Here is a 72,089-nt window from a genome sequence, read left to right as displayed (position 1 = left end):
AGTAGTATTACATGAATATCAGACCCCAATGAAGTTAGTTTTAGAAAACGACCTAGGTACAAGGGTTACAAAGGAGAAAATGCTGACCTAGATCACTCTGTGTATCTTTAGAGACATCTGAAATTGGTGGTATGTTTCTGATTTCCAGTGGGATTCCTATTTAATTGATATAAAAATACCAAAAACCAAAGTGAAGTAAAAATGTGCTTCTCCTTCTTCCTGCTAAGTATAGCTAAAAAAAAGTTTGAACATCATATGCAAAATAAACATAAGAAAGCTCTGAAAGTGAATAGGTACAACTGGGTAGGGAACTAGGTACCCAGGGAATGCATGGCAGTGGGTTCCCTGGGTTTTCTTTTTGCCTTGTATACCCTGAACTGGATGCTAAAGAAGCCAACTACCCACAACACTCATGGGCATAGAGATCCCTTCTCCATTCACCCACATTGCTGGTTAAAAAAAAAAAAAAAAAAAAAAAAAAAAAAAACCTCCAAAGAAAGCCTGCTACCAGGCAATGGCCCAGGAAGGGCAGCCAAGCAAGACCAAAATTTCTCAGATATTAAGCACCTCGCTCCAACCAAACACTACCAGACCTTGGCCCAGCCCCAATCCTGGTGGCAAAGACATCCTGAGCAGCTGGGCTTGTTTCCCCTCAATTGGGTACTCTTTCCTCCAAGATAAACTTCACATTTCCCATGATGCTGCCTTTGCTTTGGGGTAACATGTGACTAATGACAATTACAAGACAAATACGATGGCCCCTCCAAAAGAGCTGATTATATCCCAAAGGTCTTCTTTTCCTCATCCTCAGATTGGACACTTGATTTTAAAATAGAACAAGTCTTCTATGGCAACCCCAAATTTGGGAAGAGAAATACTTCAGACTACAAGGATAACTGAGTATTTAAATGATCTTTGGCACTACCTAGGTGGCCATTGGCCACTGCCAAAGGATTTACTTTCATTTTCCACTCATTTAATTCATGACCTGACTTCAAAGATGGGATCCTAAGAATAATTAGATGTGATTAATATGCTCTGCAATCTTTCCATGGTAGCCCAACAAGACTTGAAGAACTGCCCCATTTTTCAAGCCCTCAGAGTAAGAAAAACTTTAAAGATGAAGGAAGAATCTCATTCTTCTCCTTGAAGGAATATTTATTATTATTCAGACTTGATAGAAACGTTATCCTTTTAAATATATGCTTTAGTAATTATATCTTTTCAGTATGGATAGGAGCAACTTATATACAAATACCTGTCAGCAAATGTAAAAGAGATTACTCCATGTTTGAGATGCCTTGTTCATTAAGAGTAAGTGGGCTCTTTATAGGATGGTGTAAACAGAGTTTGCAAAGCTCCATAGCCTCAACAATGCTACTGCTACTCATGTCATCCTCACCCAGCCCAGAATGCTAAACTATCAAAATGACACTTTGGAAAATGAACTTGTCATGATATTCCACCCAGCCCAGCCCACAGCTCTTGTGAATATGAAATCTTCAGGTTATAAACAACAGGTAGTCTTCCCATTTGGAATATTAATTTGTATGACTTGGAGTTTTCTGGGCACTTTGGACAGAATATACCTGAGCTAAATGCTGTTGTGTTGCATTATAAAACAATATAGTTTGGATGTGACATTTTAATCACAAGTAAGAGCAGCTCTGCCAATTGATCCGTATAATTGTGAAATAACATGGTCAAACATTGGAGTCTGTCCATGGAAAACATTGCTTAACCCTCCCTAAAAGGGATTTTATCAAACCCTACCAATTACTAAGAAAACTGTTAAAGTACCAAGTCATCAGATCTCAACTCCTTATCTCCTACAATAAGCAAATGCTAATCCACCAATTTCATAGCCTTTTGCTATTAATGTTCCTTGTCCCTAGACACAGGGATTGGCACCTGATTCTTCACCAAATTCCAAGTCAATAGTAGCATCCTGATGGGTCTCAAGAATGACTACAAGGTCAAATGATAGATCTGCTCTCTAACAGAGGTCTGCTGAGGAGTAATGCTGGATCTCTGCTCCTAGGCTGTCCCTTTGCTTTTCCTCATCTCCCTGAAGTAAGTTCATCCTGCTGTCATTGGAAAGAGTCAAAATCTCCAAGGAGGCATTTGTCAATCTACCTGTTGTCAACAAGAGAACAGATGTACATCAGACATCAGCAGCTCAGGACAGATAGCACCAACTACCACATCCACTATTTTTTTTCCCGGTATAGCAATCTTTAAAAATTTGTTTTAATTGATCACATCCACTATTTTGCTGCATGTTTCCATATGAACTTTTCTATTCTGGTCAGTGAGTCATGGCAGTGGGCTAAAGGGAGTTCATCCTCAGGAGCAAAACTGACTTTTTCTGAATAGGATGCCTTGAACTAATTACTGTGACTATGGTCTTGTCTTCTGAAAATATAATATCAGATTCCTTTCATTGTCATATTGATATACAAAACACTTAAATGCTTCTAAATGGGACAGCCCACTCTTGTGTGCCACAGAGGACGAAGAGGAAATAATCACAAGACAAGTGCCTTTCACTTAAGATACCAGGTGTGACAGTTAACAGCTAAAGTTTTTTTTAATTCCCCAAATGTTATGGGTATGACAAATGGTCTAAATTCACAGTCTGTACTTTCTAACTCAGTGGCAAAATGCAGAGATAACTAACAACTGATATCTTCTTAGTGTCAAGATAGCAGTGAATCTGTTTGGTGAGGAACCAGCATTTAACCATCACCCAGGCTGCTTTAGAAATCAACCCAAGCACTTGTATAATGTAATGCCACTTTGTTTCTAAATGACAGTTATAATTGCATTAATTTTGTATTAATTTTGTTCTCATTTCTGATTCACCAAGTCTGATTAAATCTCTTAACATAGATTTAAGATTGCTGCTATCAAATATCATTCTGTGAAATGGAACTTACAACCCTTACAATTCTGCAATTTCAATTGGTTGTCTTACTTTATATCAGTTGCCTATCTAATCTAATAACACTTAAATAGGCATCTCTATTTTGCAAACGTAAATATTAGTTAGGTTTCCTACTTAAGCCAGAGAAGATTCACTTTCAACTATACTATGACTTGGGCATAAAGGTGTGGCACGGTTCCCTGGGAGAAACTCCCTGTTCCTTTTCATTTGCATCTTAGCGTGTCCAGAAAATAATATTATGATATTTCTTCTTTTTTTTTTTGGTACCAGGGATTGAACCCAGGGGCACTTAACCACTAAGCCACACCCCCAGCCCTTTTTTTATATTTTATTTAGAGACAGGGTCTTGCTGAGTGCTTAGGGCCTCACTAAGTTGCTGGGGCTGGCTTTGAACTCACAATCCTCCTGCCTCAGCCTCCCAAGCTGCTAGGATTACAGGCATGTGCCACCTCACCTGACTCGGAAAATAATATTTCTATATCAGATGGTTAAACAGACAATGATACGTGAGACCAGAGGGGAATGGCCCAGAGGTCCCAGTGCCCCAGGCCCCTCTGAGCCTCTCCAAGGGCTAAGGGCTGCAGTAGTTCCACACACCTGTCACACATAGGGTCCTAGAACATAAATCAGATGTTCTGCTTTACTCAAATGATAGTCCATGGCATCTTGTTTTAATCAAATCAATAAATATTTATATATACTTAAGTTCTGGTTGGATTTGTGTCCCCTTCAAAAGGCAAATTACTTAAATTAAACCACAGGCAAATATAGAGTTAACATAACTGGGCACAACTGCTTCTGTGATATGCTTCGATTTAAGAGAAAAAAGAAATAACTAAACTAAAAGTGAAATCAGAGCTGACCTTTAGAAGAATGATTTTTTTTTCACTCTATAAGATAAATCTAGCCCCACATTTCCCTTCTCTTTAATCCTTGGATTATTAGAAGGGCTGTTTAAAAATTATGGTAGCCCCTAAACATTCATATTTTTGGAGACCTCTTACTTTTTATCATACCAGATATATAAAGTGATTCCACATTAAATATAATTTTCCTATGTAATTTTTGAAATAAATTTCATAATTCAGCACTAACATTTTTATTCATTTTTATCAGTCTGAATCCCACCCCCCCCCCCTTTTTTTTCCAGTTCTCAAATGTTCTTGGAGGTCCTACAGCTTTGTGGCCCAGTCTGTGTGTACTTCTTGGTGGCTGTAGACTCATTTGGTTGGTGGGATTGTGTTTGGCAGCTGAGTGGGTCTTGACAGACACAACTTTCTTTCTCTTTCATTGACGATCACCTCCTTCTGAAGTTGACAGCCTGACATTGTGACCCCATTTTGTGTTTGATTTCTCTTGGTGAATTGTGCTTTTCTATTGTCCCTAGATATTCCTGATTTTTAACTTCATTCAGTCATCTTTACCCAAATATATTTTTTTTAAGCTAAAACTTTAGTCTTTTCTCAGTGACATCTTTCTAAACCAAGACATTATTAGTTTTAGAGATTTTAGGAAGTGTCTATGGTTTATCATTGTTAGTTGTCATTTAAAAAAATTTTTTTTAGTTGTTGATGAATCTTTATTATTTTTTTAATTATTTTTTTATTTTTGCAGACTTCATTTTGATTTTATTTTTTAAAATTTATTTATATATGGTAATATATATATGGTGCTATATATAATATATATTATTTAATATATATAAACATACTTATTTTTATATATAAAATATATTTTTATATATATTTATTTAATATATATTATAATATTTATTTATATATATAAATATACATATTTATTTATATATGGAGAATTGAACCCAGTGGCTCACACATGCTAAACAAGCATTCTACCATGAGCCACAACCCCAGCCCCTAGTTGTCATTTATTTAGGCAACATTTTCCCCTAGATGACTCCAAATTAAATTAAATTAATCCTAAATTAGATCTCTTTAATTTCAATAATTTTCTTTTTAAATGGCTCAAAATATTTCCATCCTCATAAACAAAGTCGACCAAATCTAACACATTCTTTTCTTTTGTCATCCACTAAGGGTGAATATATGTCAGTTTACTTATTACTGAGATTTGTGAATATATTGGAATCAGTGCATATTTATTTTTCCCATTGTATTAGTCAGGGTTCTTTAGAGGAGCAGAATCAATAGAAAGTATGATTATAAAAAGGGATTATTAGATTGGCTTACACAACCAGAAGCTGGATAGTCTACAATGGCCATCTGCAGGCTGGAGACCTGGAAGAACCAGTAGCTGCACAGTCCAAGAGGTGGAAGCCCCAGAACAAGAGGGATCAACAGTGTCACCCTACTCCAAGACCAAGGCTTCTGGAAACTACCTGGAGAATCACTGGCAGAGTTCACTTTGGAAGAGTGAAGGAGCGAGAGTCCGATATCCTCGGATGATCGAAGCAGCGATCAAGAACCTGTTCATAAAGAGTCCAGCTTGCATCTGCATCTGCTTCCTTGTTCTTCCAGCTTTTATTCCATCCAAGCCACCAAGCTATTAGACAGTGCTGCCCACGCTTATGGAGGGTCTCTGCTTCGGTTCACTATCCCACATTCCAGTCATTTCTAGACAGGCCCTCACTGGCACATCCAGAAGCCTGTTAATCATTGGCATCTCTTAATTCAATCAAGTGGATAATTCAAATAAACCATTACACCCATCATTGCCATTGTGCCTGACAAAGACACTCAAATCTCAGCTCCTTGCATTTATTTTCTTTTCACAACACTGCTTCTTTCTAAGTATTTTTTTTTTTTCTTTTTCTGTTTGCTTCATTATCACATTCCAACTTTTTCTACTAACCCGAATATTTCAAGTTTACCATTTTGGTTGCTTTTTTGGGGTGCACAAACCCTAGGATCCATACTTATTTTTTTTCTTCCTGCCATCTCTGATGTAGATGATGTTAATAATATTATTCTAGAAGCCAGTTGGTTGCTTCTACACTGATACTGGAAAAGAAATAAAGTGATAACATTAACAGGTATTTTTTAAAATGTGAATAGCAGGAAAATATTTTGTCGCCATTGTTTGCCTTTTGTCTTCTCTTTAAAGCTTTTCATAGAGTAGATATAAAGGTTTATGGAGGGTGGAGCAAAATTTGCGGGTGAAAGTTGCACCCTGTGCCCTCAGGCTGACTTCAGGTAAGGGAAAGTAGATTTAACAGAGGCACCATCCTTCTTTGGGTACAGTGGGCTCTCTGTATCTTTGGAATTTGTATCCATGGATTCAACCAAACTTGAAGTCAAAACATTTGAAAAAAAGAAATTACATTTGTAGTAATTATTTACAGACTTGTTGGGCACTGAACCCAGAGGCACTCTACCACCAGGCTATATCCCCAACCCTTTTTATTTATCTAATTTTTGAGGCAGGGTCTCCCTAAGTTGCTGGGGCTGGCTTTGAATTTGCAATCTTTTTGCCTCAGTCTCCTGAGTCACTAGGATCACACGTGTGCACCACTGTGCTGACAGACTTTGTTTTTCCTTGTCATCGATCCCTAAACAAAACAATATAACAACTATTCACATAACATTTGCATTGTATTAGGCAGTATAAATCATCTAGTGATTATTTAAGGTAGCTGGGAGGATGTGTATAGGTTTTGCACAAATGCTAGCTCATTTTATATAAGTGACTTGAGCATTCCAAGATTTTGGTATCTGGGACTGAAGGGTCCTAGAATCACTGTTCCTTAAATACCAAAGGAGGACTGTATTTGCAACTTAAAGGAGATGGATGAGGAGGCAGGGTTTTTTAGATGTCAAGGGAAAGAACAGAGTATCCCCATGACCACCATTTAATTTTGTTAAACTGCTGTCATCTGGAGGGAACTCTGAAAAAGAACAGTATAGCACTTGTGTAATTACACTGAATTGTAATGATTTTTTTGGTTGTTCATTCCTAGGCAAGAACTGTGAGTTTCTCCAAAGGCTCTGTATTGTTGGTTTTTCTGTCCTAAGGGCCTAAAACAGTGGTTGGCCCATGATTAGTTTCAATAACTGTTTGCTGAAAAATACTTGGTATATTTAAGACATTTTTCCATGGCTTGTATCTGGAGATTAAAAATGTTCAGTACTTGTACATAAAGACATTTACACATAACTGTGAGGAAGATACTGTAATTTCTGAAGAGGGAGACCAACCTACAAAATTATTGTAGAATTGATGATAATGTATGGTAACGTCCATGTCCACATCTGCATACCTCTCTCCTGATTCTGACACCAATGCCCCCATCTGTGTGCCTTATCTTGTCTTCACCACTGGGAGGCAGCACAGATAATAAGATTATAGGTCCTTGCAGAAGCTCTCTAAGTCAGTACAAAGTAACCTCTTGCTTGTAGAGAATATTATCAAATAGCAAATGGTTGCAGTGTACTTGAAGGTCTTAGGATTGATTATCCCAAGTGACATTGGGCTATAATCCTATGGCAGAGCTTCATCTGTTGAATAAAGGGTTAGTCTAAGTTTCCTTTCAGCTCTAAGACTGTTTCCAGGTTGTTCCACTCTCTGCCACCCACTGTATCCTTGTTTTTTTTTGGGGGGGAGAGGTGGGGGGGTGGGGGCGGGGGAGTGCTGGGGATTGAACCCAGGGCCTTGTGCATTGAAGGCAAGCACTCTACCAACTGAGCTATATCCCCAACCCCTCCTTGGTTTTTTAAAATGTGGAGGTAAATAGTAAATGCTCAAGTTCACCCCTAGGTCAGGAGTGGCAGATGCCTCACAGCAGAATCCTGAGGAAGAATAGCCCCCAGCGTTGTATCCAGGCCTCCCCATTGCAAGGCAACCTTATTTTATGAACCTTAAATCTGGACAAATTTCTGACCAGTAGGAACGTATTAAAAAATGTTAGGTCAAAAATTTGAAATGGAAACAGTCTAGGAAAATCTGGTATAAATGATCCTTAGTCCTGTGGTCAGCTATAAAAAGGGCCCACTTGGAACAGCTTCTCACTTCTGTTCTACTTCTCTTCCTTGTGCATTTTCCATAAGCAGACTCCTCCACCTGGCCTCCCAACAGGCCACCGTCAACTCGGGAAATTTTAACCACAAAAGCAGGACTTTCTAAAAGGAATTAGACATTAGTGTAGAGAAAAGAACAAAGGAATTACCCCTTTTTAAAAAATTCCCCAAAACTCTTTAATAGTAGGTCAGGTCATATTATATATATATGTGGGTGGGGATACTTATTTCCTTAGACCCATTTCTTAAAAGATTGTTGGCCAAAGTGAGATTGTGCTGACGATACTGTTGTACTTGGAATGGACTGGTCCTTACGCTGCCTGGATTTGTCTCTTTATTCTTTTGATCACCCCTAAAAGCAGAGCTTGGGGGTAAGGACTTGAAAGTGGTTGGTTAATCTGGGAATCAAGAGAGAAGGCAGGAACAGGCAAGAAGGAAAAGCCACAATGGTGCGTAAGCTATCCAGGCTGCTGCCATAAACTTCTTTCTGCCAGAAACTCAGAAAGGCATCCAGAAGTTTCCATCCAAATGATGGGAGACCTGCACGTTTGCCCACTGACTACTGTCCCACAGGGGTTGAAGGTTTCCTCTGAGGTTGTTAGCTCCCAAATATTTCTGCGCCATGTTTGCGTGCAGGCAAACTCCTACAGTGTTGGAGATGGCTTTGGGACAGAGTTTGAGTTGGGACGCTGGTAGTGCAGGGAAAGTTTGAGCTTCTGTGGAGCTGTCCAGTGTGGCTGAGACTGAATGAAAGGTGGGCTGAAAAGATACAATAAACCACTGGGTTGGGCATTTGCACCCGGTCATGAGAGACTGTCCTGGATCTTGTGTTTAGAAAGCCCCCCTCTCACCCTCCACGGACTGTACCCCTTCGCACCTGGGGCTTGCACCTCTCTTCAGATTCATGGTCTAGGTACTCATTATCCTATCCAAGTGGCCTTGAGCCTTCCCTGGGACTGTCTTCAAAGGGCAGTCCGCACTTGCTCAAAGGTGTCTGAGGTGCTGCTGTCTGAACGGGGTGAGTGTGTGGAAATAGCCTGAAATGGATGAAGGGAGTCCGCACAGGGTTACACAAGGCTCCTTAAGTGAGGATCAGGGTGGGGACAGAAGCAGAGGTGATTGACCTTGGACTTGAAACTGCTTTCTCATCACCACATTCCTGAACAGAATGCCAAGGAGACAGAATTCTAAATTTAACGTTGAACTTGTGGGTGGTTCAGAGGTATGTTTGCAAAAATAGGAGAACATATTTTATGTAACTATTTGTTAACTTGATTTATAATTCCTAATTATTTGGACAACGCAAATGTGGGTTAGAAGTCCAGTTCCATGAGATCCTGATTTCTGTGGCCTTGAACTAAGGAAAAGTGACCTTGGAAAATAGGCTTTGTATGCTTGAATGATTTCGTAGAATTCCCAAGTTCATCCGCTTCTGGGATGACTCATGAGTGTTACTAAAATGAACTTCATTTTGAAATCAAGAGATATTATTTAGGTCAGCAATTACAAGGCACTAGACTCAAAGTTTCTGTGAACAAAGGATATGAATAACTAAAAGCGGAAGAATTATTACCTGGGGGTTGAAACTCAGAAGATTACCTGTGAGGTGCTTCCTGTGGACTCTACGCTACCTGCAGATGGAGGAGGAGAGCATCCGAAGCCATGCCCGTCTGGAACGGCAGGGGATGAAAAAAGCAAGGCAGAGAGAAGCAGGTCCCTCCTAAGTCAAAGATAGATCTTACCAGAAAGGAAGTTTCAGGGGAAAAAAAAAAAAAGTAGAACTTGGAGTTAAAATGGAGACAGCAGAAATGGAATGACCGAGAGAAAGACCCACTTTAGCAACAGGAGAATACATCCAATGTCATTTCCCTTCACATCTCCCGTGTCTGATATTCTCAGGAAAAGCTGGATATGACATGGGAATCTTTCTCCGAGTCATATATTATTATTATTAAATAGTAGCTGACAACTGAGTGCTGACCCTTAAGATGAGCTCTCTTCATACGCCTTTTATATATTGTCTCCAACTTTAATTGTTAGATATTCTTGTTTTAATATATTTTTAATTGTTGATGGACCTTTATTTTATTCTTTTATTTATATGCGGTGCTGAGAATCGAACCCAGTGTCTCACACATGCTGGGCAAGCACTCTACCATTGGGCTCCAACTCCAGCCCTAATTGTTAGATATTCTTATTATCCCCTTTCTGTACATGAAGGATCTGAGGTACGGAGAGGTGGATTAATTTTATCAATAACAAATGAACCATAGATCTCAGAAGCAAATTCAGGAAGACTTCTTCTATTACATAAAGTTCAGTATTTTCCTAGTTTCATCTTATTATGAATATAACCTATTTCCAAAAGGGGGTTGAAGCGACCATAAACTTATTTATTTATTATTTTTTAATTTTAAGATTTCATAGCTTAGCCATTGCATAAGGGATCAGAGAAGTCAACAAGCATTTGGTGAAAGCCACAGTCTGTTGGCCCCTGTGGGACAGTTGAGGATGGCATGACAAGGAAGAGGCAGGCCCTTATCCCTCAGTGACGGCATGGATAGATAGCAGCACGAGGCAGAAAGGGGCAAGTGTTTCGAAAGAGGAGGCATAAGGCCCTACGGGAACTCAAAAGTGGAGTTTTGCATTTAGGGGTTCTGAAAGAATCAGGGGAGTCTCAGAAGAAGTTGCATTGCTCTCAGGCTAGGTCTTAAAGAGTGGAAAAGGATTAGACATGTGGAGATTACATTTTTGCAGTTCAGACCCTGTTAATAGATTGTCTTCATGTATATATTTTATTTTATCTACCGAGAGGTATTCTTAGTACTTTTTATTGAACATCTACTGTGCCCTAGGTATGAGTTATGCACCATGGGTCTCTGCTCTCAGGTAACTTATACTCTAATACAGGAAACACGTATTCAGTATCCACAGAGGATTGGTTCCAGTACTCCCTCTCCCCAACAGACAACGAAGTCCAAGTCCCTTATGCAAAATGGCACAGTATTTATGGATACCCTCTGCACATTCTCCATATACTTTAAATATCTCTACATTGCTTACAATAACAAATACAATGTAAACAGTTTTTTATACTGAATGTTTGGGGAAATAATGACAAGAAAAGAAAGGTCACACTTGTTCAGTACAGACATAATTTTTTTTTTGCAAACATATCTGATCCACATTTGGTTGAATCCCAGGATTCCATACTCATGGATATGGAGGCCTATTTGTATATGAATATGATGTAGTGTGATAGACATATGCACAAATAATTCTCATTGTCTATAAACCTATTTATAGTTTAAAGTGCTCTCTCCCTCTTCCCAAAAAACCCATTACCTGATCTTAAAGGAATTTTCAGTTTGTAGTCTTCATACAAACTGCAGTAGCATCTGCTGATGAGATGCTGTTGGGAACTGTCAGAATAATCCAGTCAATAGCGAGAACTGCATTAGTGGAGACATAACAGGCACTGTCCAGAAATCTCAGAAAGGGGGAGGAAGTTCCATGGTAGAGGAACAAGATAGCCTCTAACCTGTGCTCTCAAGGTACTTCAAGTTCCACAAACATCTTGGAGGCAAGAAACTCCAAGTACATGCCAACAAATCCTCATGCCACAAAATTTGATGACTTTCCAACCCCTTTTTGCATAACCAAAGTTTTCAATTCAACCTCTTCCAAGACCACTTTTTATACCCATTAATTTCCAGTTTTGTAGTGCAAGCAAAGAAAAAGGTGGAAAAGGGCCTAACATGTTGACGTCACCTACTCCATCAGCCATAACATGCTACTAACAGATGAGCAAACAACCTGCTAAAGTCATGCAGCTTCTATGTGTAACAGATGGAATTAAAATCCACTGTGATTCCATTTTTTTTTTTTTTTTGCAATCAACTTGACTGGACTATGTCGGACCTAAAAGATAACAGTAGAAATACTGATCTTTAAACTTCAACTTAATACTCTATGGGGTTAATTTTAGCATCTGGAGGTGTCATAACATTACCATAACTTGCTATTATTAAATAGTAAATATTAAGCTAGGTGTGGTGGCGCATGCCTATAATCCCAGCAGCTCAGGAGGCTGAGGCAGGAGGATCATGAGTTCAAAGCCAGCCTCAGCAACAGCAAGTTCCTAAGCAATCCAGTGAGACTGTGTAGTAAATAAAATACAAAAATAGGACTGGGGATGTGGCTCAGTGGTAGAGTGCCCCTGAGTTCAAATCCCAGTACCAGAAAAAAAAAGTAAATATTATACTATATGGTCTAGAGATTGGTAATTCTGGCCTATATTGAATGAATGCTAAGAAACTTCTTTAAGGGAAACAGCGTAATAATATTGGAGAAGTAAGTTGAATTGCTATGGAGTTGCTGCTTCTGAACTTAATCTAGTTGGGATGCTTTTCTCTTGCAGTGTTCAAAATCTTATCTTTATTTTGTATATTAGGCATTTTCATTATAATGTGTCTTGGTATGGACCTGTTGTGATTTTGTGCATTTGGTGTTCTGTAGGCCTCTTGCATTTGATTTTCCATTTCATTCTTCAGGTTTGGGAAGTTTTCTGATATTATTTCATTGAATAGGTTGTTCATTACTTTGGTTTGTATCTCTGTGCCTTCCTCAATCCCAATAATTCTTAAATTTGGTCTTTTCATGATGTCCCATAGTTCTGGGAGATTCCGTTCATGATTTCTTACCATCTTCTCCGTTCGGTCCACTTTATTTTCAGGCTTAAATATTTTGTCTTCATCTTCTGAGGTTCTGTTTTCCAAGTGATCTTGTCTGTTGGTGATGCTTTCCATTGAGTTTTTTTATTTAGTTTATTGTTTCCTTCATTTCAAGGATTTCCATTCTTTTTTTTTTTTTTTTTTTGAGAATCTCTATCTCTTTGTTGAAGTGATCTTTTGCTTCCTGCAGTTGCTCTTTCAACTGCTTATTGGAGTGATCATTCATTGCCTGCATTTGCTCTCTTATCTCATCCTTTGCTTCACAAATCATTTTAATTAGGTATATTCTGAACTCCTTTTCTGACATTTCTTCAACCATACTGTCACTGGATTCTATTAATATAAAATCTAGGCTTGTTTGGATCATTTTCTTCCCTTGTTTTTTCATGTTGTTTATGTGTCTTCTCCTCTAGCAGTGCAGATCTGGGGTATTGCAGTTTCCCCCCTATAGGCTTATAGTGACCCTATAGGTTTCCAAAACCTTTTCTTCAAGAGGGAGATCAATATTAGCAGGGCCCAGTACAGACAATATGCAGCCCTAAACCAAATAGCCCCTATGAAGACATTAACAATATTGTCATAATAAACAGAACAAGTTCAATTATTATCTACAGCATAACAAATAGATTTGCAATAAGGTCTGCAGTTTCTAATGGAGGACAAAGAGGATGGGGAGGCGTGTAGGATGTAGCTGTTAATGGGATAAGAAAAGAGTATATAGGAGTTCTAGATTGTAGAAAGAGTAAAAGTGTAATCAAAGAAGTTGGTTGTTAGCATGAGAAAAGGGAGAAAGAGACTCTGAGGAAACAGGTAAACAAAAGGAAAATAGAGCAAGAAAAGTAAAGAAATAAAAACTTAAACATTTTCAAAAAGGAGAAAAAAAAAAAGAAAAAAAATCTACACTATAACAGTCATACACTATTCAAACTGCCCAGTCTTCAGTAGCCTGATTTATAAGAGATACCTGACAGTGAATTTCCAGTCTCCAGCAGGTGTCTCAGGATGGGATTTGCCCCACCTAAAAATGGGAGCTACAGCTTCCAGGATAATTCAAGATGGCTGCTGTGGCTTCCAAATGTGTTGGCAAATGGGGAGCTACAGCTCTGGGTGTGAGCGTGATCGGCTGGCAGTCTTGGAGGCAGGGTGTCAATGGTCTGGTTGAGGGTCCTGGAGGCGGGGCTCAGTCAGTCCAGCAGGGGGTCCTACAAGTCCTGGCTGTTGTCTCAAAATGGCAGCAGCTATGTGTAACCAAACCTGCAGGTACTTGACAGTGAACTTCTAGGCAACAGCAGGCAGCTGGTGCTCCACTGGCGGTCTACGGTCAGTCTGCTGGCTACTGGTGGATGATCAGCAGGTGAACCTGGGGCAGTGTGTGATGGGTAGGTGAAAGGCAGGCGATGGGCAGGCAAGAGGCATGCAAATGTCAGACGGTAGGCGCCAGACAGTGAGCAATCTGCCCTCAAAAAGTAGTCAAAATGCTGGCAGACTGTAGGTGATCACAGTGGACAAATGGGGTAAACAGCAAAGAATGTCTCACCGAGAAACAGGTATCTTCTCCTTGAAACTTGAGTTATGGAGCGACAAGGAACGCAGCCTCCCTCTAGTCTCCTAATCTAGTTGGGATGAAGTAGATGTTCAGAAAGATCTCTATGATCTTCACTTGGATGATACAAATACTTTTAGATCAATCAGCATTTATGTGTATATTTAGGCAGATAAAATCCACTCTAAAATCCTAAGGTCATTTTCTTTGCTATCTCCTCAAAACAACAAAACAGATTGCTGAACAGGGACTAGCCCATGGCAATGTCATGTTTCAGGGAAACCAACTGACTGTAGAAGATTCCCAAAGGTGAGTGAGTCATAAACTCGCACATATGTTCAAACTCCAGCTGCATTTAAATTTTCTCATGAAGATTGAGGCAAATGTAAAAATAACAGTGTTTTCAACTTAATCTGATATGGAAGGCAGAAGACAACTTCCACAAACAGTTGGTTTACTCTCCATATTCCTCCAAAATATATCTAATATCATGTGACTCAATTTGTTTTTAACAGTGTAACTGTGGGAAAAATTCATTTACACATCTTTGATTTTCTGCCTGTAAAAATGATAACCAAACTACAATGCTTATATTTTTTTCTTCCTAAAAATACTGTGAATTGTGGCAATTTTTTCCTAGAACATTCAATTGCATTATAATATGATTAATTATCACTATTTTTTTATTATTTGTTTGCTTTTTGTTGCAACCACCTGACTAACCCTCACACTCTTATACGTACCACCTTCTCATAGCCGCTTGGTTACTGCTTTTCCCCCAAAGGGCCTGACTCTGACTGGAGTAAAGACACATGTGAATTGAGCTTTTGTAGAACCTGGATGACCTTGAGAAACAGGCAGGAGAGACATGGGTCAAGAGTGAGGTCAGCACCACCATTTGACCCAGCTATCCCACTCCTTGGCCTATACCCAGAGGACTTAAAATCAGCACACCACAGCGACACAGCCACATCAATGTTATAGCAGCTCAATTCACAATAGCTAATCTATGGAACCAACCTAGGTGCCCTTGAACAGATGAAAGGATAAAGAAAATGTGAGATCACACACACACACACACACGCACACACACACAATGGAGTATTACTCAATCATAAAGAATGGAATTATAACATTTGCCAGTAAATGGATGAAACTGGAGAATATCATACTAAGTGAAATAAACCAATCCCAAAAAACCAAAGGACAAATGTTCTAATATGTGGATGCTGACACACAATAAGGAGAGGAGGGGGAAAGAAGGGTAGAAGTTCATTGGATTACACAAAGGGGAATAAAGGGAAAGGAGAAAGGAAGGGAATAGGAAAGAGAGTAGGATGGATGGGCATAACTTTCCTGTGTTCATATGTGAACACACGGCCAGTGTAACTCCACATCATGTACAACCACAGGAATGAGAAATTATACTCCATGTATGTATAACATGTCAAAATACACTCCACTGTCATGTTTATCTAAAAAGAACAAGTACAAACAAAAGAAAGAAAAGAGTGAGGTCAGGAAAAGACAGGTTAGAGATGTCACCTTTAACACTTTAAGACCACATGGCCAACCCGTGGAAATTTGGCTGACCCTTCAAAACGGAAACCTGAGTGGGTCACAAGGCTTCCCTAATGGCAATCATGCTGGCTACATGGAAGTTTGGCAAACAGGAAAAAACCCTTACAAGTCACAGATATTCTACAACAGGTGAATTTAGTGAATTCCTGTGCATTCAAGGTATCATTATTTAAATAACATGATGAATACTTTTCATACCGAGGGTCCCACCTCCCCCTGCAGAGTTTCCCCATGGCCACCTCTTCCACTTGGGGATATCACAGCTCCCCACTGATCACAGTCTTGGGTTCTTCAGTGGTAATGTTGTCTTTCTCCTGATTACAGATATTCTCCAGAGTGGACAACTTGTGTATGTGTTATGAGCATTCAACCAATGCACAGGAGTCTGAACGGAAGGCAGAGAGCTTTCCTTGATCAGGTTGAAGATTTAACTACCAATGTGTTCACATCAGCTGGGCATTCTGTCCTCAGCAGAAGTATTTCTCATCTTCCCAGGATACAGGCAAAGTGATAGAGTTAATCAAGCCTTGGGAAGCATGTTCCATCATCTGATGCAGACAATTGTCCCTGTTGACTTTCACCGCCATCTCCTATCCCAGGTGAAACTATTTATGAAGCAGCCAAAAGTCCAAGTAACTTTGGAGCAGCTGTCACTTCTAAGACAGCACAGGAGTATGTACCTTGTTTAGCAGAAAGGACCAGAAGATAAGCAGTAAAGCAACCAGTCCCTAAGGGGGATTTGTTATTGACTGTGTCTCTCCAGTGTCAGTATCTTGATGGAGGGAAAACTGATCTGGGGAAATCCAGCTGATTTGACCTAATGAGGAAATTTTCCTATGGCCTGGGACCCTTAAAGGGCAAGAGTTCTCCTACTGAATTTCTTGAGGAGTTGGTAGGAAGATATGAGCTTCTGTCTTGAGCTTTCTAAACCTGAGTTTCTCAGGAAAGCATACTGCAAAGGGCAAATATTGGTTAGAGGCCAATGTGCTCAATAGACCAAAATGAGCCTGCAATATCACTTCTTAATACAAGTAAATTTCAGGAAGGGATCAAACCCTTTGTTAAAAGATAAACCAAAACACATTAAAATTTTAAAGAACTTACTTGAGCAAACAGCTGTTCATGAATTGCTTCAAACCAAAAAATTAGGACTCCACAAGAGGAGTTTGAAGGGAAGGTTTTCGTACGGTAAATGCAAAAGCAAAGAAGTTATTTGGTTAAAGTTTGAACAGTTGCCTTATTTGGACCATGTGGTAGAAAAGTCTCTGATTCTGTAACTTATTCCCAGCTGGTTGCTGGTGATTGGCTAAGAGGACATTTTGTTTGGTTTAGGAGCCCAGGGATTGGAACCATTTCTGCCTAATGGCCTCCTATTAAGTCAGTTTAACACATTCTCCCCTAGTCAGGATAAGAAGCGGTCTTCACAGGAGTGTTTTTACTGCCTAGTTTCCCTCAGCAAAATGAAGCTGCCCCTTCTGCCTCTGTAGGTAATCTTTTAGGGGAAGGTGTCCCTAATGATGATCCTTGTTTCATCTTATCCGAATCATATCTCCAACACCTTGTCTACAGGTTCTGGAGACCTTTCGTGTCTTGCACCCAGCCCCTGCATTATTTTTATTGTCTAATGTTTTGGTACTGGGGATTGAACACAGGGGGTGCTTAACCACTGAGCCACATCCCCAGCTCCTTTTTTTATATTTTATTTAGAGACAGGATCTCACTGAGTTGCTTGGGGCCTCACTAAATTGCTGAGCGTGGCTTAGAACTTGCAATCTCCCTGCCTCAGCCTCCTGAGCCACTGGGATTACAAGCATGCATACCGAGCCTGGCAAGTCCCTGCGTTCTTGAGAAAGGTCTTAAAGAAGTCTCCCAGGACTTACTGGTAAAGAACTATTAGCATATGGAACTTTCTACATTTGTTTGTTGTTGTTGTTGTTGTTGTTGTTTGGTACCAGGGATTGAACTCAGGGGCGCTCCACCACTGAGCCACATCCACAGCCCTATTTTGTATTTTATTTAGAGACAGGGTCTCACTGAATTGCTTAGCACCTCGCTGTTGCTGAGGTTGGCTTTGCACTCAAGACCCTCCTGCCTCAACCTCCCAAGATGCTGGGATTACAGGTGCACATCACTGCGCCCAGCTATGTATTTGGAACTTTCATATTTACATTAGTTTTCCATTTTAGTTTTGTAATTTTCCCTGTTTTACATTTTGAAGTACATTTACCTCTAATGGACACTTAGCACCTATAGGGACCGGGTTTTGTGGTACATATGAGGCAGGGCACATTTTTGTATCTATTCTTTTTAATTATACATAGCATTAGGTTTCATTTTTTTAAATACATAATCAACAACTTTTTTTATTTATTTTAATTAAAAATCATAAATTTACATAGGGCAATGTTGTTTGATTCATTGTTATTTTTCTCCTTCCCCCCCACCCCTCCCACCCCTCTTTTCCCTCTGTACAGTCCTTCCTTCCTCCATTCTTACCACCCTCCTTATCCCTAACCCTAAAACTAACCCTAACCCTAACACTAACTCCTCCTACACCCCCTTATATGTCCTCATCCGCTTATCAGCGAGATCATTCGTCCTTTAGTTTTTTGAGATTGGCTTATCTCACTTAGCATGATATCCTCCAATTTCATCCATTTGCCTGCAAATGCCATAATTTTATCATTCTTCATGGCGGAGTAATATTCCATTGCATATATATGCCACAGTTTCTTTATCCATTCATCAACTGAAGGGCATCTAGGTTGGTTCCACAATGTGGCTATAGTGAATTGAGCAGCTATAAACATTGATGTGGCTGTATCTCTGTAGTAAGCTGCTTTTAAGTCCTTTGGGTATAGGCCAAGGAGTGGGATAGCTGGGTCAAATGGTGGGTCCATTCCAAGCTTTCTGAGGAATCTCCATACTGCTTTTCAGAGTGGCTGCACTAATTTGCAACCCCACCAGCAATGTATGAGTGTACCTTTTTCCCCACATCCTCGCCAACACCTATTGTTGCTTGTGTTCTTGATAATCGCCATTCTAATTGGGGTGAGATGAAATCTTAGGGTAGTTTTGATTTGCATTTCTCTTATTACTAGAGATGTTGAACATTTTTTCATATATCTGTTGATTGCTTGTACATCTTCTTCTGTGAAGTGTCTGTTCATTTCCTTAGCCCATTTGTTGATTGGATTATTTGTATTCTTCATGTAGAGTTTTTTGAGTTCTTTATAGATTCTGGAAATTAGCGCTCTATCTGAAGTATGAGTGGCAAAGATGTGTGGAAAGGCTCTCACTGGACGTTCTGCTCCGAGAAGCTAGCCTGGAAAGGTGCTTCCCGCCGGAGGGGGCCGGGCTGCGGGCTGCCTGGGGAAATCCCTGGCTGCCCTGTCCTTGTCCCTGAAGCAACCTGTGGGCAGGAACTCGCCACCCTGGTTCAGGGACTTGAAGCTTGGTTAGGTTTCATTTTTAAATGATTATAAAAGCATAGAATATAATTTGCTCTAACTCAGTTCCCAGCACATTTCCTTTCCCTGCCCTCTTGCCTACTCCTGTTCCCTTCCCTCTACTTCTGATCTTTCTGCTGTTTACATACTCTTTTTAAAAAAAAATTAGTGCCTTGTGAATGTACATAATGGTGAGATTCACCCTGGTGTATTCCTATATGTACCTTACAATTCACTGTTTCCCCTTATCCTGTCCGTCTCCTCACTCCCCCTCAATCTCCTTCCTCTTCTCTACTGATTTTTTTTCTATTTTGATGAAACCCCTTCTGTCTTTCCTCTCCTCCTCCTCCTCCTCCTTCTTCTTCTCCCCTTATTTTGAATTAACTTCTGCATATTAGAGAAAACATACAACCTTTGACTTTTGGGATCTGACTTATTTCTCTTAGCATGATATTCTCCACTTTCATCCATTTACTGGCAAATGCCATAATTTCATCCTTCTTTAAGGCTGAGTAATACTCCATTGAGTATATATGCCATATTTTCTTTATCCATTCATCTGTTGAAGGGCACCTAGCTTGGTTCCATACTTGGCTATTGTGAATTGTGTTGCTATAAACATTGGTGTGCCTGTATCACTATAGTATGCTGATTTTAGATCTTTGGGATTTATCCTGAGGAGTGGGATAGCTTGGTCATATGGTGGTTCCATTCTTAGTGTTTTGAGGACTCTTCATACAAGGCAGAGTATATTTTAAATCAATAACTAAATGCTTTCTGACAAAAGCATGAAAAAGAAAAAGTAAGTAAATTGGACTTCATCAAAATTAAAAATTTCTGCATCAAAAGACACAACCAAAGTGAAAAGGCAATCTGTAGAATGGAAGAAAACATTTTTAAAGATACATCTAGTGAAAGACTAATACTCAGAATTTATCCTCCAACTTGACAATAAAAACCAAATAACTTGATTGATAGTGGACAAAGGAGTTAAATAGACATTTTTCCAAAGAAGATATACACATGACCATCAAAGACAGGAAAAGATTTGCAGCAGCAGTAATCACTAGAAAATGCAAACCAAAATTCCAGTGAGACACCACTTCACCCTACTGTATGGCTATTATCAAGAAACCTGAAAATAAGAAGTATGGGTGAGAATGTGAACAAATTGGAATCCTTTAAATTGACTTTAAATCAAATACCATAAAAGGAGACAGTGATAAAGGGTCAATTCAGTAGAGGAAATAACAATCATAAATAAGTCTGGTTTTTGTTTGTTTGTTTGTTTTTGTACTAGAGATTGAACCCAGAGGGGCTTAACCACTGAGCCACATCTCCGGCCCTGTTTATTTTTTATTTTGATACGGCATCCACTAAGCTCCTTAGGACCTCACTAAGTTGCTGAGGCTGACATCAAATTTGAAATCCTCCTGCCTCAGCCTCCCAAGTCACTGGGATTATAGGTGTGTGCCACTCCTAGCTATGATCATAAATATATACGCATCCAACAGTGAAGCACCAAAATATAAAAACCAAATATTAATAGACACAATGGTAGAGATAGATGAATCTAATAATAGTAGGGGACTTTAACACCTCATTTTCAGCAATGGACACGTCATCCAGACCCCCCAAAAAAAATTTCAAACGAAAATAGTAAATTTAAATTGTACCCTAGACTAAATGGACATCTATAGAATGTTCCATCTAAAAGTTGAAGAATACACATTCTTCTCAACAGTACATGGAACTAAATAGATCATATGACAGGCCATAAAACAAATCTCAAACAATTTTTTAAAAATTAAAATCATGTCAAATTATCTTTTCTGACCACAATGCAAAGAAACTAGAAAATAATAACAAGAAAAATCTTGAGAACTACAAATATGTGGAAATGAAACATTTTACTCTTGAACAAACAAAAGATCAAGAACAAATGAAGACGAAAACTTGAAAATTTCTTGAAACAAATAAAAATGAAACCCAACCCACCCAAACCTATGGAAACATACTGAAAAAGCAGTATGAAAGGGAAGTTCATAGCAACTGACACATATATCAAAAAAGCAGACTGTCGAATCTCAAGGAATAAAAACAAGAACAAATTAAATACAAAATTGGTAGAAGGGAAGAAATAATAAGAATCAGATCAAAAATAGATGAAATGGAAGCTAACAAAATGTGAAAGGTAATGAAAATAAGAGCTAGTTCTTCAAAAAGATAAAGTTGTTAAGCCCTTAGCTAATTCAAAAAGAAAGAGAGAAACCTCCAATAAAAAAACAGAGAAGAAAATGGAAACCTTACCACTGACACTACAGAATTACAAGAGATCATTAGATATAATTATGAACAACTATCCACATAAATTTGATAACCTGGAAGAAACGGAAAAATTCTGAACACATATACCTTAGCAAAACTGAACCATGAAGAAATAGAAAACCTGAACATACCATTAGTGAGTAATGAAATCGAGTCAATAATAGAAAGAGCGCCATCAAAGAAAAGCCCAGCACCAGATTACTTCAATGTTGAATTCTACTAAACATTAAGAACAGATACTAATCTTTCTTAAATTATTCTAAAAATATTGAATAGGAGGGAGTTTATTCTATGAGGCCAGTACTACTCTGCTATCCACAACAGACAAGGCCATACTTGCACACAAGAAAGCTGCAGGCCATTATCCTGAATGAACATGCAAAAATTCTCAACAATAAGCTAGCAAATCCTATAGGGCATTAAAAATGATACACCAAGATCAAATGGGATTCATCCTAAGGGTGCAGGGACAATTCAGCATAGGCAAAGCAATAAACATAATACACTACATCAAAAGGATAAAGAATGAAAACCATATGATTGTTTCAATAAATGCAAAACTGGCATTTGATAAAATTCAACATTCTTCCATGATAAAAAAATCTTAACAAAATAGATGTGGAAGAAATATACCTCGTAGTAAAGGCCAAAAAAACCCAACAAGCCAACAACTTGACATCATACTGAATGGGAAAACACTAAAGGCTCTCTCTTTCTCTTTCTCATTTTTTTCCTTTTTTATTTTTTTGTGGTACTGTGAATTGAACCCAGGGGTGCTGTACATCTGAGCTACATACTCTGCCCTTCTTATTTTTTTGAGACAGATTCTCACTAAGTTGCCTAAGCTGTCCTCAAGCTTGTGATCAACCTGCCTCAGCCTCTTGCATAGCTAAGATTATAAGCATGCACCGCCATGCCTAGTGACTCTCAAATCTATAAGACAAGGATGCCTACTAACCCCACTTCTATTCAGTATAGTACTTGAAGTCCTAGCCAGAGCAATTAGGCAAGACAAAGAAGTAACAGGCAACCATATTGTACATCAGGAAGTCAAATTGTCACTGTTTACAGATGAAATGATCTTATATATAGAAAACCTGAATATTCCACCAAAAAAAAAAAAAACCTATTACAACTAATAAGTTAATTCAAGAAGGTTGTAGGATATAAAATCAACATAAAAAAATTGGTTTTGTTGCTATTTATCAATAACAAATGATTTGGAAAATAAAGCAAGCAAATAATCCTGTCTCCAATAGCTACAAGAAAAATATGTAGAAATGAATTTATCCAAAGAGTGTAAAGATCTCTACAATGAAAGCTGTGAAACATTGATGAAATAAATTGAAGAGAACACAGAGAAATGGAAGGGTACCCCATGTTCATGGGTTAGAAGAAATAATATTGTTAAAATGTCCATAGTGCTCAAAGCAATCTACGGATTCAACACAATCCCTATCAAAATTATGACATTTTTCACAGAACTATAAAATATTCTACAATGTGTATGAAACCATAGAAATACCCTGTTTGCCAAAGAAAACTTGAGCAAAAAGAACATTACATATTACATTACCTGACTACACAACAGACACGAAATTATAATAATTATAACATCATGGTATCGGCATAAAAACCACAGACCAATGGAGCACATTACAGAAACAGAAGGAATGAATCTACAACCAACCAACTGACTTTTGGCAAAGGTGCTAAGAGCATGCATTTGGAAAATTGGATATCCATATTGAAAAGAATGAAACTAGATCCCCATCTCTCACTGATACCAAAATCTACTCGAAGTGAATTAAAGACCTAAATATATGACCTGAAATGATGACACTACTAGAAGAAAACAGGGAAAATGCTTTAGGACATTGAAATGAGGAAGGCTTTTTGGATGAGACCCCAAGAGCAACAGTAAACAGAAGCAAAAATGGACAAATGATATAACATCAAGCTAAAAAATCTTCTGTGTAGCAAAGGAAATAATCAATGAATGGAAGAGACAAACTACAGAATGGAAGAAAATATTATTTTCAAACTCAACATCTGACAAGGACTTAATGTCCAGAATACATAAGGAGCTCAAGCAACTCAATAGCAACAGACAAAAAAAACCAAAAACTCCCAAATAATCTGATTAAGAAATGGACAATAGATCTAAGTAAATGTTTCTTAAAGGAAGATTTTATACCAAGAGGTTTATGAAAAATTGTTCAGCATCACTAATCATCAGGGAAATGCAAATCAAAACCATAATGAGACACCATCTCACTCACTCACTCATTGGTGGCAATGTAAAATAGTACAGACATTGTCGGAAAACAGTATGGAAATTCCCCCCAACTTTAAAATAGAACTATCATATGATCCAGCAATCCCAATACTGAGTATATATATCCAAAGGAAATGAAATCTGGAGGTCAAAGAAATATCTGCGCATGCATGTTTGTTGCAGTCCCATTCATGTTAGCCAAGAAATGAAAGCAACCTAAGTGTCCATCAACTGCTGAAAAGATAAAGAAAATATGGTACTGGTTTACGTGGAATATTATTCGGTCACACAAAAGAATGAAGTCTTGTCATTTGTGACAACATGGAAGAAACTGAAAATCATGATGTTAAGTGAAATAAGTCAAGCACAGAAAGACAAGTTTTACATGATGTCACTCATTTGTGGCAACAGTATGGAGATTCCTCCCCCAAATTTGATCTCATAGACGTTGATAGTAGAATGATGTTTACCAGAAGCTGAGGAGACTAGGAGGGAGGGAGGGCTAGGGAAAGGTTGACCAGTGAGTACTAGATTATAGTTAAACAGAAAAAAGAAGCTTTGTGTACTACAGCACAGCAGGGTGAGTATAAATAGAGATAATGTTACATATATATGTATGTATGTAATAATGTTTTTATATATATATATACATATAAGCTAGAAAGGAATTTGAATGTTTTTTATCATAAAGGATAAATGTATCAAGATGTCACTACATTTACCCTCAGTAGACTATCACGCAATGTATACATGTATCAAAAAAACACAGTCTTCCATAATTATTTGTAATTTTTATATATCAGTTAAAAGAATGAAATTATGGCATCTTCCAGTAAATGGATGGAGCTGGAGACTATCATGCTAAGTGAAATAAGCCAGTCCCCCAAAACCAAAAGCCAAATGTTTTCTCTGATATGCGGATGCTAATTCACAATGAGGACATGTTAGAGAAGAATAGAGTTACTTTAGATTAGGTCGAGGGGATTGAAGGGAGGGAAGGGGGTGTGGAGATGAGAAGGACAGTAGAATGAATCAGACATTTATTACCCAATGTACATATTTAACTATATAACTGGTGGGATCATGTATAACCAGAAGAATGAGAAATTATACTCCATTATATTCGATGTATCAAAGTGCATTCTATTGTCACGTATAACTAATTAAAACAAATTTTAAAAATTGAAAAAAAAATTTTGAATAAGGAAGGGAAGTCTGACATAGGCTACAATATGGATGAACCCTGACATTATGCTAAGGGAAAGAAGTAAGGCAGAGAGAAATACCATACAATTCCACTTACATGAGGTATGGGGGATAGTCGAATACATAGGGTCGGAAGGGGTTTGCCAGGGACTTGAGGGCAAGGGCGAAGAATTAGTGTTTAATAGTTTACAGAGGATCAGTTTGGGAGGTTAAAAGGTTCCAGAGCTGGACGGTGGTGATGGTTATGCAACAATGTGATTGCATTTAATGTCGCGGAAAAGCATGCTTAAAAATTGGAAGACAATGGTAAGTTTTATGTAATGTATATTTTACCATAATAAAAATATTAAGTTTTAAAATTTAAAACTTTTAAAAATAAAATAAAAAATTAATTGAATATATTTTTTCAATGAAAGCTAAAATTCACTCTTCATTCTTCATATCTATGTGCCATATGCTATTTCTGTTCTGATCATTCTTTCTACTTACAGTCTCTATTTGTGGTCTTGGACTAGTTCATGAAAATAATCTTGACTGAGGATCATTTCTTCTAATTTTCTTCTTCCAGTGACATCCCATATTCTGCAGACCACACCTGACAGATATTTTTGGCTTTCTCTCCCTCATTTCTACAGTAGCAGTGTGTTTATGTCACCTTCTGCTGCAATAGGCCCAATCTCTATGCTGTTGACATCTCGGTATAGGTATTGGTGTTTTCTCTCTGCAGATGACTGAAATAGGAGAATGTTTGGGTGGCCAATCCATGCCCATTTATTCCTATTAGCAATGTAACAAATGTATTGTGGCTGGGACTTTAAAGAAGGGGGATTTTAGCAATTTATCAACTGAACCAGCTTTATAACAGCTTATGGAGAGTTTGCAATTATTTGGGTTTATCGTGGTAACAACATGAAACACTTAATGAAAAACTTTCACAAAACTTGGATGATTTCCAACAGCTTAGCTGTCTTAGAATAACATTTATACGATGACAGCTCTAAAAATAAAACTCTTTTTTTAAGTTAAAGCTGTTCTTCCAGTTGCTGTCTCAAACTTTATCCCATGAACTGTGATGCTATTCAGTCAAACACAACTACAAGCTTCTTACAATAAGGTTATATAATTATATGTTTCCTGGTGATGGATTTATTGCTTATCTTTGAATTTATGAACGCTGTGAAAGTGATAGTCAACAGTATTGTTACACAGTTGACCCTCTGTGTCTTTGGTTTCACATCTACAGATTCAACCCAACTTGAATAGAAAACATTGGGGAAAAAAAATTGCATTGTGCTGAACATGTACAGACTTTTTCTTGTTATTATCCACTAAGTAATATAATCTAACAACTATTTAAAGGACATTTACATTATATTATGTATTATAAGTAATCTAGAGAAGATTTAAAGTATATACTGGAGCATATGTATGTGCAAATACCACACCATTTTATATTAAGGGAGTTGGGGAATCCAAAGATTTTGGTTTCTGAGTCAATCAATCTCCTGCAGATACTGAGAAACAGCTGTAACTTAATTTCTAATAGACTGAGTTTTATATATATATGTTAGAGCTATGATGATATTTGAATAATACTATCAGGAATTATTTTGTGCTCTGTGATGATGATCAACTATACTCTTAGCAATGTTTCAGACTATTAACAAAATTTTATGTTTTAAAACTGTAGCATTAACGTACATCCTCAACAATAACATTACACTTTCGTGTCTTTAACACTTATGTAAATAAGTTGAATAGAAACATCTTTCTCTTTCTCTCTATTTCTATGACAGTGGAGCCCAGTTTCTTTGATTAACACTTGTTGGGGTAGATGCCACTCTGTCTAGGAAAACTTGTTGTTCCTGCTGGTTGGATAAGAAGGACTTCAGAGAATGTGGTAAGGAGGGTAAGGAGAAGGAAAGGGGCCCTTCCTTTGTCCCCAGTCTTGAGGTGGGGAAGCAAAGCAGAGTGCCCTTCGTTGTAAAGCAAGGGCAAGTACTCATACAACATCTGAAGAAATCCGCCTGCCCATGGGCACACAACCCCTCCTGGATAGACCCCACTAGTAGCGTGGGGCGACCCTCCATATTGTTCCGCCCTTCCAGCACTGAGGAAGACAAGAGTAATAAAACATCCAAACTTTCTCCATTGAGTCCTCTAAATTCTTTCTTTAGGATTGGTAAACACTATGACGAAGCTTTTGCAGCCCTGGGATTGAGCAGCACAGTAATTCCCAAATCATGCACCAAAGCACCCTGGGTGGCACAGCACCATAGGTTATTTTAACTTTTGTGGGAGACAGGTATCTGTTGGACAGTAGGAAGCATCAAAGTTTAGACTGTCTGGATTAGAAAGATTTGTAGGTGTGAAATGTAAACGGATTGGGGACTCTTTATTTAGGGGTACCCTGTCATTTTACTGATGAGTCAACTGAGGTCCAGCAAAGTTAAAATCTTAAAACTAGCAGGGCCTAAATACCCAGGTCCCCTGGCTCCCTTGCCCAGACTGTAAATAAAAGACCAGATGTACTTAACAATGTGAGAGCTATCCACTCCCTCTTGCTTTGTGGTCAAGAGAGTCAAACATCGAAGCTCCCTGTTGAACACCAGCCAGCAGAACAGCTGAAGCCAAGGTACCCAGCTGGAACCTGAACTTCCTCATTCGCAAAGTAGTCAGGAGGACGATAACATCCCATGATAGGTAAAAACTGAGTTGTGTTTTCTTTCTGTTTGGGTTCTGGGGATGGAACCTGGAAGCGCTCTACCACTGAGCTATATACTCAGCCCTTTTTATTTTGAGACTTGGTCTTGCTAAGTTGCCCAGTCTGGCCTCAAACTTGTGATCCTCCTGCTCCAGCCTCCCAAGTCACTGAGATAACAAGTATACCCTACCACACCCGCCAAAACTGAATTGTTTTAAAAATCAGTAAAAACAATATACTTGAAAATGCCTCAGAAACTTCCAATTGCTTTAGAAAGCATTGGTTTTATTAACTATTCCTGCAAAATCACTCCTGTACTTAAGAGATTTACCTTTCCTGCAGGGGAGAAATATGACAATCATAATAAAAATTGGTAAACAGAAGTCATGACCATGCACATAGAAGGTTTGCAGAGGGAGTGGGAAAGTTCTTTTGGAAGAGACAAGGCTTCTGGTCTGATGTAGAGGAAGAGGAAATGATGGACAGCTGTGTGTGTGTTTGTGTGTTTGAGGGAGGGGGAAGGAGAGCAGTCCAGGAAGTAGAAAGAGCCTGACCAAGACAAGAGAGGTCAAGGGCAAAGTACCTCCAAGAAAGAGCATATCATGCTGTATGGTTGGAGGGAGCAGGAAACAGGAGATGAAATGGGAGAGTAAAGGCATCCTGGACCTAAAGGAACTGGCATCCTTTCAAACGAGTGGACATTACCCTGGAAGGATTTCAAGCAGAGAAGGGAAGCAACCTATTGTGTAGATTTGACAAGCATTCTTTATCATTTACTGATAAAGAAACTTCGGAGCCTCAAGTATCATGGAGCTATATATGCATTATTCCTTTCGCATGACATTGCATCGCAATGAGAAACACAGTCCTTGATACGGATTTTGATAATCATGTGTATGATCAAGGTGTGGTGGGGTTCATAAAAGAGACTGAGGTAGGAAATAGCCCTGGTCATTGGTTGTTTTCAAGTTTTTGTTTACTTTTTTTAAGATGAATTGTCTTAGTTTTTTTGTTCTTATTATGAAGAATTCCAAAGGTCTATAAAAGGCAAAATCAAGGATTGTGCACTTTTGCCCCCTGGTCCATTCCCAGCAACCAGCATGATCTGATCTTTTTATTTTGAACTGTAAAGGAAAGGTCCTCTCAGCAATTCTCTGGAATTAGGAAAGAAAAAGTCTCTCAGGCAATTCCAGGTAATCAGATAAGATAAACTCTGCATTTCCTAAACTCTGCATTTCCCTGGTAGTCAGATGACCACCGCCTGCTGCCAACCAGTCACACCCAGAGACTCCTTCCTGTAGTAGCACGCATGCCCCAAGTGAGGTAAAGCGTGGCTTGCAACGCCTGTTGATCGCAGGGCTCCACTGAGGTCTTTAGGGATGGGTGCTCTCTTTATCCTCTGTCTTGGTCTTTGACATTTGTTGCTTCTTCTCAACACAGCATATTTGCTTTGATCAGAAGTGAATAAACCATGGGTAGACCCCATATTTCCTGGGAAAAGGCAGAGTTCAAACCAGAGCGCTGGCAGGAGTTTCTCCAGTTCAAGTCTCCCCTCAGTAGTTGCCCTAGGTACACAGAACCTCACTTGTTCCTTGTCTGCAGTCAGACCTGATGAACAGGACTCGGTGCTGGGCTACCCTGCCTCTAGGATGCCAAACTCCTACATTGGGGAGTTACCACCAAAACTTAATTATTATTTATTGAGTGTTCATCACATGCCAGTGATTGTATTAAAAACCTCATTCCTCATAATCACCCTCTGAGTTAATTTTTATTAGTTTTGAGTTAAGTCCTAATATGATCACCTTTATACAGATGAGGAAACTGAAGCTTATAAAGGTTAAATAATTTGTCTGAATCACACTGACAGTAGGTGACAGAGCTGAAATTCGAAGCCTGGTCTGACTGACTGTAAAGCCCAATTCCCCACAGGACAGATGGAGATAAGAGGAGAGGGTCAGCAGGAAGATCCCAATATCCTGACATTATTTGTGTCTTAGGTCATTACCTGCTTCTTTCTTGTTCCGGGATATATCAATGCTGCGTGGTTTTAAAACTCCTAACTGAAACAGTTCAAATCTACATATGAATTCATCTCAACCGAGTAACTTGAACTATATTTTCTCATGTTGTCATTAAATTTGAATAGGTATCAGGTACTTCTTCATTCATCATCTGATTTGTTTTTCTAGAAACTGAAGTAGGTTAATACAGTCCATGAATCCAAGGTGAGGATTTAAATAGATAAAGTGCATACAATGTAAGACAATGTTCATGGATGATAACTCTATAGTGAGGTTTTCAGTCAATCCTGCGTTTAACTTTTCTCTGAACAAACTTGGAACTCTCTGTGGCTTAGATGAGCTCAAATTCTCTTGTTGGGAAGTATGCAAGAGCTGGCTTATGTTGGCTCATGACAAGTTATGCCCATCTCTTCCCCGTTCTGCATTCAGTGAAGTCATGTCATTTGGCCAGGAGAGAAGTATTTATACCTCATGTATTAATTTTCTAGGATTGCCATAACAAAGTACCACAAAGTATGTGTCTTTATACAACAGAAATTTATTATTTTAGAGTTCTGGTGGCGAGACGTTTGAAATCAAGGTGTTGGCAGAGGTTTTTTTGTTTTGTTTTGTTTTGTTTTCCTCTGAGACTCAGGATGGAATTCTTCTTTGTCTTTCTACCTTCCAGTGGTGGCTATCAATCTGTGGCATTCCTTGACTATAAACACATCCCTCAGATCTCTGCCTCCATCGTCACATGGTATTCTCCCCGTGTCTGTCTCTGTGTCTTTTCCCTTCTTCTTATACATGAGTTATATTGGATTAAAGACTTTCCTACTCCTGGATGACCTCATTTTAGCTAGTTGTATCTGCAGTGACCCTATTTAAAAAAAAAAAAAAAAAAGTCACTCTGAGGCCCTGGGGTTTAGGACATCAACATAACATTTGGAGGAATACAATTCACCTTTAAACACCATGGAAACCAGCAAACACTCCTGATGAAGGATTTTTAGAAAATTCGAATTAAAATGTTATGTATTTGGTTTTCAGTACATCAGTGTATTGATCTGTTACATGACATCAGGAGACATCAAATATCACTTTTCATGATAGTTTTTCATTAGAAATTTCCACAGTCATTCCTCGGTATCCCTGGAAGATTAGTTCCAGGAATTCTTCGGATACCAAAATCCTCAAAAGCTCATGTCCTTTATGTAAAATGGCATAATATTTGCATATAACCTCTGCACATCCTCCCATATGCTTTAAATAATCTCTGAGTGACTTAAATATCAAATGCAATCAAAGTGCTATGTAAGTAGTTATTTTACTGTATATTTTAAGGAAATAATGGCAAGAAAAATGTCTGTACATTTTCAGTACAATTGTTGTTGTTGTTTTCCAAATAACTTTGATCTGCACTTGGTTGAATCTCCAGATGTTGAAACTGAAGGTATGGAGAGGTGACTGTATTCCAAATGGACTGTCCCCTCTCTAACAGGGTAAGAATTAAAGATGGCAGCATGCTGGGATTTTCCAGCCTTTTCTTAGCCATTTAAAAATGTCTTCATGAATATTCATTATAGAAAACTTGAAAAACAAAAAATAATAGAAAGAGGAGTTAAAAATAAATCATAGTTTCATCATTCATCCCTAAAGAGAACTACCATTTATTTTTTAAAAATTCTTCTTTAAAAATATTTTTGGAACTTTTTTTTCTCAATTATTGCCCATTTATATTTATTCTTTTGTGTTTTGTGTTTGTGTTTTGTGTTTGAGGACCTTCTCCTTTATTTTCCCTGATTTTTAAAATTTATAATTTTCAAATCTCTGAGTAATATATGAAAATGTAAAATAAAATTCCCATTATAAAGATGAAACAATAAGATAAGCAAAATCCATCTTGAACACCACCTCAATCCCAGTCCTCTCTTTGGGATAGAAGCTGTCATTGGTTTCCAGTGGATCCTTCTAGATCTTTTTGATGCATTTTCATGTGTTAATATTTGTCTAAGTGATCGTTTTTTTAGAAATGTAAACCACATCATCATGTGTCAGTTAGTTTTCTCTTATTAAAATGAATACCTGAAAAAAAAATGAATACCTGAGATAGAATATAAAGAGAAAAGATTATTTGGCTCGCAGTTTTGGAGGTTCCAGTCTATGAGCAGATGGCCCTATTCATTTTTGATCCTGTTAAGAGGCAGCACATCATGGAGGGAAAAAATGTAGTGGAGCAAAACTTCTCACCTAATTGTCTGAGGGGGAGAGAGAGAGAGAGAGAGAGAAAGAGAGAGAGAGAGAGAGAGAGAGAGAGAGAGAGAGAGAGAGAGAGAGAGAGAGAGAGAGAGAGAGAGAGAGAGAGATACAGAGGCAGGAAGACAAGGAGGAGAAGAGACTGAGATCAAACAATCCCTTTCAAGGACATGCACCCAATGACCCAAAGATCTCCAACTTGGCCCCATCGCTTAAAGGTTCCCCCATCTACCAATAGTACCTCTCTGGGACCAGGCCTTCATCACACGGACACTGGGGGGACATTTAAGATCCAAGCTCCAGCATCATACTATGAATTTTATCCCACAGCTTACTGTTCTCCCCTGCCTACTAAATCATGTGTCCTAGAGAGGTTTTTTTGTTTTTTTTAAACATTAGATTTAACTTGTCCTCTTTACTTGCTGCAGCATATTTCATTCTGTTGATGTATCACACCTTAAGGTCTTTGCTAATTTTTAGGTTATCTTCCATCTTTCATGACCATAACCGTGAAATAATGAAATTCCTTATACATGCTTCTTTATGCCCAAGTGATAGTGTTTCTTCAGGTAAATAACCAGAAGCAGAATTTTGGAGTTGAAGATTAATTATACTTTCAATATCATGCTAGATCTCCTTGTAAACATGATCAGTAAACTCTCCCACTGTCAGTGTAGAAGAGGACAGTACTTTTTTCCACATTCTAAATAACATAGGATATTATATTCTTTTGAAAGTTTAAAGCTGGGAGCTTGGGATAAAACTCCTGCCTCACATGTGTAAAGCACCTACCCCATGTGTGAGGCCCTGGGTTCAATCTGCAGTACTGTGGGGGAAGCTTATCATGTTTCTTTTTCTTTTCTTTTCTTTTTTTTTTTTTTTTTTTTTTTTTTTGCGGTGCTGGGGATTGAATGCAGGGCGTTGTGCTTGCAAGACATTGCAAGGCAAGCACTCTACCAACTGAGCTATCTCCCCAGCCCACTCATGTTTTTAATGTAACTGCATTGTATATCAGTGGCACGTCATTGTTTTGATTTGCATTTTTAAGATTGCTAGTGAAGTTGAGTACACTGGATACTTATGCCCCTATTTGGAAATTTTATTTGTCTTATATAGAACACACCAGCCCCTCTGAACGACTTAATCTGTGATAGGTTTACAGCTCAGGCTCTTGAATAGACTCTGTAGATTGAATAACTGGAACATTATGGAAAGGAAGCTTCATTTGCATTCAGATTGGTTCTCAGTTTATAAATGTACCATTTCTATCTCTGATGGTCTTTTAGGGAGGCATGAGAGTGTCTCAGGTTTGAAAAAGTAAGACTAATTTTTAAAATTTTTGTTTTAGAGATTATATTTAGAATTTACATAGAAAGAAAAGCAAGGTCAAGAGTGGAAACAAGAATTAAATGAACCATCCAATATAGTGAGAAAGAAACTTCAATCTTATTTCTGAATTCCTAAAGATTGTTTTCAATTATGTACAAAGATATAGTAAAAGCTCACTTAACCAGTAGGATCAACACTGGTAATTGTCTAATCATAAAAGTTAGTAGAGAGTTGCAAAAATTAAAGCATATATTAAACATTTGAACTGAAAATGTATAAATGCACATTCATTTACCAAACTTTTAAAAATAAGGTCAAGGTCTTTTCTCTTTTTTGTATGGATCTGCTAGCTGGATTTCCACCAACTCTTTCATGCATAAATGGCCACCATATATATCATCTTCAGTTTCAATGTCTGTTTCTTTGAAATGGGTTGAAAACTTTAATACTTTTTAAAAGAATTCAGAGTACAGTCTAATTCAACAGCATGTTTTAGCCATTTTACTTTCTTGCCTTTTCCCAAAGAACTCAATTCAGTTTTCATAAAAGTAAAAAAGAATATTTTGTTTCAGACTCTAATTTTATTGTTTGATATGAAACTTAATTAAATTACATGTTAACAAGTACAAATGTTACCAGTGGATTTGGGGACACCACAACTGCCTTTGGAAAACATATAGAGCAATAGAAGAGGAAGGAAATTGGCACTTCAGAGGAAAGCCTGCAGATGCCAGTCACTGATGCTGGTCAGGTATTTTATTGAGGTTACAGGTGGTAGAGGTCAACGTGGACTGTTAGTTAAGCAGAGTCTACTCAGTTATAAAATACACAAAAATAAAACAGTGCAAGATTGGTTTTGCAACAGGTAAACAAGAAATGAACTAAAACATAACTAGTCACAGATTTAAAGGTTTGAGTAATGTAGTCAAAATGCTTTGATATCTTGGGGGAAAAAGAATGCCATGAACTTGTGACACTGAATAGTTTAGGAGGAGAAAAGAAAAAATAGACTTCAAGTTAAGCAAGATGAGGCTTTTCCTTTTATTCAAAGATAATTTGTTATGGTACACTGGCAATAATGAAGTTATTTAATCCCCCTGAAACTTGGTTTCTTCTTCTGCCAAACTGGAATAGTCATTCCTGACTGATTTATTTACTAAATAGCATCATAATGATATTCAGTATATATATATATATATATATATATATATATATATATATACGTACATGTGTTCCCAAGGACAGAGAGCATATCCTATTCAGTATTTGTGAGGCATAGTATTTTTGAGGAAATAGCTCCTAAAAACAAAACAAAACAAAAGAACATGTCACGTGAACAGGATACCCTTGTCTTCTAAGTATGCCCTGGCTGAGAAAATGGACGCATGACCAAGAAAGGTTCTTGGGTCTCTTGCCATAGTACCTCACCCAGTGGGTCTGAGATGCACAGTTGGGAGTCACCTTTCCACAGCATTCAGCATAAAACCCTGGCCCATGATCTGTGCTCTGTGTTTGTTGAACTTTCAAAAGCAAAAGTCACCATAAAACTAGTATTTATAAACCAAAATTTTGCTCTTGTTTAGTCAAAATGGAATTATTTTATGTGAAATTTCTTTTTCACTAGATAAGTTGAATGTGATAGCGACTATTCTCTGCCACTCAAAAGCCTACTGACACTTGAATCAGGAGCCCAGTGCCATTGCCACTAGAAGCAAGATCACAGTTTCTGCCTCGTCAGAGGGATTAACAGTTTTCAATGATTTGAACTCAGCCTATCCCTCCTTTGGTATGGATAGTTGAGTTGACCATTACTATTTTCATAGTTATTAGTTATTTATTATGTAGTATTATTTTCTTAATCAATGTGATAATTTAATAAATTCAAGTAAACCAATAGTATAAAGATAATATTAATTATATAAACATTGCTAATAGTCAAATTTAAGTATATGTAATTTTTTATGCATTTATGAACCCAGCACTTTACTCATGCTGGGCAAGGGCTCTACCACTAAGCTACCTCCTCAGCCCCAGACGGTGAAATTTTAAATAAATGAAGAAATTAAAATCGCAAAGCAGGTGCTCTGTCCAGGACAGCCCATTTTGTTGTTTGCACCTAAGTTTTGGAAAATTTCAGTTTTTTCTTCTCTGAGTTTCCTAGGTTTTTATAGAAATCTGAGTTATAGCTTTATCCTTTGGCTCCAACTATATATCCCTTGATTGTAGATTCAAATTCCCAAGCGGTTGCTCTCCCAGAAGCTGTTCCTCTCCTCCCCAGCAGGAACTCATTAATTAGGTTAAAGCGCAGATCCAATAAAACCAATTTAACCACGTTCTATTTAAGTAGTAGGTTTTCTCTCTCGTGAATCCTTCTATTCAATGTAAAAAAGAGGTAAAGAGCCTCTTGTCAAAAGTTATGAAGACATTTATATATGCAATATAAGCTTCTACTTCCAAACTCCAACTTCTCAATTTAAGGATATAACCTTCAACCTTCTAACTTTATATATGCAATTTAATCTTCAACTTCCAAACTAAGAGCTTTATTTTAGCTGCTTTTATAACGGAGTAGACTCTATTTAAATGATCCCTACTTAAGAAATATTTGGAATCAAAATACATTTTTTTAAGGAATTGTATTAGGTTATAAAATATCTGACTAAAATTGTTATCTTGAGATATAAATGGTGACACCAAATACATTTTCTTTTTTCTCCTATTTTAGTTTTCTAAAAAGTGATAAAGTTAAGAAAAATTTTTGTTTTTTGAGATGGATACTATGATTGGTTATCTTAGTTTTGCAAAGAATTAATGAAAAACTTATACAGTAATTCATGTATACTTAGTAGTTTTACGAATCTAAACATAATGTGAAGCATTGTTCATAACTAGAATTCCAGGCACTGAGTTCAGGAACTGATTGAAACAATGGGTTCCACAAAAATAAAACACACAAGAACATTTAATTCAAATTTAATTTGGTGTGAGCATAGGTAAGGTAACTCAAGTCCCTGGGAAGCCATGAAGAAATATAACGTTACCTGGGAAAAAGAATAGGAGCACAATATTCAGGACAGAGTAAGCAACGTGTAGAATGATATGGAATTACTGAACAACATAATTATTCCCAGAACTGCTAGCAGTTTAGTGAACCTGGGACTTAGGAAATGAGGTAGGGACTGCTGGAGAAGTAGGCAGGTTAAAGACACACCTAGGCAGAGATGTTGCAAATTTGAGGTAGTATAAAGCAGAGAGGTCAGTAAATGCTAGTGCAGCAGAACAGGCAAGGTTCTGAGCCAAGATGACGATCATAGAAACTGGAAAGGGAGAGGAAGTATCAGGAGACATATAAGAATTAGAATTTATAGACCTTCGTGAATGAAGAATTGTGAAGGTAAGAAACTTGGAACATTTCTGGGATTAATGGCTTGGATAACTGTTGGGTTATATTTGGTTTTGTTTTGGGGATTTGGTATTGGGGATTAAACACAGGAGCACTTAACTACTGAGCCACACCCCCAGCCCTTTTTTATTTAAAATTTTTTTATTTGTTATTTTTAGTTATATATGACAGTAGATAGTATATTTTTAGTTATATATGACAGTATTTTGACATATTATACATACATGGAGTATAACTGCCCATTCTTGTGGTTGTACATGATGTGGAGTTACACTGGTCGTGTATTCACAAGCATAGGAAAGTAATGTCTGATTCATTCTACTGTCTTTCCTATTCCCATCCCTTCTCCCTTCCCTTCATTCCCCTTTGTCTAATCCAATGAATTTCTATTCTTCCCTCTCCCATCCCTTATTGATCCAGCCCTTTTTTATATTGTATTTAGAGACCGGGTCTCACTGAGTTGCTTAGGGTCTTGCTAAGTTGCTGAGGTTGCCTTTGAACTCATGATCCTCCTGCTTCAGCCTCCTGAATCTTCCAAGTCGTGGGGATTAAAGGTATGCACCATCACACCAGGCTGGATAACTGGTTTTTAATGAACCAGGTCAATCACAGAGAAGAACAAGGGCATAGATAGTAACATTGGTTTGATAAGTCGGAAAAGTTGGCAAACCTGTAAAATATGAAGATAGGTGTTCCCTTCTGAAGGCAGGTAGATATACATGCAAGAAAATCAGTGTTGCTGATGTTGAGTACCTGTTCATCAATGTTTAGTAAAATCCAAGGGAGTGCTCAAGATTGTCTGGAGAAGAATTAAGAGTAGCCATAGAAGAAAGCCAAGGAAGAAACACTAGGAAGCATCAGCATTTATAGGTAGGCAAAGGAAGACAAACACTGGGTCATGACCAAAGACAGTTCAGTTAGCCAAATCCCAAAGTTCTATTAAAATATTAATGAAAATTTACAAGAAGGTGAGACATCACTTTAACTTTATTTTTTAAAAAAATATTTATTTATTTGCAGATGGACCCAATACCTTTATTTTGTTTATTTTTATGTGGTGCTGAGGATCAAACCCAGTGCTTCACATGTGCTAGGCAAACCCTCTACCACTGAACCACAATCCGAGCCCCTCATTTTAACTTTAGAGACAAAATATTTAAAAAAAAAATTGTTTGAATCTGTGAGGAATTTTCCACTTAATCAGAGGAGTTGGAAATAATTTGCATGAAATTCAGTCATTTACATATGTATTAACCTCCAAAACGAAACTGTGGGTCTAGATTAGAACTGGTTGAAATTCAATCAGAATGTAAGTAAAACAGAGAACAAGAACAACAAGAGCAGAAATTGAAGTTAAAGTTGGATTTATTATATGCCATAATTCAGCAATTTTATTATTGGATATTTAACTAAGAGGAATGACTATATTTATCAGGAATAGAAAAATGGCATAGCTTTATGCACATAAACAAAAAACATATAGAACCCAAATGCCCACTGAGAGCAAAATGGATAAATGTATTGTGATATGTTGATTCAACAGAACACTACATAGCAATGTATTACAGCTATGAATAATTACTTGAAAAAAATTTTTCAAATATCGTGTGCAGAAGGAACACATAAAATGTATATATTATTTGATTCTGTGAAGTTCAAGGGCAGGCAAAACTAATCTAATATGATAGAGGTAAAAAAAATGGTATCTTTTGGGATACTGTTTAGGAAAGTTTGAGGGCAGCTTTTGGGTTTTAGAAATGTTTATATCTTGATATGTGTATCAGTTGTCTGCAGTGTCTTTTACTGTGCATAAGTTATATCCCGGTTAAAAAGTAAATCAAGGGTACCAAGTAAATTAGGTAAAGCATAGAATCCACACTGAAGAAATTCAATCAGTTTTGTAGAGTATGAGCTTGAGAAGTTCGATAAGAATATGGGGGTGGGGTGTCAGAGATTAAATTATGAGAACAAAGAAAAATCAGCCCTAAAGATTCCCAAATTAGGTCTGAGGTTGTGGGTCAGTAGTAAGGCACTTACCTAGCATGTGTGAGGCACTGGGTTTGATCCTCAGCATCACATAAAAATAAACAAAGAGTTGGGTTTGTAGCCTAGTGGTAGAGTGCTTTCCTGGTATGTCTGAGGCACTGGGTTCAAGTCTCAGTACCACATAAAAATAAATAAATTAAATAAAGGTACTGTGTCCATCTACCACTAAAAATAGTTTAAATAAATAAATAAGTAAATAAATAAATAAATAAAAAATAAGGTTTAAAAGTTCCCAAATTAGTGGAAAAGAAGGAAAAAATAAGGATCTTATAGAAGATTTTGTCACCATATTGGGGTTCCAAGGAGGTCTCTCTAGGGTCAGAAGGCACCTCTATTCAAACCTTCCAAGTACCTGACTCTATTGAAGAAGATAATTGAAGCATGAGCAGGTCTTAGCAAAGAGAGGATGAGCTTTATTGGGAAATGAAGGTTAAAGTATGCACTCTGAGAGCAGAATGCAGGGCTGGGATGTAGCTCAGTGGCAAAGCATCTGCCTTGTATTCTCAAGGTCCTGGCTTCGACCCCCAGTTCCCCCCCCAAAAAAAAGACAAAAGAGCAGAATGCAGGCAACCTGTAGAGTGAGACATGCTGATAGGACTTAAGGTTTTTTGTTTGGGTACAAAATTGCTGGTGTATGTGTGATCCAAAGGGGTGGACTTCCCTTGGGACTGAGAAATATTGAGCAAGATTGTGTTTTCCTATTAGGGGGTCCAGTCTGGTAGGTTTTATATTACATAAACATCTCTGGCACCTGGGGAGTCAATCAGGAGATCAGCCCAGGGGGTCATGGTCCAATCAAATGTTAGCCCCTAGCCTCCTAGTGCATCCTTACATTTTGGTCCTTTTCTGTCCTTATGTTCCTTTATCTGGATCATGAGTTGTTTATGAGTTGTCTGTTCTATAGTTTAACAGGGATATTTTTCTTTAAAGACTCAGTGTTGTCTGCATCACTAAATTTCAAACTCAGTCTGAAAAAAGACACATTCCTATAGATCAAAAGGCCAGACAGTTTTGCATGAAAAATTAATGACAAACTCTACCTTTTACGTATCCTTGTGAAATGCCTGAATTTTAAGGATAAAGAAAAGTGTCCTGATAGCACTGACTTGGGAAAAATAAAAAATGGTTTACCAACAAAGGAATACAATAGAGACAGGTCTAAAATAATGAAGCAAAACTCAAAATTTTGTATTCAGATATTGCATATGAAGATTAAGTTACTTTTCCTCAAATTTATAATCTCAAAACATGTCACATATAATCTTTTTAAATGCTTGAGGATTTAATCTAATAGCCTACGTGGTAACTTGATAAAAAGAGACAGTGCGTTTATTAGTTAGAGTAAGCTAAACTTCTATAGCAAATAAATATAAATATGTATAATTTCTTAAAGAAAAAGATTTATAAATTAAGTGAAATACTTTAAGTAACCAATTAGTCAAAGAATAAGGTATATTGCAAAATAATTTTAAGTAACTGAACATGAAAATGCAATATATCAAAATTAATAGGGTGTTCCCAGAAATGATTAAAGGGAATTTATCTATTAAATGCTTATATTAGAAAAGAAAGATCTTAAACCAAAGATTCCAGGTTTCCACTTAAAGAAACTAGAAAAATTAGAGTAAATTAAGGCAAAGCAAACAGAAGGAGGAAAAGTAGAGAAGTTGACAAAATAGAAAAAAGAAAGAAAATGAGAAAATAATCAAACCAAACATGCTTCTTTGAAGAAATAAATAAATTTTATAAACTTCTATCCTGACTGATAGGTGTGTGCACGTGAAGAAGACAAATGACTCCTATGAGGAATTCAAGATGGTGCATTACTACAGAACTTACAGACAGTGACAGGATAATAGGGACCATTTCAAACACCTTTATACCCTTAATTTTTATATCACAGATGAATGAATAAATTTCTTAAAGGACAGAAAGTATTAAAACTCACTTAAGAGGAAATGGATCTTTTAATTGATTTTAGTAAATAAACTGATTTGTAGTTGAGAATCTTTCATCTTTAAAGTTAATAAGCCCATGGGCTGGAGGCATAGTTCAGTTGGTAGAGTACTTGCCTCACATGAACAAGGCCCTAGGTTCTAATCCCCAGGATCACACACGCACAAAGTAAAAGTTAACAAGCTCAGATAGTATATTAGCGTTCTCCAGAAAAAAAGAACAGATGGGATGTGTGCATGATTTGGGTATGTGTATGTGAGTGCAGAGTGAGATTTCTTAGTGACGTGGCTATGCCTTTTTAGAAGCTGGCAAGCTCAAGATCTGTAGGGTAATTCAGCAGGATAGAGACTCAGGAAAGGATTTCTAGTTCAAGTCCCAGGCCAACCTGCTGGCAGAATTCTCTTCTCTCTCTGTGAAAATCAGTCTCTTTTTTTCCTGTTTTTATTAATGATTCCAACCTATCTGATGAAGCCCACCCACATTATGGAAGATAATCTGCTTTACTCAAATTCTACTAATCTAAATGTTAATCTTATCTAAAAATACCTTCACAGAAACATTTATAATATTTGACCAAATATCTAGGTACTGTGGCCTAGCCAAATTTACACATGATATTAGCCACCAACAAAACACATCACTTGTAGAAAGTAATTCCATTTCTATACAACTATTCAAGAAAATAGAAGAGGGAATATATCCTAATTCGTTTTATGAGAATATTACTTTGAAACCAGAACTTGAACAAGTCCTTACAAAAAAGAAAACTACATTCCAATATTCCTCATGCACACAAACATGATAATTTGCTACAGAATACTAGCAAAGAAAATTCGTAATGAATGGAAAGAATAATACATGATAACCAAATGATATTTATTCTAGGAATGCAAGGCCAGCTTGATATCTGAAAATAATTCACTTTATCAATAAAGTTAAGAAGAAAAAACACAATCATTTCAATAGATGCCAAAGAAGAATTTGACAAAATTCAACACTCAAACATCATGAAAACTTCCAGAAATCTAAAAATAGAATAGAAAATCCTAAGCCTGACAAAGGGCATCTGTTAAAAATAACCTATAGCTAATATCATATTTAGTGGTGAAAGACTGAATGGCTTTTCTTAATATTATAGGAAGAAGTCAAGGAAGTTCACTCTCATCATTTCTGTTCAACAATGTACTCATGTTTCTAGCTAATACAATAAGGCAATAAAAATATATAACATATATTGGAAAAGAAGAAATAAGCTGTCTTTATTTGCAGATATGTCCATCTATACAAAAATATTCTAAAGTATCTGCGAAAAGCCTACTAGAATTAAATGAGTTAAGCAAAGTCAAAGGATACAGGTTAGGTTAACATTTTAAAACCAGTAGTATTTGTATATACTAAGAACAAACAACGTTTTATATTATCTTCATATGTTTCTCATCCTCTTTCTTGAAATAAAGAGGGAGGGAGAAAGTAGGAAGGGAGGGAGGCAGGAAGGATCTAAAGTAAATATGACTAAGCACTGCGATTGATACCAGGGTGTTTAAAAATTGATTTATGTGCTTTTCTTTATACTCAAAGTGTTTTATACTACAAAATGTTACTTGTTCTTGTGAACAAGAAAATACATTAAAATGTAAAAAATATAATCCCTTCATCCAAAGAAAATTACTCTTAACATTTTGCTGTATATGTTCCCAGGCTGTGCCACACTTTGATTAGTCTGAATATTATACACGTAATATATGTTGGTGGTGTTTTTGTTATTGTTGTTGTTTGTATTTTTTTTTTAAAAGCCTAGTAATTTTCAAAACCGTGCTTTATATTCACGAGGCGAATGGTATTCAGATCTGCATTTTCCCTCTTTGGGGCGGCTTGTCTTCCTTGATTCTACAGTATTTTGTCATTGCTCCACAGCCTGTTTGCAAACACTTTGCATGGGCTGTCCTTCGCCTCGTTCTGTCCACCTGGGGGCTATCTCCGTCCATCTCACATCTACAGCTAGACAGACGCCGTCACACGGTGTTCCCAAACCAAGTCTCGCTGTAATCTGGTATTCATCCAGATCAACTGCTGTGTGAAATGAGGTCTCCGACCATACTTCCAGGCTTTCTGACACCTTTAATAAAAAAAACTACAATCCCATCCCGCCCCCACCAGCCCTCTTCGCCTTGCGCCTGCGCGTTCTACGCGCGGACTACAACTCCCAGGATGCATCGTGCGGCGGCCCGCGCTACCCTACTTCCTGCCGGGGCGTATCCTGAGTATTAGTGGCTGGGGGAGTCTGAGAAGCTTAAGGTGGGAAGTGCTTGAGGGCTGCTTGGGAAGGTATTGGGAATCATTTTTATTGTTCCGAGGGGAAAAAGCCGCATGCCACAGCAGGGAGACATCTGTCTGGTTTTCTGGACCTTGCTTTTTTGAACTGGGAGGGAGGTCCTTGCACCTCGCTTTCCGGCAAGCCGGGTTCGCCGCTTGCTCTTTCCATTAGGTAATGTTTTCTTTGGGTTTGTCAGAGATCTCCCCCAGAGTGGGACAGGCTCGCAGTCCTGGGTTTTGTTGATGTGGTGACTTTATTATTATTTTATTTATAGCTTCACAGAGATTTTAGTGGGAAATTAGAAGACCACATGAGTAGACTGCCAAGATATTTTACCCTGGAAACCCGTGCACTTTTTTTTTTGTTGTTGTTGTTGTTGTTCTAGGGACACTTTAACACTGAACTACATCCCTGTTAGTGTGTGTGGGTTTTTTTTTTTTTTTTTTTTTTTTTTTTTTTTTTTTCCTTTTTGGAAATCTCGCTAAATTGCTGAGGCTGGCCTCGAATTTGTGAGCCTTCTGCTTCAGCCTCCCTAGTGTCTTGGGATTACAGGCATATGCCACCCTGCCCGGCTCATGCACACTTTTTTTTTTTTTAAATATATATGTTTGTTTTTTATTTATACAGACTGCATTTTGATTCATTGTACACAAATGGGGTACAACTTTTCGTTTCTATGGTATATCAATGCAGATTGATACCATTGTGTAATCATACATGTACATAGAGTAATGATGTCTGTCTCTTCCACCATCTTTCATGCACACTTCTTTAACAGACTGTTCCTAGGTAATTTTGAATTTTATTACAGTTGGACTGCAACCCTTATTTTTCTGATGTTTTCAAAAGATTATTAATATGTTCTGAAAACAGAACCATGCAGAGATGCTTAAGTAGAAATGAGACGTCTCCTTAATATTGCTTGACAGACAGCCTTGCCACATGTAATTCATAGGAAACTACAGTCCCCACCCAACTTCGCCAAAAGCAAAACATTTGCATTCAGGAATGAGGGGGCTATCAGATTGAAATGAACCAAGGAGTGAATGGTGGCTGGAAGGTGAGCCATTAGAGGAGATCATAAATTATTTTTCCAAAAAAAGTATTCTTATTGAATGGGAAGGTGGGATTTGGGTCTGAGACCCCACTTTGCCATTTGTTAACTTTGTAATCTCATCCAGGTTAATTTACCCCATCTGTGAAATAAGGATAGTACCTGTCTTTTCCACTTGACAGTTTTTGTGAAGATAATTCGAAGGTGTGTGAACACAGTTCCTAAACTCCATAATCACCAAAAGTGAGTGGGTAGTAGTAATAATGAGGCAAGTGTAACGTAAGGCAGATGTTATTAGAAATGCCACTAAAAAGAAAAGTTGACTCATCAAAAGTGAGGCGCTAAGCAACTCAGTGAGACCCTAAATAAAATACAAAATAGGGCTGCGGATATGGCTTAGTGGTTGAGTACCCTGAGTTCAATCCCTGGTACCCCCCCCAAAAAAAAAAATAAAAAAAGAAGAGTTGAAACAATAACTGTGGGGTAGGAATTGTGAGTAAAGTAAGTGAATCTGGGAAGGGCCAGAGGGACTGGGATCAGACAGATGGGTCAAGCAGCAGTACCTCTCATTGGTCTTTAACTTTAGGATTGTAGGAACCACATCTGTCTTGGTCACAGTTGTTTGGCAATGTCTAGAACAGCATCCAGCACAGGGTGCTTTTGCTTTTACGTTCTCTGCCCAGAACACTCTTACTCTGTCAGGGTTCCTCAGAGAAACAACCAGTAGGAGATGTGTGTGTGTATGTTTGTGTACATGTGTACATTAATGTATGCATACATTAATGTATATACTTGTGCATATGCATGCATATACACACATATATACCATATATGTAGAAGTATATGCATATACTAGATAGTTACATGTGTATGTATAGGTGTGCATACATTAGTATACATGTATGTACACCTATGGGGGAAAAAATGCACACAGAGATACTAAGAGATTTCAGGAATTTGACATATACAGTTGTGGGGACTGGCAAATCCAAAATCTGTAGGGTAGGCAGATAGACTGGAAACTTTCAAGGTAGAAATAATGTTAGAATCTTGAGGCAGAATTTATTCTTCTTTCAGGAAGCCCTAATTTTGTTTCTAAAGCCTTTTAACTGAGTAGATGAGGCCTGCCCACATTATTGAGGGTAGTCTTTTACTTAGAGTCAAGGTACATGGACTTTGCTCCTACTGTCACGTTAACCCCATCTCCAAACTACCTTCACTGTAACACCTAGGTTAGTGTTTGAGTCAATAATCAGGTACTACAGTCTGGTCAAGTTGACCCATAAAACCATCACATTCCCAGGAAATTTTTACTCCAATGTTGTTTTTATAACATTTAAAATTGAAATCCTATGCATACACCCTTACATTTCCTATCCTCCCCCATCCTAATTCACAAGTTCGCCCTGTACAGAGTCAGGGCATATTCTCTTTAGTTTAAGGTCTTTTTATTTTGTTTCAAAACAGATTGAAAATCTTTGAGCATATACGGCCCCCAAAACAGATTAATTGATGTTGAACCCTTGAGTTTGCCCCAAGCTACTATTTTAAGCACAGGGTTGTTTGGTTCTAAGTTAGAGTTTCTCTTCATTTGCTTCCTATGTATACATGAGAGAAAAAGTGCAATCTCTGCTACTGATGTTCTGCTAACTAAGATTCTCTTGTTTTCTGAGTTTGTTGCTATGGACAAGAGAAATGTTACTCCAATCCAACCTTACTGTAATTATTATCACATACAGATTTTTTAAAAAGATCCAAATAAATATACACTCACATTCAACCCTAAATACTCCTGTTGCTTAAATATCAATATAATTTCTAATATTCAAATAACCTTAAATATTGGTCCCCCACAATAGCAGATACTTTTTCTGATATGTAGGCCATGTGTTCATCAGACAAGTACTAATCCTGAAAAAGGCATTTGGTCATCCCATGACATCATGCCTGATTTTAACTGTCTTGTGAAAGGCATTTATAGTCATAAAGAAAAGTAAGATTCCTGTAGAAGAAAGACGAAGGCTGGATATTTGAAGGTTTCTTCTGGTCTGTTTTCTGTAGTATCTCACTATAGCTAGTTATAACCCTTCATGTTTATTTAAGGTGTAAGAAGATTGTGAAATAATAGACAGTTGGCTGCAGCATCTGAGTTATGTTTTGGCTTCTTGATTTCTGCTTTGCTCTCTTGTTTTGAGAAATAAATGGAGAGTCATAGTTTAAGAATGATAAACTCTCTCAACTGTTCTTTTTTGACTCCAGGCTATTGTTGCACATATAAATGATTGTGGAATTTGGACTAATATTCTTTTAAGTATCATCCAGTTCAGGATGGCTAGACTTTGATGGGGACTTTGATGGTCACCTTGACTTTCCTTCATTGTAAGATATTTCCTTAACCAAATGTTAAGGGTGGGGTCATGAAAGTATCACTGATCTGAGCTTTCTCTCCCAAGTGGCAAACAATGCAGATTTAAATTGGTTATTCCTTGTTGTCCAGTGTGTTTAGTTTTGGACATGTTCATAGTAAAGAATCAAAATAGTACTTTTGGGCTGGGGATATAGCTCAGTTGGTAGAGTGCTTGCCTTGTAAGCACAAGGCCCTGAGTTCAATCCCCAGCACTGCAAAAAAACAAAACAAAACAAAAAAACCACAGTACTTTCAAACTTATTTTTTTCAAGTCAAGGATGTACTGATTTATGTCCTGTCCAGGCAATGAAGTGTCTTGATAAATCCTAACAGGAAAAGCCAGGGATACAACAGAGTAGGACTCTACACTTGACCTTTTTGTTTTGTTTAAAGGTGGGATGTCTAAATCAGAATCCTTTCTGGGAACTAACACATCTGGCAGAGGTGGAAGCCTCCTTTTGTTATTAACATTGATTCGAAGCCCAGTTACTGCTGAGAGGGAGTTTCACATCAAATCCTGATTTTTTTTTTTTTTTTTTTCCTTAAAGCCTTGTGATTATTTCCATTAGCTTCTTCATCAGGGAAAAGGGAATATTCAGGTTCTTTTTAAACATTGCTCTTTTCATTCCTGAGATATGTCAACTGAGATCACTTTGGGGGTAAAATTGGGATTGAGTTCCCAAGATTTCTGCCACTTCTCAGGGACAGTGGCTCTGACTTCTTGCCTAACTCATCATCTCAGTTTCTAGAAGGACCTTTTGTCTTATCTTGCTAGATTCTTACCAGACATCTTTTACTCCAGCTCTGACCTCTTGTGTTGCTTGTTTTCCCATTACAACTCATGTGGAGCCCCAATTTTTTATTTCCTGGTGTTTTTTTCCTTCAGACTTTCCATCACACTTAATGATAAAATCCAAAGTCCTTCCTTAGCCTGAAGGGCTGTAAATGATCCAGCCCCTGACTTCCCAGGCCACAGCTCTGCCTACCGCCCCTCCCACCCTCACTGTGCTCCAGCCACTCCGCTCTCCCTGCTGGTCCTGGGCCCTGCCTAAGGCCTTTGCATTTTGTCTCTCTCTGAAATGGTTTTTCTTTGCCAAAATTTTTGCATGACTCACTTCCTTACTTTATCCTGGGCCCTCGTCAAGGGTCACATCCTCTAAAAGATCTTTCCCTCTCATTCTGTCTGAAATGCTAGTGTCCTTATTCTGGACATTTCGTATATGGATATAAAAAGATCTAGCTTTTATTTTTTAAATGAGATATTTCATATACCATAAAATTTGCCCTTTAAAAGTGTACAATTCAGTGGTTTCCATGCTCCAGAGCTGTACAACCTTCACTACTGGATAGTTCCAGAACATTTCATCACCCCTAAAATAACCCTTCAGCAGATCCTTCAACAGGTCACTCCCCATTCTCTTTCAGGTCCTAGAAACTACTAGTTTACTTCCTGTCTCCGTGGACTTACCTTACTTATTCAGGACATTTCATATAAATGGAATCATGTAGCTTGTGACCTTGTGTGTCTGGCTTCTTTCACTTAGCATGTTTTCAGTACTCATAAATTACAGGATTTATCAGTGTTTAATTCCTTTTTATATCTGAATAATATTTCATTATATGCATATATTACATTTTGTGTATCCATTAATGAATTGATGAATATTAGGACCGTTTCCACTTTAGGCTGTTATGAATAATGGTGATATCAAAATTTGTGTACAAGGTTTTCTATGAGTATGTGTTTCAGGAGTTGAATTGCTGGATCATATGGTAACTTTGTGCTCAATCTTCTAAGGAGCCGCAGACTGTTTTCCAAAGTATCCCTACCAGCAATGTGAGGGGTTCCAATTTCTCCATATCTTCATCAACACTCATATTTCTTGTTTTTTAATCATAGCCACCTAACATGTATGAGAGCTTATCCCATTGTTGCTTTGATTTGCATTTACCCAATAACTAACGAGGCATCTTTTCATGTGTTTGTCACCTGTATGTCTATGGAAAAATATCTATTCAAATGTGCTATGGTTTGAATGTGTCCCTCAAAGTTCATGATTTAGAGATTTGATCCTCAGTGTGGCAGTATTGGTATAAGAGAGTAGGCTAGGAGGGTTCAGCCATCACGAATGGATGAACGTTGTTATTGTGGGATTGAGTTCTTTATAAAAGGACAAGTTGGGCATCTTCTTGCTCTCTCAGCTTCCCTTTACCCTCCTACCATGAAAGCATATAACAAGCAGGCCCTTGCCAGATTGTTACCACTCAAATCTTGGACTTTCTAACTTCTAGAACTGTGAACCAATACACTTCTGTCCATTCTTAATTACCCAATCTGTTTGTTATAGCAGCACAAAATAGTCCAAACTCAGGTAATACCCTTTGCCCATTTTTAATTGGATTATATTGTCTAACTTTTGAGTTTGCTTTTTTTTTTTTTTTTTGGCACCAGGGTTTGAACTCAGTGGCATGTAACCACCGAGCCACATCCCCAGCCTTTTATTTTTTCTTTTGAGACAGGATCTCAGTTGCTCAGGGCCTTACTAAATTTCTGAGGCTGGCTTTGAACTTGAGATCCTCCTGCCTCAGCTTCCTGAGCTGTGGGATTACAAGTGTTCACACCACACCCAGCTTACCTGTTGAGTTCTGAGAGTTACTTATGTATTCTCTATACTTGACTCTCATTAGATATGTGACTTCCAAATATTTTTTTCTGAGTTTTCAATTCCACAATTATATCCATTGAAAGTTTTTAATTTTGATATTCTAATTTGCTTATTTTTTCTTTGATTGATTTGGTGACCTAGCTAAGAAATTATTGTCTAATCCAAGGGCATAAAGATTTACACCTGGTGTTGGGGCTGTAGCCCAGTGGCAGAGTACTTGCCTAGCACATGTGAGGCACTGGATTCAAGGCTTAGCACCACATAAAAGTAAAAACAAATAAAATAAAGGCATGCTGTCTATCTACAATTACAAAAAATTAAAAAAGAAAAAAGATTTACATCTATGTTTCCTTCTAAGAGTCTTATAGTTTTAGCTGTCATATTTGGGCCTTTGTTCCATTTTGAGTTAATTTTTATAAAATATGTGAGGTAGGATCCAAATATGTTATTTTTCATGTGTCTATTGCCCCAACATCTTTTGTTGAAAAGACAATTCTTCCACTAATGAATTGTTTATGTGCCCTTGTCAAAAAAACCAATTGACCAGGAAAATGGATAAAACTTGAGAACATAATGTTAAGTGAAATAAACCAAACTCAGAAGGTCAAGGGACATGTTTTCTCTCATGTGTGGAAGCTAGGGAGGAAAAAGGAAAACAAAGGTGTGTGTGTGGAGTCCATGCAAAAATCAAAGGGAGATCAGCAGAGCAGAGAAAAGAGATGAGGAAGGAGGGGAGGGAGCGGAAAGTGCTGGGGGGGTGATGTTGACCTAATTATAGTGTTATGTGTGCACATGTACTAATATGTAACAACAAATCCCACCATTATGTACAACTATAATGTGCCAATAAAAATATGGGAAAAAATCAATTGGCTATTGATACGTAGGTTTATTTCTGGACTTTGTATTCTATTTATTTGATCTATTTGTTTATCCTTATGCTAGTACCACACAGTCCTGATGATTTGGAACTTCGTAGAACATGTTGAAATTGAGAACTACGAGACCTCCAACTTTGCTCTTCTTTTTCAAGGTTGTTTTAGCTACTCAGAATCCCTTGAAATTCCATATGAATTTTAGAATTGCATCAATTTTAGAATTGCATTTCTGCAAAACAGTCAACTGGTATGACATATCTAGAAGTAACACTATGGTTGTTGTGTAGAGAATATGCTATAGAGAAACCAATTAAGAGGCTACTTTAGTGTCCAGGAGAAGGATGAAGATAGCTTAGAATGGGTTATTGACCCTAGGATTGTCAAGAAGTGGTTCCCTTTTAAAGCTATAGCTCCCCACATTTGCAAATAGCCTGTATATGAGTAGTGAACAAAAGAGAAAAACTAAAGTTGATTATAGGTTTTGACCCATGCAACCAAGTGAATGCTATTATTTACTGAGATGGGGAACTCTGAGGAAAGAGACCAGGTTAGAGGTTAGAGGGAAGAAATCAAGAAGTAGTGGGCAGGGGCACGCTATATTTAAGATGCTTATTAATAATCCTTGTGGAAATAACAAGTAGAAACTTTCATATATACATACACATATACATATGTATACACACACACACACATATACACACACACACATGCACATGCACATGCATTCCTACACATATATGGGAACTGAATCTAAGTATATGGTAGCTAAATCTAAGTGAGTGAACAGATGGCATACAGTATCCTGAGATGGAATGAAATGAGGAGGGAGTGTGAACAGAGTAAAGATCCGAAGATCAATCATGGGATATTATAACTTTTACAGGTTGGAAAGTGGAAGAGGATAGAACAAAAGAGATGCAGACATCAGGAAGCCAGGAGACTTTGTGCAGGTTCTTGGATGAGAAAGGAGGAAAAAGTTTCAAGAAGGAAGAGTGATTGTGTCACAGAGAGTGAGCAAAACAAGGACTAAGAGCTGTGCGTTGGAGGCCACTGAAGAACAGTTTCAGCAGTGTTGAGGACAAAAGAGTAAAGTAGTTTTGAGAAACAAAAGACTCTTTCAAGGAGTCTTTTTTCTTTATCTTATTTTTATCTTAGTATGTTTCAGTGATGGAAAATTTCATGCACAAAAATAGCAAGACAGAGACTTCTGCTTTGAAACAAAATGGAGTAACAGGGGCCATGTTTACTTTCCTACATGAAATAACTGAAAAATGGAAAAAATACATGGAAGAGTGATTTGAAATGCCAGGAAACAGGCAAAAAAAAGACAATGATCCCTGAAAGGCAGGAAACAAACGAGCAAGCCATGTGACTGCTGCAGCTTACTTGAGACAGTTTTTAGGCCTCAGCTCAGGGATAGAGCTTGGTGGACTCTCTGAGTTGAGGATGTGGATCAGAGACTGAGAGTCTAGGGAGACTAAGGTAGCTCGAGGTCATGGGACAGATTACTGGAGAGGAGAGAGCTACACGCAGAATTTCTGCATGTATTTTCCCTTGATTATTTATCTCAGTACCAGTACTTATTACTACAAATCCCACTAGAAGGATTAGAAGGAATAATGCCCGGTACGAGCACATAGCACTGTGAATGGCACCTTTTCCCTTCAGCTAGAATGAATGGCATTTAGTATAAAATTCACAGGGTTTTGCCTCAATAATGAGACTAACGTGGCCCAGACAGAACACTGCCATGTCCCAGACAGAACACTGCTGTGTCCCACCTGACATTTAAAAGCAAGATTCCAAGAGATCATTGCTAAGTAACTGTTTTAATCAACTTTGTGTTGCTGACCAAAATACTAGACAAGAACAAGTTGGAGGAGGGAGAGTTTATCTGGGACTCCAGTTTCAGAGGTCTCATCCAGAAACTGCCAGGTCTATTGCTCTGGGCCCAAAGCTAGGCAGCACCTCATGGCTGAAGGGCAGGATGGAGAAAAACAGCTCACCACATGGGCCTGGAAGCAGAGGGACAGAGAAGGGACTGCAGGGAAGAACAACTCTTCTAAGGCATGCCCCCAGGAACCACCACTCCTCCAGCCATGCCCTGCCTGCCTGCAGTTACTAACCAGTCAGTCCATCAAACTAGGATGGGCTGATTAAATACAATCACTTCGCCTCTGAATATTCCAGCATTAACACAAGGAGCTTTGCGGGAACACCCCATCCAAACCAAAACAGTAACTTAAAAACATCCCAGGAGAAAGCTCAAAAATACAGGAATACAAACATACCCAGTACCCTTCAAAGTAAAATTAGCAATGCCTGGCATGTAAAACAAAAGTTACTAAGCAGGAAAAGAAACAAGAAAATATTATTATCACTAAGAGATAAACCAAAACTAGCCCATAATTAACACATACATTAGAATTAGAAAATAAAGTCTAGGAAATAATTATTATGACTATATTACATATGTTCAAAAAGTTAAAGATATGGAAGATATTAAAACAAATCTTACTTCTAGAGATGAAAACTATAATATCAATGATAAAAATATAATGGGTGGGACTAATAACATCAAATATTGTAGATCACAGTTCAAGAAAAGACTAGTGAACTTGAAGATATAATAGAAACTATCTAAAACAAGACACATAAAGAAAAGAGAATAATAATTGAAAAATAATCAGAGCATCAGTAAATTGTAGAACAACTTCCAGTAGAAGAAAATACAAGAGAAAACACTTATGGGGTCTGGTGAAGATTTTTCACATACGACATCAAAAGTAGTACACATTAAAAATTTTAATAAATTGGTCTTACCAAAATTAAAATGTTTGCTTTTTAAAAGGCACTGTTTCTGCTTCTTAAAAGACATTGTTAAGAGGATAAAAGGACTGGGAGAAAATATCTGAAAATCATACATCTGATAAAGGATTTACATCCAGAATATTTTAAAAAAACTCTTAAAAACGCAATGATAAGGAAATAGTTCAATAAAAAGGAATAAAAGATTTAAACAGGAACTTTATTAAAGAAAATTTGTAAATGAAAAGTAAGCACATTGAAAGATGCTCAACTTCATTAGTAACGAAATGCAAATTAAAACCACAATGAGAAATCATACCTAATGGAATGGTAACAATAAAAAAAAAAAAAAACCTAACTATATGCCAAGTGTTGATTAGGATGTGGAGGATCTGGAACTCATACACAGAGAATAGCAATATAAAATTATACAAATACCCTGGAATACAGTTTTTCAGTTTTTAAAAATTTAAATGAAACCTGCCATATGATCAGTCATTCCATTCCAGGTATTTATGCAGAATAAATGAAAGCATATGTCTACTTAAAGACCTGTAAGAGCTTTATTTGTAAGACCCCTAAACTGGAAATAATCTCAGTGCCCATAAACAGGAATGGATAAGCAAACTCTAGTATAAGTAATTCTCAGCAATAAAGAAATTGAACTGTTTGTGCATGCTGCTGCAACATAGATGAGTCTCAAAATTTTAATTCTGTGTGAAAGAGACAAAAGAGAGAGAACATATTGAATTATTTCATTTGTAAAATTTCTATAAAATGAGCCAGATACCATGACTTGCATCTGTAGTTTCAGCTATTCGGGAGGCTGAAGCAGGAGGATCACTTGAACCCAGGGGTTTGGGTCTATCCTGGGCAACATAGTAAGGCCCCATATCAAACAAATATTAGAAAATGCAAATGCATTGATAGTGACAAATCAGTCAGTGGTTGGCTGGGGAGGTAGAACTGGAGGGAAGAGTTTCAAAGGGGAACTAGGTATCTTTCAGGGTCATACATATGTTCATTATCTTGATTTACTGGTATGTTGTTGTGCTAATTACTTATTAAATTCCACATATCAAATATATACAGTTTATTATATGTCAACTATAGTTAATAATTTTTTTAAAATTATAATGTAGCAAGATAAATATAATATTCCCATCACCCAGCTTAAATAACTTTCAGCATTCTGCTATTCTCTTTCAAGTAGTTTTGCTATCATGGGGAGCAGAGAAATGGGCTGTGCTTAGAAAGATCTGACATCAAACAAGCATTTTTAATTTTTACTAAGATGAGACATGCTACAGTGTGCTTATATGTAGATGAGAGGAGAGGACAAACTGACACAAGAGTAGAGGAAATGACTGAGAGTCCTTGAGTGGCAGGAGGCCCTGGGCTGGTGTTGTGTGTGCAAGGGAGGGATGGGCCTGGGAGAAGAGAATAGCTCATCTATGACAGAAGGGAAGACAAAGACATGAATAGGTTCACTTAATAGGCCATACTGAGTCATTGTTACTGATGATGATAATATCAGTAATTACAATGAGAATAGATAATAGGCTTTTGTATTCATTAATAAGATGAGTCACACAAATTTAGCAGTGCTTGAGTTACTTGGATGAAGTTTTCAACGTTACCAATAATTATGTTATAGGTACAGATTTCTCTGTATTTTCAGCTAAGAAAAAACAATGACCCCAATCCCAGCTCTCATTTGGTCTGAATTGGAGTAATCAATTGCCCTAGATGTTGGAAACTCTTCTGCTTGTATATTCAGTGTTAAATGATATTTCCATTCATTTTTTTTTTTTTTAGTGTTTGTGGTATCTCACAAGTAACTACTTCTGTTTCCTATTTCCCAACACCTTGTTGGTACCACCTTCACTTTTACCACCACTATCTACACAACAAAAGTAACAACGGTTACCATTTATTAAACGTTGCTAGGCGCCACTATCTCCATCTTCATAACAGCCTGTGAGGTAGATGGTATGATTAGCCCCTGTTGACAGCTATGGAAAACTAGGTGTCAGAGTTAGGCTGTTGCCCCAATATCACATCTCAGAAATATGAGAGCCAGAATGAAAATTCAAGTCCATCTGACTCTAAAGTCCTTGCTCTGAAGAGTTATTAGGCTATATGACTGGCCCTTATAAATGAGAAGTTTTACTGGCAAGAGTATTCATTTTTCTCTCCAATTCTAATTTATTGTAAAGATCATATTTTGACAATAATAAAAGTACTCAGAAAAATGAAAATAATTCACAGTTCCGACATCCTGTTGTAACAACTGTTTTCATTTTTCTCCATTTCCTTTTGAACCTTATCCATATGTACATATTTTGCATAGTTGTAGATGCAATTTTATATTGTTTTTATGCTTAATGTTATAACAGACATTTTCCTTGTTGCTATTTCAACTTTAATGGATGTATTACTACTTATAAAAATGGAATATTAAATATTAAATTATTGTATTTTGTTAATGTGTGATGATTTAGTTAATCAATTATCCACAGTGGACAAGATTTGTTTCCAGTTTTTTAGTTTTATAAATAAAGCTGAAGCAAACTGATATCCCCCCATCTTTTGTCAATTTTTTCTTAGGATATGTTCCCAGGAATAAGATTGCCAAATAAAAATTTGAACATATTTATGAATCTGATACTTTAAAAAAGGATAAAATTAGGAGAGTTTGTATCTTAGATCAAGGTAGATAAATTTTATAACTATCAAGAATGGATTAACTATATGAATTATTGTTTAGGAGAGTCACAATTAAAGAAAAACTGGGAATGACTGCTAATGGGTATACAATTGCTTTTGGGGGTGTTGAAATATTCTGGAATTACATAGTGACGATGGCTATCCAACAATGTTGTACTAAAAACACAATTATATGTATACAGTGGAAGGGGATGTGAATTATATCTCAATAAAGCTATTATAAAAAATTAAAATCGGTGTTGCAGTTTATCTGCTCTAGGGCCCTTGGCAAATGCTGTAGGTTGCATCCTCTAGAAGCTGACGCTGAGAAAAAATTTGGGATTCAGGATGCTGGGCAAAAGCAGGACAGGGCGGAAGAAATGAGGTGTGGGCCTGACAAACCTGGACCAATCCAGAGCTCTGATGAGATCAGGCGTGCCCAGGTTAGTATGGCGGTAGGCCAACCTGGAGCTCTGGACTGTCAAAACTCATGCATTGAACTGAAATAGTCAGGCCTTCACACAGTCCCAACCTAGTGCTCTGTAAAGAAAACTGCTGTGTGCTGGCTTGGAAAGGGAGGGCATGACCTTAAGTGAGGGGCTCTCTGCTACTGGGGCTGACTACACTGGTACACTCCCCACAGCTGGGCACCAAGGCCTGCCTTGGCCAGGGGCCTGGATGCCATATCTGTGTCTGTCATAGCAAGTTGCTTTGACCTCTTTTGCTTCAATTCCCTCATCTGTGAAACCGAGATAATAGTTTGACTTACTTCTTGGGATCGTTACAGAATTAAATATGATTATGCATATACAATATTTAGAACAGTACTTGTCATATGATGTTTATAAATGTTTAAAACATGCTATGTTATTTTCTTATACTCTACTAAATAATATAGTCAGTTTTGCCCAGACTGTGCTAAAGAATTACAGTGCAATATGTATATTGAGAAGGCTTTGAAAGTTTTATAAAAAATGGACTTCATTTTTTAGAACAGTCTTAGGTTCACAGCAAAAATAAGCCAAAAATGCTGGGCATGGAGGCCCACACCTGTAATCCCAGTGGCTGAGGCAGGAGGATGGCAAGTCCAAATCCAGCCTCAGCAACTTATCAAGGCCGTAGGCAATTTAGTGAGACCCTGTGGCTCAGTGGTTAAGTGCCCCAGGTTCAATTCCTGGTACAAAAAACAAAACAAAACAAAACAACAACAACAAGAAAAAAAAACACCCAAGAATATAAAGAATTACCTCTTATTCCTCCTCCCACATACATGCACATCCTTCCCTTCTTTTCTGGAAACACTTACAGAAAGGAATGGGCATCTATTGGAGGTCGCTTATGTATGCTTTGAGGCCAGAATGGAGAAAACCTAAAAGGAACCACTTGGATAATGTTGTGAAACCTTCCCTGACCCCAGTTTCTCCATTATCTGTCTATTTATGACTGGTATTTCTATCTCACTCAATCATTCCACACAGTGAACATGGGTTTATTGGATCCTTCCAGCTATGACAGTTCACTGAGAGCAGAACCTCATGTTGAGGACATTAGTTTTGATAAACGGATTTGGGCTGTAGTTTTAGAATGGTGGGCGGGAGCTCCCCAGTGCAGGAATTCAGGGGCCGTGGGCCTGGATGCTGCCAACAGCAGAGCCTGCACACTGTGGAGAAGGCAGCAGGAGCCCTGGGTGCCTTGCTTCGGAGCTGTGTGGGAGGATCAAGAGAGGGAGGCACATGCTCCGAAAGGGAGGATGTGAGATAACAAGCAGCCTCTGCTGAGTCATAGCTTCGCCTAAGGATGACTCTGCGTACAGTCTGGAGAAGGGGAGACAGTCGAGATATCCTACTTTTAAATTTTTGGTTCAATTTCAATTTTTATCCAAATCGTATGGGAAAAAATTTCGAAGTTTCAAGACAGTTTTGCTTTTCATAAAAAATGATCATACATTGAAACGGACTTTGGGGAGAGGATATGCAATCTATGAATTTTAACACATGTAACTTAAGGTAGCCACCACTGCGATCAGAATACAGAACACCTCTCCCACCGCGCAAACTGCAAGCTGTAACCTCTCACAACCCCTGATCCTATATTCCATCATTATAGTCTGAGACAGCTCTGCTTTTAATAGTCTTCTGTTTTTATCTTCACAGAATTTGTAAAGATTATGGGCTTTGGAGTTGGAAGGAAATACTTCCTCCGCCACTGCTGCGTATGAGATTTTGGAAGATTAACTTAATGCAAAGCGGGAAGAAAAGGTAGCACTCACAGAATCTCCCCTGGTAAGTCTGTCTCTGTCATCCTGACAACTAGATCAAAGTCAAGCTAAGCAGGGGTCTAGACTAGGGTGATTTACAGTGAAAGGACGGAAAGTTACTTGAAGAAAAGAAAAAAAAAAAAAAAATAGCAGGCTTGGCAGGCGAAATGAGACCAAGCAAAAAGCAAATGAGGGTGGCAAAACCAGGATTCTAACCCAGGTGACCCCGCTCCTGACCTTGGAACTCACCTACTTCATTTTACAATACAGTTGTAACACATGGAAACAAGGAGTTCATATCATCTTCTATATTTTACAATGCACAGAATTATTCTGACATTTTACATTCTTTACAAAAAAAGACATTTTGAATTATCACTTAAATTTTTAAATTTTAATGTATAACTATACCTTTCTCATTATAAAATGTTCTCTTGATGATTTAGGGCTTATATTACAGAGATTAGTATCTACCACTCACTTCTACCTAGTTCTTCAGTCCTTCCCATAGGTGATTATTTTGTCTACTTATTTTGTGGGTTTTCCTTCCACTTAAAAACGTATCTGAGTTGTATTTCCACCTTACTTAATGCACACTATTTTCTGGAGATCACTCCATCACAATAAATGGAAATATTTATCATTAAGAGCATGATTTTGAGGAGATAGATATGGAATGCAGAAATTGTTATAATGTCAGTTTTTTGACTACATGGAATTAATTAGAAATCAATAACAGAAATATCTCTAGAAAGAACTTCAAAAAATTGAATATTAATTAACACATTTCTTCTTCTTAAAGAAGAAATCACAAAGAAAATTGGAAAATATGATTTGAATGAAATTGACCATACAATATATCAAATCTGTGAGACATAGCTAAAGCAGAGTTTTCAGGAAAATTTATAGTGTTAAACACTTATGTTGGAAGAGCAGAAAGTTCTCAAATTATTTACCTAAATTTCCCATAAGATAGATATCTGAAAAATGCATGCGTGGTGGCGAACGCCTGTAATCCTAGTGGCTCAGGAGGCTGAGGAAGGAGGATTGCAAGTTCAAAGCCAGCCTCAGCAACTTAGAAAGGCACTAAGCAACTCAGTTAGACCCTGTGTCTAAATAAAATACAAAATAGGGCTGGGGATGTGGCTCAGTAGTTGAGTGCCCCTGGTATCCACCCCCACAAAAAAAGATACCTGAAAAACATGAGCAAATTAAAACTTAAGTTAGCAGAAAGAAAGAGGTAATAGAAGAACAGAAGTCAATGTACTAGAAAACAGGGGGAAAGAGAGAAAATGAATAATAAAACAAAAACCTGGATCTTTGAAAAGATCAATAAAATTGATAAACCTCTATCCACAACAAAGACACAAATGACCAATATTAAAAATAAAAGGGAGATACCATTACAGATTCTATAGATATTATAATAAGGATTATTGTGGTCAGTTTTATACCAATAAATTTGATAACTTAGATAAAAGGAACACATTTCTTGAAGGACACGAACTATTAAGGCTTACTCAACAAGAAACAGCTTGAACAACCTTCTATTACAGAGACTGGATTAAAGGAATTGCATTTGTAGTAAAAAACAAAACAAGACAAAATAAAAACCTTTCTACAAAAAAGCTGACCCAGATGAATTCAATGGTGAATTTTACCAAACACTTAACGAAAAATAATATCACTTATTCACAAACTCTCCCCAGAAATGGGCCAACATTACCCTGATAGGAAACAAGACAAAAACAATATTTAAAAAACCCTACAGATTAATATACTCATTAGTACAGATCCACGTATCTTAACAAAATATTAGGAAATTTACTCCAGCAGTACATAAAAGGAATAATATATCATGACTAAATGAGGTTTATCTGAGGAAGGTAAAACTCTCCAGATATTTGAATATCGGTCAGTGTCCTTCATCCTCCTGACAGATGATAAAAGATAAACTATATGATTATCTCAATAGATGAAGAAGAGGCATTTTATAAAATTTAACCTCAATTCTTGATAAAACAAAAGAGCTCTCAGGAAATGAGGAATAGTGACATCCTTAATCTAATAAAGGCTGTCAATGAGCAACCTCGCTATAATCACACACACACAATGTGAAAGACTCAAAACTTTACCATTATGAATGAGTATGAGACAAGTATGTACGTTCTCAACACTTCTACTCAATATTGCATTCGAGGTCCTACCCAGTACAGCAAGGCCAGACAATTATACAAAACGCATATATTTTCGAAAAGAAGTAGTACTCTCTTTACTTGTAGATTACACTGTCATTTGCATAGAAAATCCCAAATAATCTACAGATAAAGCTACTATAACTAATAAATGAGTTTATCAAGATGACAGGTTTCAAAATCAATATAAACAATTGGATGTTGAAATTAAAAATCATTTGCAATGTCATAAAAAATACTTAGGGATAAATTTGACAAAACACAAGATCTATACATACACAACTATGTAACAACTGAAATTGTAGAAAACTTAAATCATGTTCCTAGATTGGAAAACTCAATATTGTTGAGATGTCGTATCTCTCCAAATTGATCATTATAGTCAATACAATTCCACCTAAAACCTCAGCAAGTTTTCTGTTAATAGTAGCAACTTGATTTTACCATTTATAGCAAAAGCAAAGGATGTAATATAGCCAAAAAATGTTTTTGAATATCAAGAATAAAGTTAGAGAACTTATAATACTTGGTTCAAGACATTTTAAATTGGCATAAAAATAAGATAGATAAATCAATGGAACAGAATAAAGAAACCTGAAATCAACCCAAGTATATGGTCATTTGATTTTGGCAAAGCTACAAACATAAGTTCACGGGGAAAGAACAGGCTTGCTCTTTCTTTCTCTTTCTTTCTTTCTTTCTTTCTTTCTTTCTTTCTTTCTTTCTTTCTTTCTTTCTTTCTTTCTTTCTTTCCTTTCTTTTCTTTCTTTCCTTTCTTTCTTTCTTTCCTGGTACCAGGGGCACTTAACCACTCAGTCACATCCCCAACCCTTTTTATATTTTATTAGAGGCAGGATCTTGCTGAATTGCTTAAGGCTTCTTTAAGTGACTGAGATTGGATTTGATCCTGTAATCCTCCTGCCTCAGCCTTCTGAGTCACTGGGATTACAGTTGTGCGCCACTGCACCTGGGTAAGAATAGTATTTTCAATAAATGGTGTTCAAGTAAGGGAACATCTCTAGGTAAAGGAAAGAACCTTGGTCTTTACTTTGACTCATATGCAAGTTACCTTGAAATATCATAAAATTTAATATGAGGCAAATCTACAAAAGATCCAGAAAAAAATGGAGAAGGGAAATTTTAAGACCTTGGCTTAGGCAAGGAAAAGCAGGAATCATAAAAGAAAAAAAAATAATAAATTATGCTAATCATAAGTTATAACTTTTGCTTTTGAAGAGATATTGCTAAGAAAATGGAAAGCCAAACAATAGATTTGGAGAAAATATTTGCAAAGCACATGTAATAAAAGGACTGGTATGTAGCATATAGAGCTCAATAAACAGAAAATAAACAGGAAATACTCAGTTAAAACACAAGCAAAATATCTGAACAGACACTTTACTAAAGAAGACATGGATAGTAAGTAAGTACATGAAATAGATGTTCAACATCTTCAGTAATTAGGGAAACACAAATAGAAATTGTAATGAGATATCATTACATTCATGTCAATATGGCTAAAATTAAAAAAAGAATATCAATACTAAATTTGGTAATGATGTAGAGCAACTAGAACTTCTTTCATTGCTGGTTATTATACAAAATTATATAGCCAGTTGTTAAAACAGTGTGATTCTTATAAAACTCAAGCATATACATATATTTTCTTTATGATCCAAATCCCACTCCTGTATGTATTTAGTGAACCAAGAGAAAGAAGAATATGTGTCCATATTAAAACCCGTGTAAGGCTGTCTCTAGGAGCTTTATTCACAGTAGTCCCAAACTGGAAATAAAGGTTTATCATCTAAAGAATGGGTACACAGTGATATATACATGCTAAGGTTGCTACTCAGCCATAAAAAGGACTGAACTATAGATACCCACAAAAACATGGATGAAATCAAGTTGTAGGCTAAGTGATATTATCCAGACCCTGAAAGTTATATGCAGTATGATTCCCTTTACATTACATTCTTTAAAAGGAAAAATTGCAGGGAGAAAAACCAGACTAGCAACTGCCAAGACCAGGAGCCAGTGAAGGGGATTGACGGCAAAGGGTCATGAAGAATGTTTTGGGGTGACGGAAATATTCTGAATCTTGACCCTGGTAGTGGTTACTCATCAAACAGTACTTAAGATGGATGAATTTTATTTATGTATGTTATACCTTTATAAAATGACTTTAAAAAATATATAATAAACTGAGATAGGAGGATAGCAAGTTCAAAGCCAGCCTCAGCAAAAGTGAGTCACAAAGCAACTGGGTGAGACCCTGTCTCTAAATAAAATACAAAATAGGCCTGGGGATGTGGCTCAGTGGTTAAGTGCTCCTGAGCTCAATCCCCGGTACCCACCCCCCACCAAACTATATATATATAATAAAGGCAAAAAGGAACTTTAAAAAAATAGAGTGAAGGCAGAGACCAATAAGGAGACTGAGGAAGAAAGAAGGAGGCCCAAACTAGAGCAATGGTTGCTGAATTGCACAGTGTTTACGAATCCTTATCCTTTAAATAAGACAGACTTGAGCTTAATTTTGGCTGTGCCAGGTACTAGGTGTATGATCTCAGCTTGGTTATTAAAACTTTGTAGTCATGTTTATTCATCTGTAAAATGAGGATGAGGATAATAGTCCTCATCTCTGTTGGCCCTGCACAGTGTCTACAGAGGAGATAATTATTGTACAGTCTGAGAAGTATTTAAGAGGTAAAAGTGAAAAGATGTCCCTAGTGCTTGGATCTTGAAAGTAAGGAAGTAAAAAAGAGGTAAGTCTGATTCACAGATCCTGATTTGAATGATTGATTGCCACCAGCTGACACAGATTTGGAGGGAAGATGATGCACTCAGGTTTAAACATGCTGAGATAAAATAGCTGCTTCGAGAGTATCTTGGTGAACCTTCTACTGAGAGTGGCAGATAGATATCTAGAACTCAAAGTGAAAGGCTATCACCTATACTGATCTAACTTTTAAAGCAAAGAAACTTTCTAAAAATATTCACAACATAGAACATAATTTGTATTTTCAATTCAAGCTCATGTTGAATATATATCTCTAGGTTCCCACTGATAGTCCAGTGGTGAATTTTATTGGGTTCATATCCAAGTCAACCATAGTCAGCTCTCTGTATCCACAGGTTCCACATCTGCAAATTTAACCAACTGTGGATGGAAAAATATTCTGCAGGAAAATATGTTACATTTGTTGCTGATGTGGTTAGTCTGGTGATGGTTGTGTCTGTACTGAACATGTAGACTATTTTCTCCTGGTCATAGTCCCTGAATAACACTGTGTAACAGTGATTTCCTAGCATTTATGTTGCATTATATATTGTAAGTAATCTAGAGGTTATTTAAAGTACAGGGGAGGATTGCACAGGTTATATGAAGCACTGTGTCATTTTATGTAAGGGACTTGATCATTCTTGGATTTTGGTGTCTAGGGGGAAGGGTCCTGGAAACAATTCCCCAAGAATATCTAAAGATAATTGTGTCTTAATGCTTACAACATGGTTGGCACTCAACAAATATTTGCTGAACAAATATGTTGACTACTTCTTCTTACCAAAGTACTGGAGGCTTCTGGACTCTCTGAGCTCAGCAGGATATGAATAGGTTTAGGATGAAAACTCTGAGAAATGGCTGCATGACTGGACACCCCTTGGAACTCACAGTGTCTGGTGGAAGGATGGGAAGACCTGATGCTACTTGTTATTTGGTTCAGTGACTTTGCACCAAACTACTGGCCTCTTGTCCTCTCTTCCAAAAGGTTTCTTTTAAATCTAGCTGCAATCCTCTCTTATGCACACATTGCATATATATATATATTTCCCCCCCCCCCCCCCCACTGGCAGATGGAACAATCTAGGAAAGAACTGCAACTTCTCTGAGAATTGAATTTTCGAGTTTCCTGTTGTGATTCTGGCAACAGGGCCTGGCGGTGTCATGGGGAGAATAAGCTTGAGCATCCTTGCTTTATGGCAGGTAGCCATTGCGGCTCATTGTTCCCATCGCAGTTCAGTCTGGGCACCAAAGTATTATGCTCCTAATCATGCAGGAACCTGTGCATTCAATTAAAATGTGGTGTGACTTCCTGAAAACCACCAGTTAGGATGATTACATTCCCTTAACTCAATTGGGCAGGATGGCACATGTCCTAAAACTTGCTGTTGTCTCTTATTAGCAGTTATTTCTCCTCACCCAAAGTCCAAGCAAACAATCCTCGTTCTGTGGTCATTATTTCTTCTGAAGACCCCTGATTCTCACTGTGTGTTTCCTCAGCATCCTGTGCATGAAGCAGGTTGGGCTTGAATGTCATGGTTATTGAGCAAATTTGAAAATAAGTGGGTTTGTAGGAGTCAGAGTGAGAGGAGTAGCTTATGTAGTGAGAGGAGTGGGAAGTTAACGGACTGTAGGAGGAATGAGTCATAGCTGCTCTGAGCTTCAGAAACAGCTCAGCCTGGCCGGCTGTGGGGCCTGGCTTTGCCATTTTAGCAAATGAATCTGTCTGTGTTTCTTCAAAAGAGGTGGACAGAAATGAGTGGGGAAGCCCTCAATAGGAGCTTCCACATTTAGAAACTCCACCTTAGTATCTTGGTTCCACTCATGGACAGCTGTTGAGGACTGGTTATCAGGCTGAACTCACGGAAGTGACCTGAAGGAGGGACTGCCCACGTGACAGAGGCTGGAATACACAGACTCTCACCCTCTTTGGAGAGAATCTGGAAGGATCTGATGATGTTGCATTTTCAAAATTAGGACATTCCTCATGCTTTGTCATTTTTCTCAATTCAGACAAACAAAAGTTCACACATAAACTTATTTGCCACATCCTTAAATGTGTTAAGAAGGAACAGTTTATTTAAAAAAAAAAAAAAGCTAAAAAAAAAGAGGCATATTATAATGGGTTAGGAAGAGTTTATTTAAAAAAAAAAAAGCTAAAAAAAAAAGAGTCATTATAATGGGTTAGGTTAGTGAACTCACTGGAAAGAAGGTCAGATATGTCAGAAATGTAGGAGAAGAAGAGGTGAGTAGTTACAGGTAGTAGTTGCAGGCTGGATCAACCATTCAGTCTGTCAGGGACGTTATTAGGCAGGAGTTGTCCAGAGAGACTCCTGGATCTCAGAGTCCCCTGAAGACTGTGTGACCGATGGTCTTGGGGAGGTTAGGAGTTGTTGAAGAAAATGTGGCCTTTCCCCTTTCGTCCCCACTGCCTTCCTTTATTCTGTTAGTGTACCTTACAAAGATCCCAAATTGTCACTCTCCTCATGGTTGAAAGACTTGATTATAAAATGCTCTTAGCTCCTGGGCAAGTATGGTGAGATGAAGATTCTCTATAGATGCCTTTGAGTTGCAGCTATGAGTTAAGACGTTTGCTCCTGGGGTCCTAGTGTTCAGCTCTGAGAAACTACAGTCGTTAGTACCATGGTGTCTGTAAGTTGCTCAACACAAAAGGAAGGGAGATAGATACTATCTACACTTAATAGGAAACTGGAGCAAAGTTGGCTTTATTAGGAATACAACTTGCTACCTGTGGAAATTATAATATGACAAATCCTAGGTTCTCTGAGTAAGGATCTCATGGGGGAAGACAGCTGCAGCATCTCTGTGCACCAAATCCTTTTGTGCAAACTTATGTCATTTATCTCAAAGGTCACCTCAGTCAGGGACATCTTGGTTCTGTGAAAAGTAAACATTTTTCTGAAAGTTGCCATTGGAGTCCCATATGAGAAGAGAAGAATTAAATGGATGTATGTGACAACCAAATGGCACAAACGAGACCTTGGCATTTTGTTTCTGTCCTGTCTCTGACAGAAACGACAGCAAAATAGGAGGACTCGAATACATAACAGAAGACAATGACAGCCACATGCAATATTTCTTTCCCTATTTCTGTAGACTCTTTACCCACACGTTCCTGCCAAATAACTAAATACCATTGTTTGACATTCAGTGTTACAGGTGTTTGGTGCAAGTATTTGGAATGTGGCTAACTATGCTGTGGTCAATTCCAAATACATTGAAAAGAAGAAAAAGTGATAGCAATATAGCAGGTCTACTAAAGGCAGTTTCCAAAGCCTGGGTAAAAAAGGACACAGGATCAAACAGAAGCCATTTGGGACCTCTCTCATCCCATGAAGTGATAAGCCAGGTTTGGTGTGGCCGGTCTGGCTCCCAGGGAGGTATATCCTTACTTCCTCTCCTGTCTCTGGGTATGAGTTGTGCTACAACCTTACAGCCATGTGTTTTTAGAATTGTAAGGAACAGGAAAACACAGACTGATGGGGTTTTGTAAAGAAAATCCTCTTGAATGCTAAATTGTGAGATTCATTAATCTATTATCTCAGTGGACATTGGCTGCCTCTTGGGAGTTAGGCATTCACTTCTACTAGATGTTGAGTGTTAGATAACAACACTGAAAAAGCCACAGACTCTCCTGCCCTTTTGCCTGGAGGAAGGAGGACTCTTCCAGAATGCAGGTGTTTCCTTCCTTATTCAGAAGGAGGGCCGAAGTCTGCTTGAGCAGAGAGCTCTGTCATCTCAAGAACAGCTTTTTAAAGAACAACTCTGCTAACTTGCTGTCCCTTTCTTCTCGCATTCAAAACTGACTTGGTAGGTCTGAAGCTTAATTGGAGAAATATTTTAAATTCCACTGATAGGTGGCCCTTCACTGATTTTTGGAAATGGAAAATATTTTGCTTTTGGTCTGAAGCAGCTCCAGGGACAATGCACAACATTCAGCTTTTTGAATGGAGTGTCAAACAGCTGCAGGTTATTACAGAAGCTGCAGAACTTTTATATTTAAAATGAAATCCTTACACCTTACAACAGCTGCAAAAGCATCCACCAAGTGAGGGGAAACGGCTCTCAGGAAGAGGGCCTCTGAAATGTTACACACCCGGACAAGGCCTCCTGCTGTAAGGCAGGGTAAAATTTGCCTGCATTCCACAATCATTCCATGTAAAATCTCTAATTAAATTTATTTATTGGGGTCTCCAAATTTTCTTCTTTAAGCAAGCACCATGGTTTGTTCTGTATCTGCCTGCTCTCACTTTTGAAAATTCTCGTCACTTGATGAACCGTCGCTGTTAATGAAGATGCTTACTAAATAAAGTAATATATATTTAGAATATTCATCCCTGCTGAACTTTTGTACATTAGAATAGAAATGACTGAAAGGATAAAAGACATAATTTTACACAGAGTGTTAGTCCTAGCACACAGAAAAACCAAATTAATCATATCCCCAAGGCACGTGAGGGCACATTTCTCTTACCCAGCAAAAACAACATCCCAATCCCTAAGAATACTATTCCTGCCATTTCTCTGATTTAATTAGATGCAAAAAAGGAACAAAAGCCACATTTAAATGAGTGAAAGTGAGTGCCTAATTATTTTTGTTGCTAATTATCTTTATGTTTCCAATACACTGGTATAGCTAGTCCAGCCTTTCACAGTGTTCCTACCATCTTATTTGAACCACACAGTAATCTTGTGAAGTGTACAGGTGATAAAAGTGACTGTCATTATTTTTCAGACCAGGAAACTGAGGCTCTAAGAGGTCATATGACTGAGCTAATTGGCAGCAGAATTCTGCACCAAAAGTTTTTAATTTTTGCTCCTTTCCAAAAGCATTGGCAATTTGTCAGTGCAGCTAATCCTTGAGTATGAGGGCATGGCACGAACATGGGGGGAAAAGGTAACAGAAAGATTCAAAAAGAAGAAAAATAGGGCTGGGGATATAGCTCAGTTGGTAGAGTGCTTGCCTTGCAAGCACGAGGCCCTGGGTTTAATCCCCAGCACTGCAAAAACAAAAAACAAAAAAATCAGGGAAAAAAGAGAGTAAGAATCACTTAGAGGTTATGTGCCTCAGGATGAAAATTTTAGGTAAACAACTATATGCTAAATACTGATTTCTCAAAATATGTTTCATGAGAATCCTTTAGTTGGTACTCAAACAAGTACTAGGCATTGCTTTTGTCAGATACTTGGGACTAATCATATATGTCAGTACCCGGGATGATGCAAGACCCACTTCTAAGTTAGAGTTATCCTCTCAGACCAATGGGAGGAGGTATCCAAAGGTAATGGGTGAAGTTGGACTAAAGAATACTGAGTAAACTGGGGTTGCGGTTCAGTTGTAGAGCACTTGCCTACCACTGGTGAGGCACTGGGTTCTATCCCCGGCACCACATAAAAGCAAAATAAACAAAATAAAGGTATTATGTCCATCTACAACTAGAAATGGTTTTTAAAAAAAAAATATTGAGGGGCCGGGGAGATAGCTCAGTCGGTAGAGTGCTTGCCTTGTAAGCACAAGGCCCTGGGTTCGATATCCAACACCCCCCCCCCCAAAACAAAAAAAAAATTGAGTAAACTGTTGACTAGGGAGTTAACAATGACCCAAACTAATTCACGTGTTGCATCAGGACATCTATATTAACTTATCTAAAATTGAACACAATTAAATATATTGATCTGGAGGACTGCAGATGCATTGTTTGTTTAATCTAGTAAGGAATAGGTGGGAGACGAGAAAACACCACCCTTCTCAAGCAGAGTTAGACAGCAGGAATTGACTATCGGGTTAGAGAAGAGAAGTAACTCACGGTCACTGAAGGCTGTCACTGAAGCCCTCAGCCGTGGGGCAGAATGCCCCCTCAGGTGTCTCAGGGCCTGGGGATTCCTGGGCTCTGACTTCATGCTCATTCAGCAGCCACTAGGAGGACTGGAGGACTGAAAAACACTGCCGAGGATGGAGTAAGTAGAGTAAGTGATCCTTGGAAGGCCTTTTTTTTCCCCTTTGTAGAGCAATTAACTGGCTTTCCGATCTGCAGTTCAGGCCTTTGGGTATAGTGGAGTGAGTCTGTCTCCGTGATGCGACCAATTCTGGGGTTTTCCGATCAGCAAATCAGAGCACTGATCATCCTGTCTGATGACACCCAGTCTCCTTGGACCACAGCTCTACAGCTCTTCTTTACTGGAAGCAGATGTGTGCTATTTTCTTTTATTTAAATGAATAATGTACTTGCAGCATGAAGGGCAGTAGACAGCCCTGTTCAGTGGCAGTAACAACCTATGCAGGGACAGGAGAGTACAGGAGTTCTTGTCTTTATGTCAATCTTTGATATTTCAATCTAGGTTTCCTCACCTATGTAGTGAAGGGATTTCATTAAATGAATTTACACAAAGTCACTCGGCTGGGATGTGACCTTCTCCTACTTTACTTTTATTATCTCCTCAAATTTAGGATTACATCTGGGTTGGGGCTGGATCCCAAGTGAAGAGCAAAGTAGTTTGAAGTGAATTTAACTGGACTGGGATCAGGGTAGGTCATATTCACTTCTGTTACCTACACAAAGGCCCCATCAATAAAGGTTCTACTGAACCACAAACCAGTGGTTCTCAGCCTTCCCCACCTCACTGGACACATGTGGAAATGATGCTGATCCAAAAGGATATTTCTATGTAGCATCAGGCTGTATATGGTCACCCCAAGGGATGAGAGACTGAATACCTAGGCATACCTATAACCTATCTGTCCAAGTATACTGGCTGGAATGTTCCAGCATAAGCCTTCTCAAACCAGGTGCTACCAGAAGCAGGGCTAGATTATTTTTTCTTTTGGGGATCAATCTCTGATTGGTAAAATTCTTTCTTTTTGTCCAAAAAGAGAGGTGTAACTTCTGATTCCCTTGGTCATTGATTACACAGTGATGGTTTCTTGCACAAGGGAAGGTAGGAAAGAACACACTTCTTTGGTTTGGTGTCTTTCTATAGAGCAAGGATACAGTCTAAAGACTGTTGGGTACTCCTGTACTGCTTGTTTTGATGTTGCAGATCTGTATATCTATCACCACCACAGCATTCAGTCAGCAGAATTTAGTTAATGGTGTAGTATGCTTTGTTCCTCGAGTTCACATCCTAAGAGATGGTGGGGAAGCCAACCTCCACCATTTCAATCTGTTCTTTCGATCTTTGTGTATGGGCTCAAGAAAGCAGAGCTGTCCTTAGAAAGTCTTTTCTTGTAATACACTGGAAGTTTTAGGTCCCCTCTCCACATCTTAAAAACTTATTTAATAATGGATAACAGTGATGTACTTTAATGTTAATTTTCTAACAAAAGGACACATAAGATCAGCATACATTAGTCTTGTTAGTGCATTTTTCCTTCTTTTGAAATGAAGTGTAGACAATACAGAGTGAAGTGTTGGTATGTCTTTTGCACAACCCTTGGCAGTCTTGGCGCTTCGTTCTTGTTTGCATGCCTTCTGTGGGTATTTTTGGCATAGCTTCAATATTTGCTATTATATTTGCTCTTCTTGCACCTCATTTCCTAATTCTTACCTCATGATTTTCCTTTCTTTCCTCCCTATGTCTATTTTTCCATTTTCTTACCCATTTCCCTTTACTTTCTTCCCTTTTCTTTTTCATTTCTTGTCTCCCATTTATTATTTATTCTTTCTTCACTCCATTGCTTTAGGTTCCATACCATGTACTTCACTTATGACTACACCCATGGCTCTTCCCCACTTTCATGAGCAATTGCTAAACTTCTGATCTCTCTAATATTCACACGTCATGACTATTCTGTTATTTACACTGGAGCTCAAAGGCAATTCCTAGTGTCAGTGTCTACTGTACGGGGTTTCCTAGTCAATGAGTAAGATTCAGTTTGCAAGACCAGGATGGGAAGTGAAAAATCACAAAGCAAGAACAACATGGTAGAAAAACTCAAGAAACCAATAGATAGGGCTGATGTTTCCAAGTGGGAAGTAGGACAATGGATTTGAAGAAAATCTGAGAATTGATGAAAAAGTAACCAGAACAGCTCTTTTTATGGTAACTTTTCTAGTTACTTATTGCTATATAAAAAAACGTTAGTGGAGACGGACCAGGAGCTGCCGGTTTTGTGCCGTACAATCCTGTGTATGAAATGCAGTTAACACATCAACTGGACCTATTTCCTGAATGCAGGGTGACCCTTCTATTATTTAAAGATGTAAAAAATGCTGGAGACTTGAGAAAAAAGGCCATGGAAGGCACCATTGATGGTGCACTGATAAATCCTGCAATGATTGTTGATCCTTTTCAGATACTTGTGGCAGCAAACAAAGCAGTGCACCTCTACAAACTGGGAAAAATGAAGACAAGAACTCTATCTACTGAAATTATTTTCAACCTTTCCCCAAACAACAATATTTCAGAGGCTTTGAAAAAATTTGGTATCTCAGCAGATGATTCTTCAATTTTAATTGTTTATGTTGAAGAGGGAGAAAAACAAGTAAATCAAAAACGCCTAATATCGCAAGTAGAAGGTCACCAGATTTCTCTGAAAAATCTTCCTGAAATAACAAATATTTCTGAAGTCAAAAAGATATATAAAGTTTCTTCACAATAAGAAAAGATTGGGACATTATTGGATGGTATCATTAGTAGAATGTCAACAAAAGATGTTTTATAAAATGTTAGAAATATTAACAGAAAATTTCAGCTTTAAAGAAAACATTGATTTTTCATTCCTGATTATAAAATTAATATAAGTTCATTATAGAAGAAAATTATTTTCATGAGACAGGATTGAACCCAGGGCCTGTGCCAGGTAGGCAAGTGCTCCACCTGATCTGTATTTCCAACCCTACAAAAAATAAATAAATAAATAAATCGCAGAATGAGATTTAAAAAGAATACTCCTAATTGTACCATTTTTACTAATACCATTTTTGTTGTTGTCTTCTAGTCTTCTATTTGTATTTGAACTTTTTTTTATATAATTGAAATAAAAACTGACAACACTTATTGAAAAAAAAAATAAAAAATAAAAAATAAAAAAACGTTAGTGGCATAAACCAACAAATATATTGTAGTGTGGGGGTTGATTTGGCTTAGCTAGAAGGTCTCTCATGTGGCTGCACTCAGATGGCGGATGGGGCTAAATCTAGGTTAATGGGGGTTGTTGGCTAGGACTTCAATGGGACAGTCAGTTGGAACACTTACATGTGACTTCTCCATGTGGCCTGGGCTTCCTTATAGCATGACAGCTGGGT

At 37.7% G+C, this 72,089-nt stretch overlaps 1 protein-coding gene and 1 long non-coding RNA gene across 3 annotated transcripts; both read left to right on the top strand.

Moving 5' to 3' along the window:
- The first annotated feature begins 43,697 nt into the window (after positions 1-43,697).
- Positions 43,698-55,800, top strand: LOC306662360. 2 transcript variants are annotated; one of them, XR_013764094.1, is made up of 3 exons: positions 43,698-44,127; positions 44,249-44,325; positions 50,956-55,800. It is a non-coding gene; the product is annotated as an uncharacterized lncRNA (long non-coding RNA). The 2 variants fall into 2 exon arrangements; XR_013764095.1 differs by having other exon boundaries at positions 44,249-44,364.
- A 15,143-nt stretch (positions 55,801-70,943) lies between these two features.
- LOC306662359 (EKC/KEOPS complex subunit TPRKB) lies at positions 70,944-71,688 on the top strand. Its single transcript, XM_079141956.1, has one exon. It carries the CDS (start codon positions 70,979-70,981, stop codon positions 71,441-71,443), a length of 465 nt encoding a protein of 154 aa, XP_078998082.1. The 5' UTR covers positions 70,944-70,978; the 3' UTR covers positions 71,444-71,688.
- Positions 71,689-72,089: the final 401 nt, after the last annotated feature.

This window comes from Sciurus vulgaris, assembly GCF_902686455.1.
Source record: "Sciurus vulgaris genome assembly, chromosome: 5".
NCBI lineage: Eukaryota > Metazoa > Chordata > Mammalia > Rodentia > Sciuridae > Sciurus > Sciurus vulgaris.
This window is presented reverse-complemented; position numbering and strand designations above follow the sequence as displayed.

Bases quoted from the DNA above. Each gene is read 5' to 3' on its own strand.
- LOC306662359 (XM_079141956.1), top strand. From the start codon at position 70,979: ATGCAGTTAACACATCAACTGGACCTATTTCCTGAATGCAGGGTGACC.